The 64,589-nt window shown below is 31.3% G+C and overlaps 3 protein-coding genes across 5 annotated transcripts; 1 reads left to right on the top strand and 2 right to left on the bottom strand.

The window, feature by feature from the left end:
* Positions 1-10,712: 10,712 nt before the first annotated feature.
* On the bottom strand, positions 10,713-12,648 carry LOC105763054 (glucan endo-1,3-beta-glucosidase 13). Of its 3 annotated transcripts, none has more exons than XM_052624979.1 (5): positions 12,236-12,648; positions 11,747-12,085; positions 11,626-11,656; positions 11,433-11,538; positions 10,713-11,040 (listed from the first exon to the last, which is right to left on the bottom strand). In XM_052624979.1, the coding sequence occupies exons 1-4, from the start codon at positions 12,294-12,296 to the stop codon at positions 11,439-11,441; spliced, it is 531 nt and encodes a 176-aa protein (XP_052480939.1). In that variant the 5' UTR covers positions 12,297-12,648; the 3' UTR covers positions 10,713-11,040; positions 11,433-11,438. The 3 variants fall into 3 exon arrangements, with proteins under 3 accessions (XP_052480939.1, XP_052480940.1, XP_012436553.1); XM_052624980.1 differs by having other exon boundaries at positions 10,713-11,037; XM_012581099.2 differs by lacking the exon at positions 10,713-11,040 and having other exon boundaries at positions 11,253-11,538; positions 12,236-12,647.
* A 28,617-nt stretch (positions 12,649-41,265) lies between these two features.
* On the top strand, positions 41,266-44,148 carry LOC105763053 (protein kinase PINOID). Its single transcript, XM_012581098.2, has 2 exons — positions 41,266-42,480; positions 43,152-44,148. Exons 1-2 carry the CDS (start codon positions 41,948-41,950, stop codon positions 43,930-43,932), a joined length of 1,314 nt encoding a protein of 437 aa, XP_012436552.1. The 5' UTR covers positions 41,266-41,947; the 3' UTR covers positions 43,933-44,148.
* Positions 44,149-56,663: 12,515 nt separating this feature from the next.
* LOC105763052 (eukaryotic translation initiation factor 3 subunit B) lies at positions 56,664-60,396 on the bottom strand. Its single transcript, XM_012581097.2, has 11 exons — positions 60,209-60,396; positions 59,905-60,142; positions 59,667-59,813; positions 59,056-59,184; positions 58,817-58,945; positions 58,644-58,727; positions 58,436-58,560; positions 58,134-58,332; positions 57,514-58,046; positions 57,268-57,376; positions 56,664-57,154 (listed from the first exon to the last, which is right to left on the bottom strand). The coding sequence occupies exons 1-11, from the start codon at positions 60,328-60,330 to the stop codon at positions 56,822-56,824; spliced, it is 2,148 nt and encodes a 715-aa protein (XP_012436551.1). The 5' UTR covers positions 60,331-60,396; the 3' UTR covers positions 56,664-56,821.
* Positions 60,397-64,589: the final 4,193 nt, after the last annotated feature.

The following is a 64,589-nucleotide window of genomic DNA, read 5'->3' as shown; positions in this document are numbered from 1 at the left end:
ATGCAAACACCATTCACACATGTCTAGTTAGGAGCATTTGATTCATGCCATCCTAATCATTAGGCATAATTAGGTTCATTATTCAGGTCATGTTCCCCAGAGAGCAGATTAGTGAAGATAGCAGGTCCTGTCTTCCTATATTGATAGGAAGTGGATCTAAGATGCAGATCATGTCTTCCCATATTGGTGGCGGAGTAGATCGAAGAAAACAGATCTTGTCTTCATTTATTGGCGTGAAGTAGATCGAAGATAGTAGGTCCTGTCTTCCTATATTGGTAGGAAGTGCATCAAAGATGCAGATCTTGTCTTCATGTATTGGCGTGAAGTAGATCGAAGATAGCAGATCCTGTCTTCCTATATTGGTAGCGAAGTGGATCGAAGATGCAGATCTTGTCTTCCTATACTGGTGGCGAAGTAGATCGAAGAAAGAAGATCTTGTCTTCATGTATTGGCGTGAAGTAGATCAAAGATAGCAGGTCCTGTCTTCCTAAATTGGAAGGAAGTGGATCGAAGATGGAGATCTTATCTTCCCATACTGGTAGCGAAGTAGATCGAAGAAAGCAGATCTTGTCTTCATGTATTGGCGTGAAGTAGATCGAAAATAGCAAGTCCTGTCTTCCTGCACCGACAGTGAAGCAGATCGAAGACGTCAGTCCTATCGCATTGATGTTGCAATGGAAAAGATTGAAGCCATGATGGCGAATCTTATCTCCCTGGCGTTAAGGCTTAGATTAGCTGAAGTGGAACGGATTGAAGCTGTGGGCAGCGAATCTTATCTCTTTGGCTTTACAGTGGAATAGGTTGAAGATCTCAGATCTTATCTCCCTAAGAAGTAGTGGAGCAGATCAAAGATGGCGGATTTTACCTCTCTGTGGTTACAGTGGAGTACATTGAAGCTAGTAATTCTACTTCCCTAAGCAACAGTGGAATAGATTGAAGATTTCAAATCTTATCTCCCTAAGCAGTAGTGGAGTAGATCGAAGATGGTGGATTTTACCTCCCTGTGGTTACAGTGGAGTACATTGAAGTCAGTAATCCTATCTCCCTGGTCAACAGTGGAATAGGTTGAAGATTGTAAGTCTTATCTCCTTCCAGTTGCAGTGGAATAGATTGAAGCACTAGCTCCTATACTTCTGAAGATGCAGTAGGAAGGAATGAGGCTACTTGAAGAAGAAGAGTTTCGTGTTCCAGTAAGACCGGACAAAATTGGGCATTTTTAAAGTCTTTGCTCCGTTCCTGTTACACGACAACGAGCAAAGAGGGGCAGCTGTAATACCCAATTTTAGCCCGGGCTCACATATGGAAACATAATTTTTGAGGATATGCAATCTTAGATATGATATGCAATCCTAGATATGATATGCAATCTTAGATATGATATATGCAATCTTAGATATGATATGTAATCTTAGAAGATATGATTTTGTAATCTTAGAGATTTAATTTGTAGATACCCTTTAATCTCAGCCGTTGATGTAATTGATCTGTACCGTTGGATTTGGGGAGGCTCAACTATAAATAGAGGCCTCTCCCTTCATTGTAAAAAAAAAAGGAAAAGAGGAGGAGGAATAAAAAAAAAGAACGATTGGCAGTTTTTTAAAGGTGGCTTACTATTTTTTTTCTTTCGATTATTTTTTTTACTTATTTACGATTTTAAAAAAGGGAGAAGGTGATACCACTGCGAATTTTATTTATTTATTTTATTTAGCCCCTCCGTCTTTTAATGTTTTTGTAATTAAGTTTTCTTTATTTTTTTAATTTACCCTTTTATTTATTTTAAATTCCAATTTAGTCATTTTGAACGACACCGTTTTAGAGGAGAAGGGAAAATTTCTCTTCCAGCCCCTCTATGTAATTCGCTAGTTCAATTTAGTCCTCCAGATTTTATTTATTTGCAAATTTACCCCAGACTTGTTTACTTGTAGTTCAATTTAATCCTTTTTATATTTTTCTTAAAATTAGTTAATTTTGTTAATGTAATTATTATTATTATTATTTTCATATGTAATTATTATTATTTTAGCTATATATATATATATATGTATACTTGTTTCTATGTGCGTATTTATATATTTTTTAAAACTAATATTTTTCGTATATTTTTTTTAATATGAGGTAATTATTTTTATTTTATTTTATTTATATATAATTATTTTTTTAAATCTATATATGTTATATTTATCTTTGTATATATATGTATGTATACATATTAATATTTTTAACAGTTTTTAATACTTGTATATATATATATGAATATATTAAATGTTTTTAATTGCTCAAATATATGTATTTTTAACACTTACTTTATATTTTATATTTTATTTTCACAAATGCATTATATATTCTGCTTTTATAAATTTTAATCCAAAGTTACATATGTAAATTACGTGTATGGCTTTTAATTTCAATACATATATTATGTGCCTTTTATTCTTTATATTTTGTTTATTTTCTTCATTCGATTATTAATTCATGTTTTCGTTTATATGTTAAAAGAATTGTTTTTATGATTTATTTGATATTTTGTATGTGATTGTTTTTATTATGTATATTGATTTTATTTATTCATTTATTTATATTATTTCTATGCCATTGTAATATTTATTATTGCATTGTATATTTAATATAGCATCACATCATTCTTTACTCGATTTCAAACTTTTCAAAATTGAGAGAATGCTTGATTTAGGATTTTCAAGGAAATTGAGCCCTAATGTATTGGGTTCCGATTTTCTTCGTTAAGTCTAACAATCGAGCATTTCTTTTTAATCAAAAAATAATAATTCATTATTGGGAATTCAACACGTTGTGTCCTAACGTATTGGATGTGACGCATTGATTTCTCGAAATAAAATTTTTTTTCTAAAAACAATAAAGGAAATATTCCGAGTTTGGAATTCTAAAGGAATTGTGCCCTAACGTATTGGCCCGCGATTTTTTAAATCTTGGATAAATGGATATTCTTTTAATTTTTTTTATTATACGAGTATTCTGACCTAATTCATTTTGGAGGAAATTAGAATGTTGTGCCCTAACGCATTGGGTGTGGCATTTTTGCTTCTCTGAATTGAGAAGGGTCTTAATACGTAACGTTTTAAGTGTTTTAAAGATTATATTTTTTTCGACCTTAAGACACTAATTAATTAATTAGGTACCAATTTTGGGCGTTACAAGGGTGCTAATCCTTCCTTGTACGTAACTGACTCCCGGACCCGTTTTTTTTTTTAAAACTCGTAGACCAAAGCCGTTTTTTAGGTGATCCAATCACACCTCAATAAAAGATTGGTGGCGACTCCAAATTTTAATTTTTTTTGAAGTCGACAACCTAAAAATTTTGTTTTTCAAAAGAAGGTTTCGACAGCAGTGAAACTTACTTACATACAAACAATATGAACTCCCTATTAAATGCCACTAGAGTTGCATGTTGGAACTGTTCCACTTTTGTTGCTCTCAACTTCCACATCTTTGTATGTGAGATAGTGGATATGTAGTTGGTGGTTTTTTTATGGGGAATCATCACTATAAATATCTACTAGCATAAGGTCCCTAAGCACCGAAAAATCAAAAACAAAAAAAAATATCATCTAGTAAGGTTTTCGAATGCTTAGAAAACTTTGGCGGTTTTCAAATTTTTGTACAACTAAATTCAACGTGCTCGCCGGTGATTTAACGTACTCAACAATGGTGTTACAACATTTAGATTTTGACATTTTTTTCAGGCAATGGCTAGAGATATTTACATTTGATCTTTTCCGCTGCTTTATATTGTAAATTTATTTTAATTATTCTTTTTAAACATTTTTTAAAATATTTATTGCAAACTTTTTCCAAAATCATTGGATTTTATTAAAGTGAAATTCCTAAAATTAATTATGTTAAAAATATTTTAGTGGAAAAATTTAGGAATTCGTTGTTATTAGTTACATACATTTTTTAGGTGCATAAAATTTTAGACTTATTGCATAAGGTATTTAGTAACAAAACTTTAGAACATATGTTTAGGGTCCAAATAATTTTATTTAATTAGAGAATTAGCCACAACAACTTTAATTAAATGAAATTATTTATTGTAGTAAGGATCTCATAAGGTTTATAGACATTAGATGTTGCATACTTGACTTAGCAAAAATCTTGTATAAAGTTTAAAGATTAATATCTAGCTAAGTGATTTTCATAATTTTATTTAGTTAAAGACTAGTCACAACATCTTTAGTTAAATAAAATTATTAAAGTTAAAAATCACATAAGAAAAGCATATGTATTAAATCCCATTGCATAATTTATTAAGATAAAATTATTAGATCACTTTTATAGTACTCACGTGAATTACGAAAATAATTTAATAATTTTTATCAAAAGGATAGTAAATAATTCTATCATAAAATGGATCTGATTGAATTAAAAATTTAGCCCACAAGCAATTTTTACGACATTAGATTCATTATTTACGTAATTTGTATTGGTAAATTATGATTTATGTTTGCCTCAATTTTTGTTAAGCATGTATGTTCATTCATTTTGCATTTTTACAACCTGTGAATATGTCTGATAATAGAGTAGATACCCCTAAAATAACTAGTTAGAACTTCAAGTTCTAGAATGAGAGTACTTTTCTCCAATTAGGGTGCTTGGATATTGACTATGCCATAAGGAAATCTTAGCCACATATTACTGAAATCAAGACTCAGGTTGATCTTTCTCTATATGAAAAATGAGAGATATCTAATCGCTTAAGTATCATGTTCATAAAGAGTAAAGTTCTTGCTGATGTTCATGGCTCAATTGAGCATTATGAGAATGTATAAGAATTATTAATGGCTATTGAAAAACAGTTCAAAATTTCTCAAAAGTCATTAGCCAACACCCTAATCATAAAGTTTAGAACAATGAAGCTCACTACCGTGAAAGGTGTACGTGATCACATCAATAAGATGAGAGATTTAGCAGCTTGACTGAAAGCACTTGAGGTTGAAATGCTTGAATCTTTCTTGGTCACCTTATATTGAACACCCTTCCACCTTAGTATGGGCTATTTAAGATCTCTTATAACACACATAATGATAAGTGGTCTATCTATGAGCTTTTGACCATGTGTGATTAGGAAAGGGCTAGATTCATACTAGAGATGGAAGAGAGTGCACTGACAGTTACCTAAGGAAAGAATACGATCCAAGCCAAGCAAAAGGGGAAGGCCAAAATGCAACCCCAAATTGACATAAAGAAAGATTCCAGGTTTTTTTTTCTGTAAAAAGAATGGAACTTAAAGAAGGATTGTGTCAAGTTTAAGCGTTGGATTGAAAAGAAATGTAAATCAATCTGACTTGTTTGCTTTGAGTCAAATATGATTAATTTTAGTTCTAACACATGATGGATTAATTCTGGTTCTACAATCCATATCTCAAATTCCTTACAGGGATTAAGAAACCTAAGGGAACCGGTAAGAGTTGAACAACATATCTATTCAGGAAATAAGATGGAGTCGCATGTGGAAAGCAATTGGAACATGAAAATTAGTACTTAAGAGTGGTTTTGTTTTAATTTTATAAAAGACTTTTTATATTCCCAGCTTTTCTAAAAATTTAGTTCCTATTTCAAGACTTGCACCCTTTGGTTTTTGTTTTAGTTTCACAAACACTGGTTTTTGTTTATTTTATAAGTCTGAAATTGTTCGAAATGGTGTTTTATATTATGGTCTTTATTCTCTTAATTTGCAAAATTATGTCACTCATAATTTTATGTACATTCTAACCAATACTAAATATTGTGTTATAAATGAAGATTCCTTTATTTTATGGCACCAGAAATTAAGACACGTCTCCATTGAAAGGATTAAGATATTAGTAAAGGATGGGGTAACCAGTACTTTAGATTTTACTGATTTCAATACTTGTATAAACTGAATTAAGAGCAAGCAGACTAGCAAGTAAAGAAACCTTCCAAGAGGAGTTCAACCATGTTGGAAATCATCCACTCTGATATATATTGCCCAGATATGGATGTGCAAGGTCAGAAATACTTGATCACTCTCATAGATGATAACTCACAGTACATGTATCTCTACATGCTTCATCACAAGAGCAAAGCATTAGAAGCCTTTAAAGTTTTCAAGGCTAAACTAAAGAAACAATAAGGTAAGCAAATAAGGATTGTGAGAACCAATAGAGGTGGTGAATATTATGGTAGATACACTGAGGATGGACAAGCACTTAGTCAATTTACGAAGTTTCTTCAAGATAACGGTATAGTTGGCCAATACACCATGCCAAGCTCACCTGATTAGAATGATGTTGTGGAAAGAAGAAACCGAACTTTAATAGACATGGTGCAAAGTATGCTTAGTAGCTCTAACTACGTAAGTCTTTATGGTTTGAAGCTCTCAAAACGGCCATGTATATATTAAACTGATTTCCAACCGAGGTTATCCCAAAGACACCTTTTGAGTTTTTCAAAGGTTGAAAACCAAGTTTATAATCCACAAGAAAAAAAACTGGACCTAAGGACCATTAGTGGGTATTTTATTGGATATGTCGAAAGGTCCAAAAGATACAGATTCTATTGTCCATCTTATAGCAGTAGAATTGTGGAATTAAGAAATGTAAAATTTCTTGAGAATGACTTAATCAGTGAAAGCGATCCGTCTCTGAACACGATTCCCATAGGTCAACCTTCCACTTCAAGTAAGAGATTGGTTATCATACAAAACACCCCTCAAGCTCAACCGGGTGTTGAACAACCAACCAATGAAAATCCACAAGCTACTGAAAACACTTCAATAGATCAAGTTGTTCAAGAAAATCCTGAAATTATTGAACAATTAATTGAACAACATGATCCAAAAGAATATCTTAGTTCAACATTGAGGAGATCTACTAGAGAAAGGAAATTAACAATTTCTAGTGACTATATTGTGTATCTACAAGAGTCTGACTATAATGTTGGAACTGAGAATGACCCTGAGTCATTTTCACTAGCCATGAGTTGCAAAGAGTCAAAATTGTGGTACAATGCTATGAAAAAATAAATGAATTCCATGAAAAGTAAGGATGTTTGGGATCTTGTGTCAGTTCTTGAAGGCGTAAAAAACATTGGATGTAAATGGGTCTTCAAAACAAAAAGAGACTTAATGGGCAACATAGAAAGATATAAAACTAGACTTATTGCGAAAAGATTCACTCAGCTAGAAGGGATTAATTATACTGAGACTTTTAGTCCTATATCTAAGAAAGATTCCTTGCATATTGTATTAGCATTAGTAGCTCATTTTAACCTTGAGTTGCAATAAGTGGATGTGAACATTGCATTTCTCAATGTTGACCTAGAGGAAGAGGTATACATGAAACAACCTAAAGGATTTTCCTCTAATGATGGCGAACATTTGGTATGCAAGCTAAAGAAGTCCAAATATGGATTGAAACAAACCTCCCGACAGTGTTATTTAAAATTCCATGAAATTATCTCTTTGTTTGGTTTTGTTGAGAATTTCATGGATCAATGCATATACCAGAAGGTCAGTGGGAGTAAAATATGTTTCCTTATTCTATATGTGGATGACATTTTACTTTCAACAAATGATAGAGGTATGCTACATGAAATGAAATAATTTCTTTCTAAAAATTTTGATATGAAAGATATGAGTGATGTGCCCTATGCTATTGGCATTAAGATTCATCGTGATAGACATCACGGTATCTTAGGTCTATCTCAAGAAACCTATATCAACAAAATTTTAAAAAGGTTTTGGATGAAAGGTTATTCACCGAGTGTTGCTCCTATTGTGAAGGGTGATAAGTTCAGTTTGAACCAGTGCCCGAAGAACGAGTTTGAGAAAGAGAAAATGAAAAACATTTCATATGCTTCTTTTGTTGGAAGCCTGATGTATGCTCAAATCTGCACAAGACCTGACATTGCATTTGTAGTTGGAATGTTGGAAAGATATCAAAGTAATCCAGGTATTGACCACTAGAGAGTTGTAAATAAATTTTTGAGATATCTTAAGGGGAAAAAGGACTACATGCTTACATACAAATGATCAAACAATTTGGAAGTGATTGTCTACTCCGATTCAAACTTTTCTGGCTGTGTTGATTCACGTAAATAAACATCAGCTTACGTATTTATGTTTGGTGGCGGAGCTATATCTTGGAGTAGCGTCAACCAAACCTTTACTGCTACTTCCACTATAGAGGCTGAGTTCATTTCATGTTTTGAGGCTACCTCACATGAAGTATGGTTGAAGAGTTCCATTTTGGGGCTTAGACTTGTGGATTCAATTTCTATGCCGTTAATGATATATTGTGACAATTCAGCTATTTTATTTATGGCTAAGAACAACGAAAGTGGAAGTTGAAGTAAACATATCAACATTAAGTATCTAGTCATAAGGGAACGTGTTCAAGAAAAAAATAGTTATTGAACACATTAACACTGAGCAGATGTTAGCTGATCCTTTGACTAAAGGCATGCCACCACACAAATTTAAGGATTATGTAGTCAATATGGGACTTGTTCCCGCATTGTAAATTTCGTTATGAAAACAACTATAAAGAAACTCTGTTAAGTTTGATGTTTCTCATATTTTGCGCACACTTGATTGTTTCAAGAAATGTCACTAAAGTTTAGACTTGGAATAAACATTGGGTTTATTCATTAAGAAATTTGGGCTAAAGCGTTGAAACATGATATATTGTGATACATGGAAGATACTACTCAGATTCTAAGAGAAAATATTGCCATGATTTGTGCATTATGTTTTGACTTTAAGTATTCATGGGTAATACGAACCTAGTGGGAGAATGTTGGAATTGCTCCACGTTTTGGTTCGTAGGGTTATTCCCACTTTTGTTTCCCTCAACTTTCACATCTTTGTATGTGAGGTAGTGGATGTGTAGTTGGTGGTTTTTTTTATGAGGAACCACCACTATAAATACCAACTAGCATAAGGTCCCTAAGCACCGAAAAATCAAAAACAAAAAATGCCATCTAGTGAGGTTTTTGAGTGCTTAGAAGACTTTGGCGGTTTTCAATTTTTCGTACTACTAAATTCAATGTGCTCGTCGGTGATTTGACGTACTCAACAGTGGTGTTACAACATTTGGATTTTGGCATTTTATTCAGGCAATGGCTGGAGGTATTTATGTTCGATCTTTTTTTGCTATTTTATATTGTAAACCGTTATTTATGCTACCATTACAATCATATACAAACTAGTTTAATACTTCCTAGCCTCACTATCGTGTGATGTCCCAAAAGGATGAGCCAAGCTTCAATACCTCCATGCAAAATCTACGCATAAAAACAATTGCATGTAAGCATACAACTTAGTAAGATCAAATGAAAATTTGAATTAAGCTTACCTTTTCCAAGTGAGAAATTAGTCATGTCACAAGAAAGCAAGATATATAACGTTGTTAATGCATACACAACACATTCAAGTGAGTCGCTTCCATACACATATTATGCAAAGTAAATCAATAGTTACAAGAATCATACACATATGGCACACTTCACTTATCTTCTCACGGAATCACATAAGCACTAGATAATCACTTTACAATGATAAGAACACTAGACTTTCAAGTCACATATCAATTAAGATTCATTTTACGATGATTGAACTACTTCACTATTTTTATTGTAAATTTTAAATGTTTAGCCCTTGGTAATCTTAATGAAGTTTAGGACACTCGCATTCCAACCAAACACCAATATAGTGAATTGTACTAAAAATGCATCCAACCGAATGCCATAAGATATAGAGTCCTCATTTGCTCAAAAGTCTCAAACCTTCAAAAAAAACCTTATGCAACGTTATTCAAATAAAAATACTAAAAATATGCATAAAAAACTAAAAATGCAAACCCAGAAATGTATAAAAGCCCATAAAAGCAAAGCAAAAATAAGCAAAATAAGGTAAAAAATAAAATTTAAGTTTTTATTGAATAGCCATCAAGCATCCGACAAAAACAAACACTAATTTGCTTGAATGGTAAAAAACATACATATGACGTATTCAAGAATTTCTTTTATAACACTAATAAAGTAACAATAGGAAGGAAAACACTTATATAATAAAATAGAATATAGTAAATTTTGTGAGTGATTGAAAGGTTTAAGGTTTAAATGTGTAAAAAAAACTAAGGTAATAGGGGAAGCAGGGGGTTAAAGGGCTGGGAGGAAGAGCAAACTATCAAGTTAGCTAAAATTATTGATAGAAGTATTGGAATTTTTATGACTGATATTATTAGGTATTGATGTCATCTCAATCATATCCCAAATCATGAAAAAAAGTTTATACGGAAAAAGTTTAATTATAAAATATTTTTAATTTAGGCACACAAAATAAAAGAAATTATAATTTAAGTACCTAAGTTATATAATTTAGCCATTTTGACCATTCATGTTAAAATCACAAACGGTAAACCGATGTGATAGTTAAAATTGATATAATAACAAATTTAGCTCTCAATTTTTACATATTAAATCAATTTAATCATAATTTTAAAAAAAATAACCCTCTAAATTTAAATATAATTTTAATTTGATCCTGATTCTAAAAATTTAAAGAAATATATAAAAACACATAAATACTTTCAAAAAATATAATAATAAATTTAAATTTAATATTAATATTAATATTAAATAAAATAAAAATCATCTCACTCCGTCCCCGTCTGCCCTCCCCCATCCGAGATAGTGATTTGGGACTCCCCTACCTACCACATACATTGGCTTTCCCAATCGTCGATTTGAACTTCTCAAAATGAGTCCGATAAATTTTTGATTTGGTTTGAACAAAATATATAACCTCAAGACGTATAAAAATGGTTGGATCAAAGTTTTCTGGATTCCCACAACTGTTGGTATCCGCGATAGTGAAATGGTTAGATTTTGGAGTCAAAGGTCTTCCTCAAGCCTGAAGAAAAGCCAAGCAATGGTTTTACTTTTAGCAGTTGAAGGTGAATGGACATAATTGAGATTCCTCATCATTTCATTTCATGCCATTGTCAGCTAAACTGCTAAGAACACTGCCCCAGGCAACTGCTGTTTCAGACAAAAGACAAAACGTATCAGCCTCTGCCCCACTCCCACCTCCTCTTTCACTTCTCTTTATTATTTTATCTAATCTTAGTATCATTTTATTCGCACCATCCTTAAGCTTAATCACAATTTCTCAACTAATACCCTGGCTGGAATATATGTATAGGGGCTTTTCTCTTTTATATATTACACACACAAAAAAAACACAAATAAGAAAAGTGAAAGTGTAGTTAATATAAATAAAATAAAGTGATATAAAATATTAGATGCCTAAACCAATTACAAAGATAGGAATCGGATAACATTTATAATAGTAATACGTTGCCATATGCTTTAATTCCATCTGACATTACATTCCCAAGCATAAAAATCACAAATTCAGGGTAAAACTAAACCTTGCATCAGCTTCCCTTGTACAAAAGCAGTAAAATCCCCACAATTTCCCACCATAAAAAGCTTGATTTATACTTGGACAAAGGAGGTGTTGCTGACCTATCAGACCTGAAAGACATTATTAAATAAAAGCAAACATATCAACATTAATCAACCCTGCCAAGTGTCAAACAGAAGAGAATACAATGACCATACCCTGGTGCTGCATACAGACACTTTCCATAGCCTGCATATGTAAGATGAGCAAAGTTATTGTATGTTGATGATGAAATGAATCGTTTCTTTACACAAACTACACAATGAAAAAGATTTTTACTGGGGTTATTTTTTGTTAAAGTGGCGGTTCCTCCGAAATTGCAAGCGATATCGGAGTTGCCATTCTGTTGGTAGTAATTATTGAAGGCATAAGAAGCATGAGAAAGGAGTGTGTCAGGCTCATAACATTTTCCTCCCTCCTGGATTGCACCACAATCAGACATTCCCAGTCCACATGCCCAGTCTAATGCATTCTGCAAGTCAATCTGGGAGACACCTGCCAGTGCCACACACCATGTGGTACCATCAAGGAAAGTTGTGTTTCCTTCTGGAGGTGAAAGGGTTGTCACTGGAATCGCTGCATCTGCCTTGTCTTGCACTGATGTTTCCATGGTTGGCACTACCATTGTTAAGTTTAAGAAAGGTATATAAACAAGAATGAGATCCGAGAGGCCAATGAGGAGGAGAAAGAGAAATGAACTCTGTGACCCAATACCAAGCCAAGAAATAAAGAGGAGAGAAGCAAAGCAAACCATTGAAAGAAGCATACCTAGAAAACAGCAGGTCATTAATAAGAGGGAGCACTTGAAAACCAAAGCTACCTTTGTCATGGTGTAGGTGCTTTCTTCTTTAGCTAACCTCCTCTTCTAAAACCTCTTTCACTCCACCACACTACACCACTAATGACTGAGTGTGACAAAAAAGGCTCACGTCCTTAACACTCGTAATGTGTCTTAAGAGACATCAACTCTTCCTACCCCACTTAATTACATTAACAAGAGTGATGAAATGTGTTATAAATGCAGCAGATGGGAAGAAAGAAGGGAAGTTGAGAGGAATCAGGAGTTTCTTGAAAGGAAATTATCCTCTTTTTCTCTTTATTCAAGGAGAAAAAAGAGTGATTGATGTATGTATCAAGAAATGCATCAGTGCTAACTGTTAAGCCACCCAAGTACACTAGTTGGGCACACCATTATACCACTGATTTTATATTATTTCCCTCTTTCTTTTTCTTATTGTATATCTCGGTTTTTCTATTCCATTTTCAAATTAATGTGTTTTGGCTACTTGAATTTTTTATTTAATTTGATATCTAATCTAATTTTATCCAATTTAACACCTAAATTTGTCAAATATTTTATAAATTATTTCAATATATTAGCAATGTTATTTTTTATAGGATAGTAAAAATAATTAATGTATTGTTAACATGTGGCAAATGGCATGTTATTTCTTTTTGTATTTTAAATATTCAATTACTTTTAGTTTTATTTATTTTATTTTATTTTTTAATTTAAAATTATGAAGTTATTTTAATTTGGGTTTTAGAGCTCTTGTTTTTTTATTCAATATTAATTTGTTAAGTATAGCTCAATGCATAATTTTTAAACACAAATTTCCTCTAATACTAATGACATTTTGTAGCATAACACGAATTTTTTAACAACGTTAGTGTTTTGGGGTAATTTGTATAAAATTTCACTAGTTTAAGTATCAAATTAAGAAAAATTATCAAATTCAAATACTGAATTAAATAAAAAAATTTAAATGCTAAATTAGGAAAAAGTGCAAAATGTTATATAAAGGGAATATCATTAATATGTTTTTGGGTGCAGAGAAGTGAAATTCTAAAATTGAAATAGTGAAAAAGAGAGGGTCCAGAAAGCACAAAGTTCAAAGCCTATTTTTTATTCACGCCCCAACCCCAAATTGAAATTTTATTCAGAGTCAAAGCCTAAAATTGATCCCCATTTCAGTGTACAAAGTCAGACTCAAAACCCATGAGATTTTAGTAGGGGTGTGTAAATTTTGGGTAAAATCGAATTAATTTGATTAATCAATTTGTAATACTCTTAACCTTTATCCGTTATTGGAATAGGGTTACGGAGTATTACCGAACTTTTAACTTAAGCAATCATACATTTCATATTCATTTCTCAATCAAACAAAAGCCAATCAATTTCATGTGTGTAGTTCCTAATACGGGCCCTCGAGGTCCAAAATAGATATTAAAAGTGGTTCGGGACTAAACTAAGTACTCAGGAAATTTTTCCCCAAAATTTCAAAAATTTTTCCTTAGAATCAGGGGACACACGCCTGTGTCTCTGCACGTCTGGACGAAAATACGTCATTTTAAGGTCACTTTGCTCACCCATTTTAACATAACATCACAAATTTTTCTTTTAATTATACCAACGTATTTAACTCATTTCATTGATTTATCAAAATCTACTACTAATTACATGCATACGAATATTTAATATTCACAACCATAATTCAAACTATTTCATCACCAAACCAACCATATACATGCCATATAAACAAAAATTTACATTACAAAAACTACTGGAAATAATAGGGTGAGGTTGATGTGATGATCCGATCCTTCGACCTACGCTAATCTACAAAAAAAATATTAAACAACACGAGTAAGCTTATTGAAGCTTAGTAAGTTCATAGGCCTTAAGTATAAATCTTACCGAACATACTAAATAATTTATTTAAATTAAGCATTTCACAACATTTCCTGCCAATCATAATTTTTATTGATGAATTCACATAATTGAGCTCAATGTCAATAACTATTTAATTTCTTTCACATTAATCCCTGTAACACTTACCAATCCTTGCTAAATTAGAGAACGTCTTACGAATTTGAGTACATCGTTTCTTGATGTCATAGTCCAACTATGGTCTTACACAATTGCCATGGCCCTGCCATGGTCTTACACTCATAATGCCATAACCCAGTTATGGTCTTATTATCAGGATGCCATAGCCCAGCTATGGTCTTACACGTATACATTTACTGCCATGGTCCAACCATGGTCTTACATTCAAGGTGCCATAACCCAATTATGGTCTTATCATCAGAATACCACAGCCCAGCTATGGTCTTACATATAAGCACTGTCATGGTCCAACCATGGTCTTATCCATCAATTCATCCTGTGTCATAAAATGATTGTACTAAATCTTGCGTTCCACTTAATTTGAACTTTTCAATTCAATTTTCATATATTTACAATAATCATATTTCAAAAACAAAAACTTGAAATAATACATTATATGATTCATAAATTAACAATTAATCATGAACGTTCAACCATATGAACTTACCTGGACCAATTTGTAGAAGTTGTTGTAATTCGGGGACTATTCAGCTAATTTTCCTTTTTCACGATTTTCTTCGGGTTCTTGATCTATAATATAAAATTTTTCATTCATTAGCATTTAATTCAATTATAATTCACTTTACAGTTTATACCCTTCAAATTTTAAAATTACACAATTACCCCAACTTTTACAATTTTTACGATTTAGTCCCTCAGCAATTAACTCATCAAATGAGCTAATTTTTCTCAATCAACACTTTACCTAAATATTATAAGCTACTACACAGCCTTTAATAAACAGAATTTAATACCAAACCCTAAGATTTAATCTTTCTCACAATTTGGTCCTAAAATCAATTTCTATTGAAATTACTTGATAAAATCATCATATAACAAAATTAAGTCTTCAAATCCATGTTAATTCATCATAAACATCCAGCACTCATCAATGGTAACTTTCAAAATTACCCATAAAATCAAAAACTAAGGTAAATTTTGGATCTAATTGTAACAATCTCAAAAACATAAAAAAAAAATTCAAGAAATGGGTAAGGATTTGACTCACATGAAGCAAAAATTGAAGAATCAGCTTAAACCCTTTCTCCCATGGCTGTTCTTGGCCAAATTTTATGAGGAAATGTCTAGAAAGTCTTTAATTCCAATTTTATTTCATTTTAATTTGGCAAAATTTACAATTTTGCCATTAAATGGTTTTATTTTATTAATTTCCTATGTTATGCCGCATCAGCCATTTACTTTAGGCATATTTATGCCTTAAGTCCTCCCTTATTTATTAGTTAAGCTATTTAATCACTTTAGTAAGTTTTGTACATTTTTCAATTTAGTATTTTTAATTAATTAACTATCGAAAAGATAAAATTTTCTAACGAAACTTTAATACTACCTTAATGACACTCCGTAAATATTTATAAAAATATTTACGGCTTGGTTTATAAAATCGAGGTCTCGATACCCCCTTTTAAAACCAATTAACCTAATAATTCATTCTAAACTCAAATCATTATTTCACAAATCTTTCTAAAATCACATTTAACTCGTAAATACTAAATAATAAAATTTACGAGCTTACTCATCCTAATTGGTGACTTCGAATTACCATTTCTGTTGCCATTGAAAATTCAGGCTTGTAACACCCCTTACCCGTATTCGACACCAAAATAGGGTACGAGGCATTACCGGAGTTTACTAATTAATTTTCAGACATTTCATTTTTATCTAGCATTCATATTTACAACCAATCAAAATCAATACATTAATGAGCTAACGTTAACCAATTTAACTTATACATGCCATTATAACTAGAATCAAATCATCCAAAATTACCGATGGAATCAATGGATACTGTGATATATCTCCAACAAGCTTCCAACTCAATTTAGCTTCCGATAATCAGCTAAATGTATCAAATAATTATACATATTACCAATAATAATTTAATTCCAATAATAATACACACATATATATAATTTTCATTACCAAATAGCATTCACTTCAATTAAAATTATTACAGAATATAGCTCATTCGAGCTTACCAGACTAAATTACAGAAATACCAAAATTCAGGGATATTTTGGAAGTTTTCTATTTTTCTCAAATTTTCACCCAATCTTGATCTAAATTAATATTTCATTCCATTTACTAATTTAAATAATAAAACAATTCATTTCATGCAATTTGGTCACTTTTGACATTTTACAAATTTACCCTTAAAGTTTTACTTTTATTCAATTTAGTCCCTGAGTCTAAAACGTGTAAGTTATCCATGCTAACTGAATATTCATATATATATATATATTTCCTCCTCCTCCTCCTCCTCCTCCTCCTCTCCATTCCACATCCTTAGTTTATAATACATGCTTATAAGTAACATTATTTATGATTTCACAATTTACTTGTAAATTTATTCAAAGTTGTCTATTTGAGTCATAGCCACTAAATTATTTTTATCTTGAGCTACAGAACTCTAAATTAGGATCTGCTAATTTTACCTGAAACTAGACTCACATACCTTCTTACCATAAAATTTTCAGAATTTTTGGTTCAGCCAATAAGTACAGTTTATTCTTTAAAGTCACCTTTGTTCTGCTGTCTGACAATTCCGACCCTTCTTCACTAAAAATTAATTATCTCTTTTTTCAGAATTCGTATGATGTCCCCATTTGTTTCTATTGAAAATAGACTTATTAAGGATTTTAAAAATATAAATTGTAACCCATAACTATTTTTTTATAATTTTTAATGATTTTTCCAAGTCAGAACAGGGGAACCCGAATCCATTCTGACCTTGTCTCACAAAATTTATTATATCTCATAATTTACAATTCCATTACTTACACGTTTCTTTTATGAGAAACTAGACTCAATAATATTTAATTCCATATTTTATTCATACTCTAATTATATTTTCATAATTTATGCTGATTTTTCAAAGTGAGCCCACTGTTACTGTCCAAAACCATTTTAGTGCAAGATGTTTATTATAACACCCTTATTTTCTTTCTCTACACTATTTCTCATCACTTTCTCTTATTTTCTCTTCACTAACATATCAAGAACATAGGACCATATATACAAAAACTTTACATTAACATCATTTCCATGCTTTTTCAATAATATCAAACTTAAAAATATATTAAAATCTTGATGTACTTACCTTGTCATATTGATTTCAATCTTTAACTTGATTTTCTCTCTCCTCCAGCTTCTATTTCTTGAATCTAACTTGATATTCTAGTTCCCCATAGTCTCCTTGTTATCTTTCTCTCTTGATGGATATGGAAATTCTTTTGATTTCTAGATAAAAATGATGAATTTTTGGTGGAAGGACTAAATTGTAAAGAAAGTAAAACTTTCTTTCTTCTCTTCTCTTCTAACGTGAATTGCATGGAAAAGATGGTGGGTTGGATCCTTCTCATCTTTCTTTCCACATATATATATATACTAAATATTAAAATAATAAAATAATAACATATCATTTAAAAATCAAATCAAAATATTAATAAACTAATATTTATTTATTTAATTAATCTAAAATATCTCCAACATATCATTATCTTCTAGATTTATCTCTCTTCTAATTGACCATTTTTCCCTTCATGATCTTTTAAAATTCCACCTTAAGTCATCACTTAATTTGGTAAAATTGTGATTTAGTCCCTCAAACTTCTTCACCTTTTTCAATTTGGTCCTAATCCATCCATTTTTCTTAGTTTCTAGATCATTCCACCCTTAAAATATTTACACCATTGGTCCTTCAACTTTTCATATTTACACTTTAACCCCTTAATTTTTGAGTATTTACTCTTGGGCAACAAAACTGTTCTCACTTTTACGATTTAATCCTTTCTTGAACTAATATGTCATAATATACGACCCAATGTTGACATAACTCCAAAATTTCCCCTTTTTGACGCTTTATTTTCTTATTTTATTATATCAAAAATAATATCTTACTGTAAAGATTTTCGGGGTATTACAAGGCTGTTACACGATTGAATTTGGTTAATCGGTCGGTTAACCGAATTAATTCGGTCGGGGGTCGGTTAATAATTTTTTGGAAGTTCGGTTAACGACTAATTCGGTTCGAAATCGGTCGGTTAACTAAATTAACCAAATTTAATAAATAATATTATAATATATAAGTATTCAATCGGTTCGTTTAATTTTTTTGAAATATAAATTAATCAGTCAGTTAAGTCGATTAATTTTTTATATGTTTTATACTTTTTTAACTAAAAAAACATATAAATTTCTGTTAAGTCGATTAACCGACCGAATTAACTGAAAAAGTTCGGTTCTGTTTGGTTAAATTTTTTTAATTCGGTTCGGTTAACGATTAAAGGTTTAAAAGGATCGATTAATTCGGTTAATGGTAGTTCGGGTCGGTTAACTGATCGGTTAACCAATTGAATACCCCCTAAATTTTAGTTTAGGGTTTTAACAAAGTGGAGAGTGCATTTATAAAGAATCTTAATAATAATTAAAAAATTAAAAATTGTTTTAAACTTGTGTAATTTATTTAAATTTTAATAATATATTTTTATTTAGTTTTTATGAGAAAATTTTATAAACAATATTTCAAACTTTAAAATCTTGTATAATTGTTGTAAAATGATCTTTCAAAATTTGTATGATAATAGTCATTATTCAAAAATTTATAGTCAAGACCTAGTTGTAAAAATATTTGGTTTTCATTTAAACATTAAAGTATATTGATCAATTATTTGAGATAATAATAATAGTTTAAATTTTTAAGAGCTTTTACCTTTAAAAAAATGGAGAGTTTTTTAAGGTTAAATTACTTTGAATTATTTTATTTAAAAATTTGATGATATATCTATAATATGATTTTGTTAAAAAATAAATAAATTTAATAGAGAATTAAAACTAATATATATATATATATATATATATATATATATATATATATATAAAAGGAGAGATTGTCACTTGTCGCAAATTTGATGATATATCTATAATAGTGTTTGTCCTTTATATGAAGTGGTTAAGTTGATCCTAGCTTTCAACTAAACGCTCTACTTTGCCGTCTTCAAATCATAATTGTTTCGAGTATAAGCTCGAGCAACACAAACTAAATCACAAAATGAAACTTGTAATTAACTTTTGGTAGGAATGTTAATTTCTCCCTGTAATAGATAACTACGCATTTTTCTCAAAAAATAGAATTTATTCTATGAAATAATTTGCCACTACTTTATAGCAGAATAACTATGTCTATTAAAATTTTTAAATTGTTTAACCAGTAGTTTCTATTTATAAAAACAACACAATAGATCTATTTAAATAATGTCTAATTAAATAATATTTTAATAGAAAATACAATACTATAGTAGAACTATAGTATAAGGAGAGGCGACACCTCTAGTAAAACGCTAGGTTTTGTCACCCTTTACATGGTATAAGGCCTAGTTGGGTTTTTTTTATATTGAGTCTAATTATATGTGTTTCCTAAACTTTAATCCAACCTAATATTTATTTTCTATTACCCAATATATTATTTATTTAATTTACTTAATTTTATTTAAATTAATTTTTCAATTAAATTACTTTCTCAACCCAATTCTAATTTCATTAAAGCCATTACAACTTTATTATATTAGAATATAAGAGGATATATATTTAATTGTTTTATTCAACAAATCCATAATGACTAATTAATTTAATTCTTATTTGAACTTCAATTAATTAATCACTTATTTAATTATAATTAATTAAATAACAATTATAAAACATTAAATTAATTCTTAAGTCATTTTTGTACTTAGTGAGAAAATGCATTCACTTTATAACCACATAACTAAAAATTGGTATTTTAATGAATCTAAATTTGACAAAAGAATTTTAATTGTGTTAACAATTGGATTTAAATTTTAAATTTAAAAATAGAGGACTAAATTCATTGAAATAAAAGTAGGAGAACTAAGTTCCAAATATATAGGGACGGATCCATGATTTTACTCTAAAGGAGGCGAAACTTCTAAATTGAACGACCTTTTTGTAACATAAAAAGTGTCAATTCTTCATATATATATATATATATATATTTTCTTATCAAATAAATCAATTTAATGTTTTTAAAAACATGAACGATTTAACTGTAAAAAAATTAAAAGAAAAAAATCACACTATATAAAATTAAATATTTCTTTCCAATATGCAAAAAAGAATAACTAATACTATGCTAAAAATTTACTTGGCCTTATTCCTATTTTTCAATACTATGTATCCTAAATTGCACTCTTCGCTTTTTATAAGATCAAACTCATCAATGATAGAATTTGTTAAAAATTCTCGAGCTATCTCTTTTTCGATGTATGCCACCAAGTTAAAAGAAAATCATCTTCCATTATGTTGCGAGGCCTTACTATCGGAAGATAATTCCTTAGCAAGACATACAAATCAAAATACAAGGAAGTCACTACCCTAATATGTACGGTATAGGTCAAATCAATTAATTCTGAAATTTGACTTTAAAGTCCATATTGGTCCTTTAAGTTTAGTCTTTCATGGCCCATCATACATTAATATTTGATTATTATTATTATTATTATTATTATTATTATATAATTAAAAACTTAAAAATACTTTGTTAATATAAAGTATAACCTTATGATTTAATGGGCGAATTGTATGAAATATAATTTAGTCAGGGGGTAAATGTTGTACAATGTGAACACCAAATCTAAAATACATGATAATTTTTATATAACATTCAAAAATTTAAAAATTTCAAGGAGGGCGATCACCCCTTGCATCCCCTGAATCCATCCCTACAAATATACGGAAAATGTAGAAATTTAAAGTATATTTTAATCAAAATACAAATATTACCAAAATTATCCCACCAATTTACAAATTTTATAAAAAGGAAAAGAAAACCTTTGGAAATCGAGCATAACTTACCATATTTTTGGATAAATACCCAAATAAAGGTGTGGATTAGACCTGTCCATGGGCTGCCCGGCCCGACGGCCCACTCGAAATATGAGAGGGTTCGGGTAAAAATATAGGCCCGAAATATGGGCTTGGGTAAAAAAAATGAGGCCCGTTTAAAAAATGGGCCGGGCTCGAGCTCAACTTTTTTGGCCCGAGCCCGGTCCGGCCCGAATATAATAAATATATATTTTTTATTTTTATTTTTATTTTTTAATTTTAAAATACTTTAAAATTTTATTTTTATTTTTTATTTTTAAAATATTTTTTTGTGTTTATTAAAAATCGGGCCGGGCCGGGCCGGACTCGGGCTTATTATTTTTTCTCGGGCTGGGCCTGGGAAAAATTTTAGGTCCATATTTCGGGCCGGGCCCGGGCCTAAGAGTCAGGCCGAAATTTTTTTGAGCCTGGCCCGGCCCATGGACAGGTCTAGTGTGGATGAGTTGTGCCTAACTAAGCTGAGGTCCATTTTTTTTTTGTTTAAATTCTCAACTTGGCCTAGGATATCCGAATAACGCATTTCATTCTCTAAAAAGTTCCATGATATTTAATATCATTGACCCACAATTTAAATGGAATCGGGTTGAATTTTACAAGGTTCGTATATTGAGCCCACATGATATTAAGTGTTCGTAGGAAGGGCATTTACACACGTTAAACTTAAAGTAGAATATGCATGAACCCTACTTACGATGTCTCATCCACAAACAATAATCATATCGTACAAATATACAACTCTACTCACTTAAAAGATACACAGAAACACTTAACAAAAAATAATAAAATATTAAAAATATATAACATTATATTATTATTTATTTACTTCTATAATTAAATTTAAATAAATATATTTTAAATTTAAATTTGAGAGGGGTCAAGTCCTCCCATAAACAAAGAAGTAAAAGTGAAATTAGTAAAATTTAAAAGAAAATTAAGGAGGGGAGTAGGAGGCATTGGCAGTCCTCCACCGTTGTTCCTGCATTACAGAAGTAAATGATGTTTATTTATTGAAGGGAATTTAGAAAATTGGAAAGCCCAATCAAAGATGCGAGAGGTTCCTATCAAGGCATGGGTGGCGCCCGACCAACAACTTTCCTTTTGCCGGCTCTCTGTTTCTGGTTGGCTTAACCTAATAAGGCTTTATCTTTTAAAGCCCATGTGCTCCTTCCATTTTCTGTCTTTCATTTATTCCAATTCCCATTGCTTTTCTCCTTCATTTATATTACTTTTCTTTTTCTTTTTTATTTCAATCGTTTATATCATTCTTTCTTAAAACATATTTTATATACTTATAATTAAATCAATTTAAAATAATAATAATAACTTGTTCAAATTTAATTTAATATGGCTCGAACCAATAACTCAAAATTTAAGGAGATGTTATTACCATTCATGAAATAAATAACATATATTTTTGAATATTGTTATTGAAAATATGAAAACTTTTAATTTTAAGTTATTTTTGTAATTGTTTATGTAGTTTTAAAGAGTAAGAATTAAATAGACGGAAAAAAATTTATAAATGTTGAGGGTTAAAAGAATTATTTTATCTTTTATATGACTACAACATCAATTTTAATAGCAAAATTGACGGAGGGACCAAGATTTTCAAATAAAAAAATATAAGAACTTAATGTCTCAAAATTAAAATATAAAATTTAAATTTAAATTCTAAAAGAGTATAGAGACATTCGACAAATTTAAACTTATATTATGAAAAATGTAGGACTTTCTTTTTGTTTAAAAAATGTAGTCAATCTTTTAAATATCTCATTTGAGGGTTTAATTTTTACTCGTGTGAATGGAGCACCAGCCGCTTATTTCTTTAGAGAACACCTATGATAAAGACATTAATCACTATTATCGACAACAACACCCTAACTTAAAAAAGAAAAGAAAAATGAATCTTAAAAATAGAATTAAAGGTAAAACTAATATTCCAACACAATTCAACTACTCTTACCTTTTAACCAAAATTGAGACTTTAAAAATAATCGTCATTATTAAAATCGTAAGTATTTTTAACTAAAATTTATCAATTTGATATATTGGTTAAGTCATGACATGTTATATGATTAACGGAAATAAACATATTAAGATGACAAATTTTAACAAAAACTACCAATGAAAATAATGATTTAAATAAAAAGAAATAAGATTAAACTTTTAGGTTTAAAAGCGCATGGATTAAACCTCAAATTCTAGAGAATTAGAGGGAGTAGTATCATAATTTAACCTTGTTTTTAAGTCTCAGAAAACATGAGGGCATCATCCACTTCATAATATAGAACAGGGGGCCTTCTGATATGGACTACTCATCAGAGTATCCGCATATTGAGAAATAAAAGGAATGAATGATTTAAACATGTAGATTGTTCTTGTCTTTGCTGATTGCATTATTTGGTTAACTTTATTAACCTACCATCCATGTCTGCATGCACGCCATGTTAATAATTAATTAATTTTTTAAAATTTAAAAAAATATTCCTATATTTTCTTAAAAATAAAGTTTAATCTATTTTAGTAATTTTATAAATTTTAAAACACATGTATGTCGCACTAACAAAATTAATAAATGTTAATTTTTATACAAGAATCATTAACGGGGTTGGGATTATCTAAATTCCGAAACCATTTTAGTTCATATTTCATCTTTATCCACAATTATTTTGATTTAGATTATATTAAAATTTTGTTTTCTAATAATAATACAACAACGTGTCATATTTGTATTATAATCCCAAAACAACAGAACACTAGAAGAATTCTAAAACAAACCACTAAAATTGCATCCTAGTCCACCATTATTAGACTAACCTAACCAACTCCGATAATCAAGAAACTACCGTCAAGAGCCACAAGAGACCCATCACATCAATGATGCATAAAAGATCAAATTTTAGATGGTCCATCCTCTTCTTTATCATTTAGAATTCTAATTTTACAAAGATTATCATTGTGCTTTACTATGATACGATTCTTTGAGAATGATTTCTAATAGATCGGATAAATCTCATATTTACGTCAGTAAGAAAAATTAAAAACAAAACAAAAATGAAGGAATTAAATTAAAAGACACTACACCAAAGCAGGCTTTTAGCGGCGTCTTTCGCGGCGTTTGGATACAAAACGCCGCTAAAGATAGACCATTAGTGGCGCATCATTAAAAACGCCGCTGAAAATAAACATTACCGGTGTTTTAGGTACAGCGCCGCAAAAAACCTAGCGCAACGACGCCGTTTCAAGAGCATTTGGTGATTTAGCGGCGTTTTTAAGTAAGCGCCGCTAAAAACCCTAAGCCCAACGACACCGTTTCTGAGATTTTGGGGATTTAGCGGCGTTTGTATAAAAGCGCAAAAAAAAACTAAGCGCAACGACGCCGCTTCGAGCTATTCACGGAATTAGCGGCGCTTCCTATAAAGCGCCGCTAATGCTCAGTCTTTAGCGCGTTTGGAAAGCGTCAAAAAAATCTAAGCATAACGACATCGTCTCGCCAGCTTTTAGGGATTTAGTGGCGCTTTATAGGAAGCGCCGCTAATTATCAGGCTTTTAGCGGTGTTTTTGTAAAAGCGCGCTAAAAACCTAAGCCCAACGACGTCGTCTCCTTATCTTTTGGGGTTTTAGCGGCGTTTAAAAAGCGCCGCTAATGCTCGTGGATTTAAAATAATTTAAAATATTTCTTAAAAATTGAAAAATTAAAAAACTATTATTTAAAATATTTTTAAAGTTTTTTGGATACATTACTGATTTTTTAGTTTATATATTAAATAATTTCTTATATAATCGTAAAAGAGGTAGTATTAAATTTAAAATATTGAATTAATTATCATTATAGTATATGGTTTAGAGTTTAAGGAGTAGGTCATGATATGAATTTAGGGTTTGAGATTTATGGTTTAGGATTTAGGTGTTATGCTTTTGGGGTTAGGGGGATTTAAGAGCTAGGATTTAGGGGTTTAGGAGTTTACGGGTTAGGGGTTTAGGGATTTGGGGGTTAGAGTTTGAACCGTAAAGTTAGAGTTTAAGTTTAGATTAAATATCTTTTATTAATTTTTATATAAAATATGTTATTTAAGTTAATAAGACATTTAATATATTTAAATTATGAGTATATAGTTTATATTATTTAAGAGATATAATAGATAGATGATCGATCACTTTATGCATGTAGATTGATACATGTATCAAATACTTTTAAATATTACATAATATTTTTAAATAATATTTATTGACGTAAAATTTAAATAGTAAAATTGTATAATAAAATTTTTTAGGGGTTTTGCTTTAGGGATTAGGGAGATTTAGGAGTTTAGGGTTTATGCTTTAAGGGTTAAGGGGGATTTACGGTTATGGGTTAGGAATTTTTATATTAAATACTTTTAAATATTACTTAAAATATGAATAATTATTAATGTAAAATTTAAATTAAATATACAAGAGATAAATAAATAAATAACAAATTTTATTCAAATTTTAGCAAATATTTATTGCATTTTTTTGTGGCGTTTTTCAAAAAACGCCGGAAATTATCTTTAAAATGAAAACGGCGTTGTTTCAGTTAATCATTTGTGGCGTTTTTATGAAAACGCCAGAAAATTTACTTATATTTTATTAAAACGGCACCGTTTGTTTCTATACATAAAATTTTAGTGGCGTTTTTTGGTAAAACGCCGCAAATATGAACACAATATCTTCAATTACTTATAAATAAATATAAATAATTTAGTGGCGTTTTTGTTACAAACGCTGCAAATAATATTTGAAAAATTGAATAAAACGGAGCCGTTTCATGATATGAAATTTGTAAGATTTGTGGCGTTTTCTTTAAGCGCCGCTACATTAAATGAAATTATACTAGCGTATCTCCATCAACCCAATTTAACTTAAAAATATAGTATAAATTTAAAATTGTAATACATTATTTGAATAATATCAATAATTTATAAATTCGAATGTTGATAAAGTTTGAATATTTATTTACGTAACATTTAAATAGTAACATTGTATAATAAAAATTTTTAGGGGTTATGCTTTAGGGGTTAGGGAGATTTAGGGGTTTAAGGTTTATGCTTTAAGGGTTAAAGGAGATTTAGGGGTTATGGGTTAGGAATTTGAGAATTAGGGTTATTAATTTTATATTAAATACTTAAAATATTACTTAAAATATTAATAATTATTAATGTAAAATTTAAATTAAATATACAAAAGATAAATAAATAAATAATAAAATTTAAATTTATTTTAGCTTTGTATGCGTTTTTATAACGCATGAAAAATTTACTTATGTTTTAATAAAACGGCACCGTTTGTTTCGTACATGAAAATTTAGTGGTGTTTTCTACTAAAACGCCATAAAAATGAATAATATCCGCAATTACTTATAAATAAATATAAATAATTTAGTGGCTTTTTTAAAAAACGCATAAATAATATTTGAAAGATTGAATAAAAGCGAGCCGTTTAAGTGAAATGAAATTAATTTAGTGGCGTTTTTGTAAAAACGCCGCAAATAATATTTGAAAAATTGAATAAAACGGAGCCGTTTCGTGAAATGAAATTAATTTAGTGGCGTTTTTGTAAAAAACGCCGCAAATAATATTTGAAAAATTGAATAAAACATAGCCGTTTCGTGAAATGAAATTTAATAGATTTGTGACGTTTTCTTTAAGCGCCGCTACATTAAATGAAATTATACTGGCATATCTCCATCAACCCAATTTAACTTAAAAATATAGCATAAATTTAAAATTGTAATACATTATTTGAATAATATCAATAATTTATAAATTCTTGATAAAATTTTCATTATACACCCTTTAAGATTTATAAAATTTATTAAAATTTAACAATTAAAATTAATGTATTAAATATGTAACATATTTTTAAATAATATTATTGAAATAATATTAATAAAGTCATAACAATGAACACCTTAAAAATAATGTTATATGAATGTATCAAATTCATAAATATATATCTTATAATTTGAAAACTTATAAACTTATTAATATATATTTTAAAAGTGAATAATTAGTGGCATTTTCCGAAAATGCCACACAATCAAAAACCTTAGTGTCGTTTTGCCAATAAACGCTGCAGATAATATTCTATAAATTGAGCGAAACAATACTGTTTCACTTTGGGAATTAAATATTAGTGGCGTTTATTCTCAAAACGCCGTAAATGTTGGAAAATTAGTGGCGTTTGGTTGTTAGCGCCGGAAAAGTTGGAATTGAAAACGGGGTCGTTTTAAACATATTTCAGTTTTGGACTAAATCCCTTGACACCAAATCCCCAATCAGTCGAAATCCCTAATTCTTTTTTCTATCTGCCATTTCTCACATCCGATTCTTCAATTGAAAAGCTTCTTACATCCGATTTCTTACATCCGTTGTTCGGTTTCTTGCAAACTTATACGATTATTTACCTTCATTGTTTCGGTTTGTTGCTAACTCACATTACCCAGAAAGAGAAGACGGAGAAGGTGGGCAGACATTCGGATTCTGTCATCGGGGGAATCAGTATTTAAGGTACCAATTTCCCGATTCTGCGCATTTAAACATTGGGTTTTATTGTGTTTGTTAATTTTTTTGTTTGTTATTTGTTGATGACCCTGATATGTCTTGAATTCGTCTTCTCTGTGTATAGGGTTTTCAATCGTTTCATTTTGCTTCATCGTCGCGAAGGTACACTATAGCTTTCACTTCTTTTATCTTGGGAATGATTTCATTGGTTTGGAGTAAATGTTATGTTGTTGGTGACGATTGTTTGGAGTATGCATCAAATGCTTTCATTTCTTCTCTGTTGGTGTCGATGAAATCGTGTGGTTGTTTTTTTAGGTGAAATTTTGCCCGTGTAATTTAGGTTTTTTAAGGGGATGACATTTGCAGGTAATGAATTCGATTTTAATGGATTTTATGAGACTATGTTTCTCAAGATTTTAATGATGATTCCTTCAATTTAGGTTTGAGGTTCGTAATAGTAGTATACTATCTCGAAAAATAAATTCAAAAATCATTCGAAATGTAAAAAAAATGGACCGGTTTTGAATTATAATTGGTTTTTGCAGCTAAGATGGTACCTTCTACTGGTTTTTGCTGCTAAGATGGTACCGCTTCTATTGATTTCTGCTGCTAAATGGGAAATAGCTCATCCATACCATTTACTTTCTGGTCATAATCTGGTTTGCACATTATGCATAATCTGGTTTTCCATATCATTTAAGCATATGAGTGTCTTTAAATCACTATTTTTTTATTTAAGAATGTGAGTTAAAATATAATGTTGGGTTCTTATCTATATTCTGGTTTGTATCTTAAATTATTATGTTCTAACTATGACTCGTAACTGGATGTAAACTTATTCATAACCACATTTAAACTTTGCTTAAATCCCAATTTGTACCTCATGTGTTCGGTTTTCTTTGTTGAAAATCAATTGTTTTACTTGGTAACAGTTCTTTTAGCATAGAAAGGATTATGAACACAGAATTTTCCCTTTATCATGTTTTTTCTACAGCAACTTCGTGCAAAAAACGCAATCATATAATTAATTGAAAAGAACTATTAGTTTTTTAAAAACATAGGACTATGAGATCTCGTTTTTTATTTCACATATGAAAATAACTAATGTTATAAACAATGGGGTAATTTTATGTAAAATTTGAAGGTTTTATTTCACCAAAAGATTGCTATAAATAATTAATTTATTAAAGAGTATACCTTATAATTAATTTTTGTTGTCATGTTATCATAAAAGATAAAATAAAATATAAAAAATATGTGGAATATTAAAATTGACTATTAAAATAAAATGTTATTAGAGGATTATCATACCGTATGTTAAACTCATTTTAATATTGGCTATTGTGACTTAAGACAACAGGTGAGATGCTAGATTGAAGCAAATGATATTAGGCAATGAAATATTCTTAATAATAATATTATATTAAAATTATTATTAAATATTGTTAATAATTATATTAGTAATGTTATTAAATTATATATTATTTTATTAAATTTTATTTTAACAATAATTATGTTAAAATATAATTAAATAATTTATTTTAATAAATATTGTTAATAATTAAATTATTTATGTTAAAACATAATAACTAAATTAATTTATTTATGTTAAAACATATTATTTTATTAAAATTTGGAGTAAATATTGTTAATAATTAAATTATTTATGTTAAAACATAATAACACTTAATTTACAACTTACATAATACATTTAACTTACAACTTACATAATACATAATAACTTACAACTTACATTATACACTTAACTTACAACTTACATAATACATTTAACTTACAACTTACATAATACATAATAACTTACAACTTACATAATACATAATAACTTACAACTTACATTATACATTTAACTTACAACTTACATAATACATTTAACTTACAACTTACATTATACATTTAACTTACAACTTACATAATACATTTAACTTACATAACTTACATAACTTACATAATACATAATAACTTACATTACATACATTACTTTCATAGATTTAGATTTCAGACTTAATACATAACTTATACACGTACATAACTTACATAATTTACTTAATACATAAATATATATCATATGATATACTCACATAATGCATTTATACTTACCACTGAACAACTTACCATTGTAATTTCTGGTGAAAATCAGACTTCAAGATCTAAGAAATGGACCGGTCTTGGATGAATTTGTCAAGGGTAAGCGACGGTTATCGAAATGGAGTACAGACTTTTCTAAATTTTGCATTTCAATATGCAAGCCAAGAGAACATGATTCTTTGCCCGTGTAAGAAGTGTGTCAACATAAACTGGCATTATCGTGAAGTTGTATACGAGCATCTAATTGTTGATGGGTTTGTTCGGGGTTATAAACAATGGTTATTTCATGGAGAATGCCCGCCTAGTACCTCCTCATCAAGGATGGATGTAACTTATCCTGGTACCTCCTCATCAAGGATGGATGTAACTTATCCTGATACTGCTTACCATCAGTCTGATAGAGGGGATGACATGGAAGGTATGTTGCGGGATGCATTTAATATGCACAATCATGGTGTCGAATCATTCCCAGTGGACTTTATGGCCTCTGATGATTGTAATATTAATGGAAATGCTTTTACCGAACCGGGAAGTAGTGTTCGTCATGAAGAGCCGAATGGAGAAGCGGCGAAGTTCTACGCGCTACTTAATGACATGAACGAAGAACTGTATGAGGGATCAAAATTTTCAAAGATGTCCTTCTATGTTCGTCTTTTTCAATTAAAGTGTTTAGGAGGGTGGACCGGAAACTCGTTGACAATGCTGTTAGAGTTTTTGAGAGAGATGTTCCCGTTTGCAAAAATCCCTGGTCATGCAAAGATATGAAGAAAATGATAAAAGATTTAGGCCTTAGGTATAACAAAATCCATAGTTGCCCAAATGACTGCCTGTTGTATTGGTGTGATCGGAGAAACCAACAGCGCTGTCATGTATGCGGCCACTCTCGTTGGACAAGTAGAAACACAGAAGATGGGAACGACGATGAAAATGATGCACAGTCACGGAAGAAGCCAGCCAAGATTTTGCGGTATTTTCCGTTGATACCAAGGCTTCAAAGGCTTTACATGTCGTCGAAGACAGCGGAGTGAATGACATGACACCATGATGGACGAACCGATGATGGATTACTAAGGCATCCGGCAGATTCTTTAGCTTGGAAATCATTTGACAATAAATTTACAAGCTTCGCAAGCAATCCTAGGAGTGTGAGGCTTCGGCTAGCATCTGATGGATTTAATCATTTCAAGATCATGAGCACCGCCTACAAGATTTTGGCGATGAGTGCTTGTTCCTTACAATCGCCTCCGTGGATTTGCATGAAGCAATCTTCCTTTATCTTATCTATGATTATCCCTGGGGAGAAAGGGCCCGGGAATGATATCGACATTTATTTACAGCCACTTATTGAAGAGTTAAAACAATTGTGGGCTGGTGTCGAGACATACGATGTGGTGAGAAAGGAGAACTTTAATTTACGTGCAGCTTTGATGTGGACCATTAATGACTTTCCCGCCTATGCCAATTTATCTGGTTGGAGTACCAAGGGTCGTTATGCGTGTCCTTGTTGTGCTGCACAAACATGTTCGCAATGGTTGTACAATGGGAAGAAGTTCTCTTACATGGGGCATCGTCGGTGGTTACCGGAAAATCATAAATTTAGATTTCAGAGTTCTATATTTGACGGTACTGAAGAGTTCAGAGAAGCTCCTTCGCAGACCAGTGGCTCTGAAATCTTGTTCATGTTGGAAGATATGAATTTCATTTATGGGAAGATGAACCAACCGCCAAACACGCAAAGAAATAGAAGATCCAATGATGAAGTTGATGATGACTATGATGAAGAGGACGATCCTAATGAGGCGGAGTTGTGGAAAAAAAGAAGTATTTTTTTGAGTTACCTTATTGGGAGCATCACCTTCTACGACACAATCTTGATGTTATGCACATTGAGAAAAATGTCTGCGAGAACATTATGGGTACAGTTTTGAATATCGACGGAAAATCAAAAGACAATCTTCAGAGTCGACTTGATTTAGTCCAAATAGGAATCCGACCTGATATTCATCCCAATCCACTACCGAACGGTAAATTTCGATTGCCGCATTCTATTTTTTCAATGTCGAAGACGGAAAAAGAATTGTTCTGCACGGTGTTGAAGGATATAAAGGTTCCAGATGCGTATGCATCAAATATATCTCGATGTGTTAGTGTTAAAGATCGAAGATTATATTCGCTAAAATCACATGACTATCACATCTTGATGTAAGATTTACTGCCAGTGGCTCTACGATGTTGTATGTCTAAGAAGGTGACGTCTTGTATAATTGAACTATCCAACATAATGAAAGCCATTTGTGGCAAAGTTTTGGACGTTCAAGAACTTCAGAAGGTACAGGATCGAGCCGCTTTGACTTTATGCAACATGGAGAAAATATTCTCACCTTCCTTCTTCACCATTATGGTTCACTTGATAATCCATCTCCCGCACGAAGCAATTCTTGGCGGACCCGTTTTCTATCGATGGATGTATCCCATAGAAAGGTGTGAACTATGAGTTTTTTAAAGTTTTCCTTCATTCACCTCTATGCCTTTAGTTTCAATAATTAAGAAATGTTGTATATTGTGTTTAGGTTTCTATCCAAATTAAAGTCCTACTGCCGCAACAAGCGATATCCAGAAGGATCGATTGCTGAAGGCTACTTGGCAGAAGAATGTATGACCTTCTGCTCAAGATATTTGGAAGATGTTGAAACAAGGTTAAACAGACCAAACAGGAATGCTGGACTCACGGACCATAACTTATCCGATACTTATTTGTTCCAAAGTTTTGGAGAACCAATCGGAAAAGTTGAAATTGCAGAATTAGATCATTTATCGTGGGTACAAGCACATCGATATGTTCTGTTTCACCACGACTTATTGGAACCTTTACGGAAGTAAGTTCTACAAATTTGATAAATATTTATCAAACTAATAATTGTTTATCTTCTAACAAAGATCACATTTTTTTAACACAGTGAGTACAAACAAATATTGAGATCTCGTTTGCGCTCCCGAAGAACACAACATCGAGATATCAATAAGTTGTTTACAGAATCTTTTTATGAATGGTTAAGCCAAACGGTATGCAGTTCGAGCTTCCGCTTACAAATAATAATGTTTTCTCATAACAAATGAATTACTCAGTTTACTTTTCATTCAATAGGTTTGGAGTGGGAATAACGTGAACGCACGATGTTAAATGGCTCTCCCAAGGTCCAAATCGAGTGGTTAAAAGATATAGTGCGTTCCTTATCAACGGATTGATTTCATACAAAATATCGCGAGAGGTTGAGGAGAACGCAAAATTGTGGAATAGTTGTCAATTCTGCAATTACAAGTTATGCTAGTGCTAGGGACAATAATCCTGCCGAGGAAATGTGGAATATTTGGACAACTTACTGACATAATTGAGTTGGATTACTATGGCAAATGGAAAGTTGTCTTATTTCGTGGTGATTGGGCCGATGCTAATACAGCTCGTGGAATTAAGCAAGATCAATTTGGTTTTACAATGGTGAACTTTGACCGATTTATTCACACAGGACAACAACTGATAGATGAGCCGTATGTATTCTCATCTCAAGTCAAACAAGTTTTTACTCAAAAGATCCAAGCGATGAGGGTTGGTACGTTGTACTCGTAACATCCCTAGAGACTTGTTTGACATGGGCAGTGGAAGTAGAGATAACATCGACGATAGATCAGTAACTTTGCCCTTTCCAGAACAAAACTTAAACGATAATATCCATAGTACTAGTGCACAATTTGGATGGGTTCGTCAGGATACCGATGAAGATATTTATGAATAATGAAGTAGTAAGATTTTACGATTGTTTAATTATATGTAATATCATAATTTAAATCTTCGTCTTATTATATATTTCAACTGTTTTATATGTGCTGTTATTCTTGTAATTAGTTATTAAGTAATTAACTATTTTATGTGTATTGTAGATAAAATGCCTAGAAGAAAAATTCTAAGGGGAAGCATTGTTCAAAATGATCCAAACTCGACAGAAACACATAGTACTGAACAACAGACAGCAGTTTGATCTTCAAATGTTCCGATTACAGCTGAGGATCCTACAGAAGTTCAAAGTAATTTTACATTTAATTTACATGCGTGTTTCTATTATAGTTGATTTATTTTTCAAATTCTTACATTATAATATACCATTTGTAGCTGAAAATGGTGGGACGCGCAGAGGTCGAGGACGTACGCTACTTAGAGAGTTGTACGAGTTAGATCCAGTCGAGCGTGTCAAAGTTGGACGAAACAGTTTTGGTCAGCCTGTTGGATCAGAAGCTCGACTTTTAGCTGGATACATGGGCATTTTAGCACGAAATCCGAATATGTTGCCTATAAACTACGAGTCATGGCATCAAATGCCCGATAGCAACAAAAACCAAGCCCTCGATAATATTAAGGTAACAAAATGTTAATGTCATCTATAATGCTTGGGAAATAGTTTCATTTATATTTACTTGATTAACTTGTGTTTTTTGTTTTTTGTAGGCGAGGTTTGCTTTAGAGGTCTCGGATGCTTATGTAAAGAAGGCATTGGGAAAAAGATGGAGAGACAACAAAAGTACTTTGAAGAAAAATTATTATAAGACAAAAACAACCCTCGATGAGAAATTGCAAAATGTCCCGCCGGGTATGTTGAGGTACCAATGGGAAGATGCGGTTAGATTTTGGCATTCGAATAAAGGCGATGTATGACGTACTTCTAAACTATTGTAATTATTTTGGTTTATAGTATTTTCTATTTACGTACTAAAAAATTTCATAACGTAGGATCGTGAACAAGTTGGAATAAGCGTGATGAAACAAAATTCACCCACACAAGATTAGAAGTTTTGCATGTGTAGTGAGGCGGAGGTATTTTAAATTTATTAATTTTGTCGAATATGTATAACTTTGCCCTTTAATTAATATTTATACTACAATATTGTAGGAACGAAATCGTCCGGTCAAAAAGTTGGACGCCTTCAACTTTTGAAATTACATAGGAAGAAAGATGGATCTCCCATGACTCCTGAAGCTGATGAAATAATGGTACGTTTACTTAATACGATTTGACTTATTTTAGTTATTTATAGTGTTTATTTTCTAATGGTTTAATTCATTGCTTGTAATGCGACTATTGTTATGTTGCATATGTTTTTCAATATATAATATTGCGTTCCTAACTATGTGATTTATTTATTAGGAAAAACTAAAGGATAAAAAGGCGGAGTCTGGCGATTGCTTCTAGTGATAGTTCGGTTCATCTTGAAGATATTGATAACCGATTATTCTCAAGTTTTGGGTCCTGAAAGGTATGGTCGGGTTCGATTTCAAGGATCTTTTGTTAGCCCAACCCAGTATTTTGGATCCAACTCCCACCAATACATGGCTTCGGGGAGTCAGGCTCAAGCTGAAGTCCAGAGGTTAAAAGACCAGATGGCTCAGATGCAAGCGACTACAATTGAGGTTCAAAGGAAATATGAAGAACTTCAGCTACAACTTAAAGCAGAGGCGGAAGCGATGGAAGCAGCGGCGGCAGCGAGGGAAGCAGAGGCTGCAGCGAGAGAAGCGGAGCAGAGCAAAAAGTACGACGAACTTCAGCAGCAGCAAAAAGTATGATGAAGATGTTTAAGTCGCAACTTCCGCCTTCATAGTGTATGACATAAATATTTTAATTTGGTTTTAACATTTAACATTTTTTGCAAAAATAATATGAATTCACTTTTATTTATTGATATTAATATTATTTTATTCCCTTATGTTGAAATATTATATAAATTTATTGCTATTGGTTGCTTTTGAATTGTTGCTACAAGAGGACCGAAAAAATGAAAAATTTAATATAAAAAAAATCCCAAAAATAGTGGCGTTTTTTTGTATAAAAACGCCACTAAAGAACATGTTCTTTAGCGGCATTTGTAAATTCTTTAGCGGCATTTGTAAAAAAAACGCCACTAAAGACCATGTTCTTTAGCGGCGCTTAGTAAAAAACGCCGCTAAAGATCATGTTCTTTAGCGGCGTTTTTTCCTAAGCGCCGCTAAAGAACATGATCGTTAGCGGCGTTTTTGTTTGTAAACGCTGCAAACGTTTGTGACGTTTTCGTTAGCGGCCTTTTTTGCGGCGCTTGAGGAAGCGCCGCAAAAACCTTTAGTGGCGTTAAAAAGCGCCGCTAAAGGCCTAAAAAAACGCCGCTAAAAACCTGTTTTGGTGTAGTGAGAGTTGTGCAGTTAAAATATTTCCCTAATGCCGAATTATCAAATAATATAATGGTATTTATATATCTCCTAAAAAATCTCACTGCAAAATCACATGATTTGTAATATGTAAATCCAAATAATTGTAAATAAATAAATAAAATAAGGAAGCACGCAGCTATAATATTTTATTATTACCTCCCTGTGTTATATCCTTTCAATATATAACCTTAGATTTGTAGTACTAATTTATGATTATCATAATCTAATCCCAATTATAATTATAATAAAATTAGTTCATCTAAATATACACTACCTGTATCTTGATGTATAATATACTAAAAAGCCCGACCTCGCATATCCCGGACCTTCAAGAGTAAATAAAATTTTGATAACTCTCAAATTTGTCTATAACGATAATGATATCAATTAAATTAAGATTCGATCCTCTATTATTATTGTATTTAATATTATTACCTATAAATTAATGTGTTTAAGCATAGTTCTTTGCTGGCCCGCAACGTGTTGGACAAATCCTTTGGTTGGTGCTTGAAGAACGCTTACTGATTAATGCTGAACGATGTAGACGAGGTATGGTTGATGACCCTTCTTGTATATTTTGGGGTAATGTTGAAGAATCTATCATTCATGTGTTGAGAGATTGTAGCAAGGCTTGTGTAGTGTGGGAGTAGATTTTCTCAGAGAGGGTGTTATTGTAGTTTTTTTCCGTCCCGTTAATGGCTCATGATGAATTTAAGGAATAATTTTGCTTTAGATTTTGCGGAAGTTGAGTGGCGATCTCTATTCAATATTATTTGTTGGAATCTGTGGATATTCTTAGGAGAAGACTTCGATGTATGTCACATTCTTCAATCTTCGTGGTGTTGGGCGAAATCTATTAAACATAGTTCTATGCCCTTTATTGGTAATAATACAAGATAGAGACAATGTTGAGAATGGAAACCACCACCTTTGGGGTACATTAAGCTAAACACGGGCGGGGTGAGATCCTTGAATCCAGGGCTGGCTTCGGCTGTCGTAATTGTAAGAGACGATGTTGGTAGATGGCTTGGGGGAGTGAAGAGAAATATTGGCAAATGCAATGTCGAGCAAGCTGAACTTTGGGCGATTTATGATGCCCTCTCTCTAGCTTGGAATGTTAAATGAGATAATGTTATCGTTGAAACCGATTGTGCTCAAGCTATTACGACAATTTTGGATAAGACTCGTGGACAATCGAATAGGGACTTGGTTATAAGAATTCAGAAGCTTTGTAAGAGAGATTGGCGGGTAAACATACAGAAGGTTTCAAGAGAAAGCCAATATTGGAGCACATACTTTGGCTGGATTAATGAGAAATCTCTCTTATTGTCTTAAAATGTTTAAGGAGTTTCCGACAAAAATCATTTAACATATTTGGATAGATAATCAGCTCGTTTGTAATGGGATCGATTTATCTTATCTATATTTCTTTACCAAAAAAAGATTATAAATATAATAAAGTTTGCCTATGAATCATACCAACCGGATCATGTTTAGATATAGAAATTGTATTTGTCCAAAGTTTGACCTACCTATCAATCTCGAAAGCCTTGAACCAGTGTTTGAAACATATTAAAATTAAAAATTATGTATTCTGTGTTAATGTTTTTTTTAAATATTTTATAAAGTAAATTTAAATTAAAAAGTTATATACTAAATAATTATTTTGTTGGAGCAAATTAAAATATATCCAAACCAAGCATGATAATGATAGTGTCATGAAAATACAAGACCAGCAAATCAGGCAACACCAAGTATGATAAGTTTAATTAAGGAAGAAAGAGGGCATCAATTAAAATATATAATAGGGTAAACTACTTAATTGGTCACTCAATTTTTAGGAAACTTTTATTTTAGTCACTCAAAATGAAATTCTTACAATTTCGTCACTCAACTTTTAGGGGGCTTTCATTTTAGTCATCCCACCGGTAAATCTCTAACGGTGATTAAACGCAACACCATATTCACAATTTCATTTTGGTCAACCAACTTCTAGATCGCTTTTATTTTGCTCACCCAAAAAATATCCCTTTTTAAAGTATTGATTAGGGTAAAAAGAAAAGGAATAAAAAAGAAAGCGGTAGAAACTAAAATAACGCATTAAAAAATTGTCAAATTGTACTTGTTTATCACATTGCTGAAAATTCTAATTTTTTTTCAATATTAAAATTAAAATTTCAAAACATAAAAATTAATTAAATAAATTTTTGAAATTTTCTTATCCATTGATAATATTAATTGTTTTGTTACTATAATATTAAAATTAATTAAATTAATCTCCTTCTAAATTTTAAAATTTTAGGTTATGTTTCCATGTTATTCTTAATGAAATTAAGTCGGTAACTCATATTTAATAATTGTTTGCGAAATTTAAATTTATTCGATTATATAATCTTGAATCTTTCATACTAAACTAAAAGAAAAGAAAAATAATTGTAATTAATTAAATTAATTGATTGTTCTTCGTTTGGTAAAGAAGTAATGAAACATCTTTGAGTTTTATTTGGCATGGAAGATAAAATTAATTAATTAAATTAATTGTAAGGATTTTTCTTTGCTTTTAGTTTAGTACGAAAGACTCGAGATCATATAAAAACGGGTTTCATGTACAATTATTTAAGATGGTTTATTTGATTTGATTTTAATTTGGAAACATAAAATAAAAATTTAATATTTAAAAGGAGACTAAATTAATTAATTTTAATATTATTGTAACAAATCGGTTGACACTATCAAGGGATAAGAAATTGTTCAATAACCTATTTAATTTGATTATGATGTTTTGAAATTTAAAATTTCAATATTAAAAAAAAAGAATTTAGAATTTTGGCAATGGCGTAAATAAGTATAATTTGACCATTTTAAAACATTATTTTAGTTTCTACAGCTTTTTCATTTTAATCTTTAATGTTTTTAACTCCAATTAATCCTTAAAAAAATGGACATCTTTTGGGCGACTAAAGTGAAATGTGAATATGATTTGGATTGTACAATTAACCGTCATTAAAGATTTAACAATTAAGTGACTAAAATGAAAATATTCTAAAAGTTGAATGATGAAAATAAAAACGCAGAGAGTTTAAATGTGAGGTTGTGGGTTGTCTTATTCCCTAGAAAAAGGATTCCCCTTTTTAAGATTTTATAGCATATTGGTGCAGTAAGAAGGGAAAAAAGATAGGGGACAAACATAGTTGTAATTTGAATATAGATCCCCCACCCCATAAAACTAATACCAATAATAGAATCTGTAATGCAGTCAAGTGGACACAACATAATTTCATGCCAAATCTCAGTTATAACTTTGAGATTTAAGATTATGATTATTAGGAAGTGTCGTTCAATTATTGTGGACAAGTTATGTATTTTATTAATTTGTAGGCTAACTATGGTTGTTCGACAACCTCATTATTAATTTTAGGAAAAACTAAGTAGAGATTTTTTACCCTATAGATAGATTTAGATTTGGATGGGATCTCAGGTGGGTTGATTTCTCGATTTTCAAGAGCCTTTGGGGGACCTTCACTCTCAAATCAAACCTTAATTATAGATCATCCTCTATACCCCACACTTCCTCAATACTATATAAATTATTGCATTCTTTCTGTTTATTATTGTCAACATGACGTGATTGCTGCCAATTTCATCCTACTTTTGCCTCTTAATCTTTGCTTTTTATTAATTATAAAGTAAAACCCGAAATCGAACTCAGAAGTTGTGCCTCTTAGTCTATTTTAGTAGCAAATTTTGTAGGTTTTTCAATCTCAAATCCCTCCCCCTATTAAATTCAAGTTGGTCATCAAATGTTAGGCATTTATGAGGAAAGTGTTTGGACCTCGTCTCTCTTGTAAGTGTTAGGGCCCTAACTGTTGCAACCTCAGGGCCCAGGAGATTGCTCCCAAACAGGTGGACATGTCATGCATGCTCTCTTTTATTTGGCCATGTGGATTTTAATAACACTATTTGCAGTCTCATGGTTCTGTTACTGTTATATATTGCTTTCCTCTTTTAATTTAAAACCAAAATTAATTTTTTTTTATTTGGTTAGAGATATTAGCAGAAGCCAGTTGTGGACAGCAAGCATTGCCTTTACTTTCAGATTAATTATATATATTTTCTTTTTCAAGATAGTATTTTATATACCATGATCCAGAGTAAAAACATTGCATGATGAGGAACATGCATATAAATATATAAAAGATTAAAAAATAATAATTAGAAAAGATTGTAGTTAAAGTAAAAAAGGAAACATAAGTTGTTGTCAGCAATGCAGTTCTATGATTGGGGTTTTTGTCTGCTAAATTCTTCTGGTTCTAAATAAGTTAGCAAAACTACTTGGGACCTACTATCATAATTCATATACATATACATATACATGATTAGATTAGGTTTGGTTAGATTTACAACTGCATTTCACGTTTCATCTTCTCATGATTTACGGTAATAGTATTACGAAGGTCTCTATATTAGGAGTCACATTGTATTTTATTCTCTCTATTCAAAAAATGGACAGATTAATCTCTATACATTAGATCAAAGAGCAAACTGATCTTTCTATCGAAATATTCATCCATTTCTGTTGTTAAAAATTGGTCTATGTATGTCAACATGAAGCACACACGACATATCTGTCGGATTATTCGGTCAACCACGACAGTTTTTAGCAATAGATATAGATGAAATTTTTAATAGAAATATCAATTTACTCTTTAATTTAATGTATATAGATTGATTTATCTATTTTTTAGTAAAAAAGGGAAAATGTAATATATAAAAACATTGATGGTATTTTTACCTATATTTTGTCGATAAACTACCAAGCGCCCATATTTTCTTTTTTTTTGATAATTAAGAGAGGGAAATGAAATCTCATACTCTTATACATTGATAATCCAAAGTAATTTGTAATCGTTTAATTAATTTACCACGCAAAGAGGGAAATAATCACGTAGTAGTGTTTTTGAAGTAGAGCTTAAGGCTTATTTTACCTTGAAAAATGGAAATTAGAAAGAAATGATTAATTAATAACACATTATTATAGTGTTAAGTGATATGAAGCAGGCGCACGTGGCGGATAACCCAACGTCAACGTAAGCCAAAAGTCGTAATAATAGTATAGGCAAACACCAAAATCCATGGGTAAAAGCTAAAAGGCCAAGCCATTAACCGCGATTTACTGCATGCCACCATAATCACCTCACCAGCAGCAGCGTAATAAACATTAAATATCCCCCACCGCCCCCTCAGGCCTCACTCATCAAACCAAGCTCCTAGTACAAGAAACCAAACAAAAGGCTGTTTTCATTTTGCTTTTATTTATTATGCGTCTCAGAAATTTGGCTTTGCTTACGTACATGGTGGTTTTTGGGGGTTTGCTTAGAAACCCTAAATATCAGGTCCCCGTCCTTCATCATAAAAGCCCCTCTGATGTGCTTCAAAATATGCATTCAAAGCATTTCACTGAATCCCATTCAATGCCCCCTCTCTGCTAATCATTCATTTCTTCTCTTTTTGCTTGCCCATAGTTTTTGACTCCCTTTTCCCCTTCTAACTTACTGCTCTCTTTCTACTTCACTATTTGACTCTCCTTCATCTCCTTTACGGGTATCTGATTCCACTCATCATCAAATCATCTTCTTAAAACCCAAAATGTTCAAAGTTGATTGCTTTTATCCACCGTCTTTAATTTCGGTCATCTGAAGTGATTCCCACTTTTTTCTTTTTTGACTTCTTCATCATCATCATCTTCTTCTTCTTAGATCATCAAAGAGTTTTATGTTGATTTTCCCTGTCTTACAAGTAGAGAGAAACATAAAATGTTGGAGTGCGAACGGAAGTCAGAAAGTGAGTTAAGTTCATCGAGTGAGTGTTCAATGACAAGTGAAAGCCGTAGCAGCTTCAGCCGTCTCTCCTTTGAGCTCCGGTCTTCCCCGGAAAACCTTTCTCTCAAACCCCACCGATCTTCCGACTTGGCTTACTCCGCTATCCGTTCCGCCACCTTCGCCCGTAAAACCGGCCTCACGTCCCGTGATTTCCAGCTCATCCGCCGCATCGGTTCCGGCGACATCGGAACCGTCTACCTCTGCCAGCTTGCCAACGCAGATGAAAAATGCTGTTATGCGATGAAGGTGGTGGATAAAGAAGCGTTGGCCATGAAGAATAAAGTGCAACGTGCTGAAATGGAGAAGAAGATCTTGAAGATGCTGGATCATCCATTTTTGCCTACTTTGTACGCCGAGTTCGAAGCTTCTCATTTCTCTTGCATAGTTATGGAGTACTGTTCCGGCGGTGACTTGCATTCTCTTAGACATAAACACCCTCAAAAACGCTTCTCTTTGAGCTCCGCAAGGTACATCATTTTTTGTTTTCTTAGCTCACTACCTTCACATTCATTACAATGATTTTACGCTCATCCTTCTTGCATGCTTTAATCTGTGTCTTTTGTTTTCTTCTGCTGTTTTTCAAACACTTAGCCTGTCTTGTTCTTATCCTTGTCTGCCTCAACTCTGCAAAGTCTCTTTCAATAAGCAACCTTGTCTCTCTTCTTTTTCCAATATTTCTTGGTTGCTATAAATTTTACAAATAAACAAATATTATTTTATAAAGCAATAAGATATACATTTTTTCCCCAAAATATCATTAGAAAATAAAGTTTCATTATTTGAGTTTTGTTCTATTTTACTCGGTTTTCATTTGAATTTTCATCAGTGTACGAGAATTCGGGAGTGTTAGGAAGCATTTTATTTATTTTTCCTTATTCTTGCTCGACAGCTGAGATTGTTCACGCAATTACATACATCAGACTTTAGCCTGAATTTCCCTTATTCGATTGTGTCTTTCCATTTATTGTCTTGATAAAATTCCTTGCCATGCAAGCAAACTCTTGAGATGAATGCTTCTGTTACTCTGGTTGCTGAGAATTTGCAGACGATAAGACATTTAACTACACTGTTTCCAGATTCCATCAATTCTGACATTAAAAATGAACTAAATAAACTGATGATTAGTTGCTTATTCCAGGTTTTATGCAGCTGAGGTTCTGGTAGCTCTAGAGTACCTACACATGCTGGGTATTATTTACAGAGACCTAAAACCGGAAAATGTTTTAGTAAGATCAGACGGTCACATCATGCTATCGGATTTCGACCTTTCACTTTGCTCAGATGCCATCGCAGCAGTTGAATCACCGTCATCGTCCCCGGATCCCACGCCTCCCCAAAACCACCGCTCTTCTCGTCCACCTACAACCCCTCTCTCCTGCCTATTCCACCGCTTCTTCCGGTCAAAGAAGATACAGACGCTCGCACCCAACAATCTGTTCTTCGTGGCGGAGCCCGTCACCGCCCGGTCACGCTCATTTGTAGGGACCCACGAGTACATATCTCCCGAGGTGGCTGCCGGTGGGTCCCACGGTAACGCCGTGGACTGGTGGTCTCTAGGTATCTTCATTTACGAGATGATATACGGAGGTACACCTTTTGCGGCTCCATCGAACGAGGTTACGCTGCGCAACATCGTGAAAAGGCCACTCACTTTCCCAACCCACTCGCCTGCTTCTCTTCTCGAGCACCACGCTCGAGACCTCATCTCCGGGTTGTTAAACAAGGACCCCAACACTCGGTTGGGATCCAAACGCGGCGCTGCCGACGTCAAAACCCAGCCTTTCTTTAAAGGACTCAATTTCGCCCTCATAAGGTCGCTTACGCCGCCGGAGATTCCGGGTTTTCGGCGACCACCCACCACGACGTCCTTTCACCATCCTGAGATCGAGGAACAATCCAACGCGTTAGATTACTTCTGAGAGGCCACGTGTTCTGTCGATTATGCCAGATTTTACGACTGGCCAGTGGAGAGACAGATATGTATATTCGAGCAGTCTTTTGTTTTTTAATGGTGTTATTTAAGTAAGAAATTTTTAGGTTGGGAATTAGATGGTATATTTGTATGATAGTAAAAACATAATTTTTATTATTTTATATTATTTTTATAATTTTTATAAATTAAATTTAATTATTTTAGAAGTTAAAATATATAATTTTATTATTAATTTAAAATTTTATAAATTATTGAAGATATAAAAACTTTGCATTTAGTGGTTGATATTACATAGCTAATTAATGGAAGATATTCAAACACCAAGTGGAAAAGAAATCAATAAATTAATAGTATGATTTATGGGTTGATTTTTTTATCTAAATAGTATAGAAATATTAGAAAATTGCTTATCTATATGTGATAAGTTTTGTATTTGTTCTTAAAATTATGATATATTTTAATTTTATATTTTATACAAATGTGTAATTATTTTGGGGCATAGAGCGAAATGTTGGCCAAACACAAACAAAAAAAGGTTATGAGTAGCAATAAATAATTTAAACTTGATGAAACTAAAACAAAATATTACCTTTATTGAGTTTCAAGTAATAAGAGGATGGGTTCAGAATTTCCCATACTTTTTGTGGAAAATGAACAACACTCAATCATTAGTTTATTAAGTTTATAATTCTTGGTTGAGTATAAAAGTAGAAAGTTATAAAAAAAGGAATATAAAAGCAGAAAGAAAATCATTTTTGAGTATATTTGATAGGAAAAATAAATGAGATAAAAAATTGGAATGGTAAGAGGAGAGAAAATTAGAGAAACGTATCATGTATTAGCCTAATGGTCAAGGTGTCTATTGTTGGAAGTGTGGCTCGAGTTTAAATCACGCTAATTGTGTTGTTGGTAGATTTTTTGCCCTCTTCTTGTAATTTATTGAAGAAAACAAAAATTTCATTTCCTTTCCTCTATTTTTTGGTAGTGTTAAAAATGAGTAAAAAGACTTTTAAAATATATATAATTTTGAACTATCAACCCCCCTCCCTCATTTTTACTTCTCCACTTAACCAATAGTCAAATTATTTTGATATATGAATGAGTTGATAAACACATAAGTTACCGTTATTTATGAAAACTCAGTAGAGTTTGTGTATAATAATTGGGGAGAGGAGTGAGCGGTTTGACAACACATGACATGGGGGCCGTCCATGTGATCTCCCACGGTTGCCTTTCTTTAATTTAAAAGTGTTGTCTCCCCCTTTGTCCCCAACAAAATGCCACCAAACCCAATAACCTTCTCCCACGTGTCGGTTTCCTCGTGCCTGCGACGTGGCTTTAATCACTTTGTCCCATTCCTGATCCTCAGGGCCACCTAGCCTTACTTTGCCGACCCTTGGTTTGTTTGCTTGATTTTAAAGGGAGTTGGTGAGGTATAGTAGCTTAACAAGTTCGTGGTTATTGTGGGGTGTTTTAGTTTAAACAATGAAGCTCTTTTTCAACACTGTCGTTGTATAGTAGATGTTTAAATATAGACATGGGAAATTTGGTTGGAACTTCACTGTGCAATTTCCATTCACACAAGTGAAGTGTCCAATGGTAACGCAATACAAAATGTGGGGTTTGCATGAATCTTCAAATGCTTCATTCATTTCTCTCTCCTCTCCTTAATGAGTCAGTGTGTCCAGCGTTAGTAGCTATTGGCAAAAACGGCATAGGTAGCCGCTGCCTCATCTCTCTCACCTAATTCATTTATAATGCTAGAATGCAGTAGGAATTGGCAACATAATGGCAAACGACATTTACCTATTCATATATTTATAGGAGTAGACTAAAAGGGAAAGCTCCTCCAATCATCAATTTAGTAAATGGAGGAAGGAATAATAAAGAAATGGAGATGAAAGGAAAGTGGTGACGAGGAGTGATTAGCATGCAGTGCAACGTAACTTGTGCCTAATGACACTATGCATGCTATGGCCTGGGTCCTGGTGGAACATTAGGCTTACGTAGCTTATAGTCTTCGTCCACTGAAATTGCAGTTTCTCCTACCCTACACTTAGCCCTGCCACATTCTTTATTTCTTTTTAATTTTTATCTGCTCCTTCTCTCCCTCTCTCTCTCCTATTATTATCAACAATTTGTATTTTTTCATCATTAAATGTCACGGTTGAAAATTAAGTTGTAATAGATGGATAGACATGTTATACGGGTAAATTAGCAATATTCTCTAAAATCTAAATATTTTTTAAATAACGAAAAAATTAATTTAAAATTTTAATTATTTTTATAAAACAGTATCTTTTCCCACTTATATTACATAAAAATATGATATGATGTTTAAATTAATGTTATTTATATCATTATTTAAAGGATGGATTGAATTAATTTTACCGATTGAATTAATATAATTTAGTTACCGAACTTCAATTTAGTTAGAAAATTATTTAAAAATATATTTTATAAAATAACAAACATCATTATCATGAAATTTTTATTAATTTATATTTCATGTAAAATTTAAAAATATATTTAAATCTGAAACATTATAAATTTTAATGTCTTGATTTTGCTAATTCAATCAAAACCTCTTTAATTAATATATTTGTTAATGATTTTAGGAAAAGCATTCAAAACATCAGGGGTTTGGGTTTGAAAATATCCCACTTACCCTCCAAGTTTGATGGAAATTACACTAAACAAATAAATTTCATTTATTTTGAATCTTTATATTCAAAAAATTATAATTCCGTTCAATTCTTCGAATGAATTAAACTAATTATCAAATTTTCAATTATTTAATTTTTTCATTTAAATAATCATTCAAAGAAATTAAATTAATCCCAAGTCACCTCTTACCTGTTTTGGTAATTCATGCAATCTAATTTTCATTCATCATCTTGTTCATTCATTCAAAGCTTCTTATTAATCAATTCATTTAATTTTATATAGTGAGCTGGCTAAGGGACCAATTGAACGTATATAATTAGGGCTAAAATAAATTGTAATCAAGTTCCGACTCTTCATCTACTAATGACAAATTTTTTTGGTTGTGGAGTCAATCCATTAAAAATATCATGATTGAACTCCTCGTTATATACCATTAGTAAGGCTACTTAAATCAAGTTTTTATCCAATGACATTATCATATATGTGTTACCCTTAAAAGATATTCATGATCCATTTATGTTAAAATCCATTCACCTAATCTGATCCATTTTATCTCATTATCACCATTGTATCCTCTACAACAAACATTATCATTATCTATATCAATAATGATTAAATCATTTGTCTCAAACAAATAACTCATGACAATGTTCCATTTTCATATACAATGCCGATGAGAGGTATCGTTTACTCTTTTTTATCAAGCTATGATTCCACTATTGTGAGTGAAACCATGACATGTATAAGTCATGTACCCAACATAATAAGTTTTTGCCAACTATCTTAAGAGCAGAGGTTTTTAATATATAAAAGAACATAACTCATACATGAATGATTATTCACTTACTCAAAACTTAGGTAAATTACACTATGAACGTCATAAGTGAATTAAGTCATAAACGAATTTAGGATAAATTCAACTTGGTACTTATTCGATGTGTTGTCTATCCAAACAATCACATTTATGTCTCAAATTTTTGAGTCAATCTAGCTCCAATAGCCAAGATAGGTGATAAGCACTCATATTAAGATGTTCAGGCGTACAACAGGTACGTGACCATTAATGCACACTCATACCTCATCAATGGCACAAAATTTCAATATTTTTTGAAAGATTGCTTGGACCATCATCTTTTCCCTTTTATTTTTCATTTGGTGGTTATAATAATTAGTACCATCATGATAACAGTAATTATAGCGTCCATGACCATATCCATGACCACAACCACAACCGTGACTATATTTCTTTCATTTCTATTATTATGTATGGTTGCATTCACTACTGGGAATGAAGTTGAACTAGCAGGATGACTTTCATGATTTTTCATTAATGCATCTTTATCCACCAAAAGGAATGAGATTAATTCAAAGTATTTTAAAATTTTTTTTTCAGGATATTGTCGTTGCAAGAGCACATTAAATGCATGAAAAGTTGAGAAAGTTTTCTCTAATAAGTTCTTATCGGTTATTTTTTTCTACACATATTTTTAATTGAGAATTTATCTTAAATATTGTGAAATTATATTCAATTACTATTTTATAAATCTTGCAACCTTAAGTTCATTCAATTATAACAAGCTTTTGGTTCTAATGGTCATATCTCTCTTTTAGGCTATTCCACAATTCAAGTTGACTTTTTATAGTCAAATATTTTGTTTTCAATCTTTCATGAAAATTATGACAAAGGAAAATCATAGATTGGGCATTATCCTATTTAAAGGTCTCATTCCCATGCATAACTATATTCCCGAGACTTTTAACGTCTAGGTAAATTTCGGTTTTTTAACACTTATGATAAATAATTCTTGCTTAATATGTCAAGGACCACAAATTCAAGTTTTTCAAGGTTTGACATGGTAATTGATAATATAAAATAATGATAACAATTAGGGTATAAAATGAATCAATTATTAAGTATGAAATGATAGGATTGATATATTCAATTTCTCAACTAACCAATATAGCATATTTTGGGTTGATCCTAGACTAGCTACAATCAAATAACTTGCATTTTTTTTAGTAAATATCTTTTTGTTATTCATTGAGTGCGTGTTTCGGTGCAAAAGTAGAGGAATGAGGGGAGGAAATTTATCCTAATGCATAAAAACTAATTCTTTCAAATTGAAATAATGACAGGAAAGAAAATGGGAGAGAAGTGTTTGTTAGTCCAAATTATATATGTTTCAATTGCTTTATTTTCTTTTCTTTCACATTTTAACTCTACCAAGCAATGGAAGAAAATAACATTGATTTTTCTTTCTATTTTTTCATCTGTTCTATCCAAGTACAAATGATATAAAAGCTACTAGGTTACTCGCATTCTATTAGTATATATTTGATTATTTACTTTAATGGTATATGTAAATATTCATTTTGTCTCAGCCCAATTTGAGGCCCATTTAAATTTTTGTTCTCTCTTGAGCTGTTTGAAGTCCACTTAATTTTGGTAAATTTGAGACCTTTTTTTTCCTTTCCTTTTTGGGCCAGTCAATGGCCCAAATTATTATTATTATCATCACTACTACTATTATTATTAAATACTATTATCATTTTTTAGGTTTTTCATATTTTTGTTCTTAAAAAAAAGGGTAAAACAACAACAACAAGCATTCTATTTCTTTTTTTTTTCTATCTTTTTTTTGGTCATAAACATGTTATAAGGGATCGGGTTTTGGGCTCTGATGAAGGGGACGTTACCAGACCGTCGATCCTCCGCCCCTAAGAACCCCCAAAAATCCTATTTTTTCCGTCTTCCTTTCTAAAATAAAGGTTTCTTTTTTTTTTAAAGGGGGGTTTGATCTTGGGAAAAGTTTTCATTTTTTTAAAAAAAGAAAGTTTAGATTTTAAAAAATAAAAATATGTTTTTTTAGTCATTTTAAAGAAGTTTAAATTTTAAAATAAAATTTTGATTTTTTCAACTATTTCAAAATAAAAGCTTTGAATTTAAGAAAAATAGTGTTTTTTTAAGAGAAAGTTTAGATTTCTAAAATAAAAATATGTTTTTTAGTCATTTTAAAGGAAAAGTTTAAATTTTTTAAAACAAAGTTTTGATTTTTTTTCAACTATTTCGAAAATAAAGTTTCGATTTTTAAGAAAAGTAGTAATTTTTTTAAAGAAAACTTTGATTTTGTAAATAAAAATAAAATTCGACCATCATACGCGGCGGCTTTACCACCGGAGGCCGGAGAGCCGTTGAACTCTTCGATGGTGGAGCCATGGCCAACATAGAAGGAGGAAGAGAAAGAGGAAGTTTTTTTTTTTTTTTGAAAAACAAATGATGTTAAAATGAAAGAATGGATATTTTTTTTTCATTTATAGGTGCTAAAAATCGGTGATTTATTCTCACCCCCTTACTTTTTAAATTTACAAAAAATACCCAATTTTTTGCAGCACCGCCCTCACTTTCTGGCATATTTACACCCGTAACCATTTTATTTTTTTCAAACATTCGATTTAATTTGAAATATAAAAAATAAAAGCAAATTAATTGCTACATCAGTCCTTTGCCTTCCACACTTTTTATCTTTTAGTCCCAAAATCAAGCTATGTCATTTTATTTCCATTTTAAATAAATTATTTACACTTATATCTTCCCTTTCATTTGCATTTACACCTTATATATTTAATGTCAATTACGCACTTTATTTTAATATTTTATATTTATTCACACTTGTATAATTTTATTTATTTTCATGTCAATTTATATTTATGTTTTTTACATTCCCTTACATACATTTTAATATTATTTATTTATGTTACTTTGATTCTTTGATTGTATTATGAATAAGGTGTATTATTGTTATTATTATTATCATCATGTTAAGGTCTTATTTATTTCATTTATTTAATCTTTCTTTTTTTATTGCTATTTTGAAAGAGTTTTAACTTTTCATTAACTTTAGTCAATTTAATTAATTTTCCTATTTTATTACAATTCGTTTTAAAAGAGGGAACTTTAGGTCATTTTCCATCCTATAATTGTTGACATGAAGTTAGTTAAGTAGGTGTTACATTTTAATGAAACCGTAAAGTTTTTACATTTGGATTTAGGTCAGTCCTTAAGATCTTACCTATCATTTACCTTAGAAAAATTATAAATAATATGTAAGATATTATTTTTAGGGTTTTAAATTAATTTTAAATATCGTATAGGATTCCTCTTTAGAATATTAAATTAATATGGAAAAATTCTTTAGAACTTTATTTAAAATTAAAACTAAATATTTTTATAGGTGAATTGTAAATCATGAGTAGGTCTTTCTAAGTGTTTTATTTTGGAAACTTTTTAAGAAAGCTAATAAATGTTATTTAAAACATATTATTTCAAGATTTTGACTAATTTAACCTTAGATCAAGAATTTTAAAGTAAGATAAATCATAAACCCGACATAGGATACTTTCGTAAGATCTTGACAGTTCAACATTATTAATTAAATCTTAAAATAATAATAATAAAGGATCGAATAAGTTATAGATGGATTTTAATATTTCTCTTGATTCATTAGTAATTTCTAGGTTTGTTTTAGAATTCTAAAATAGAATTAATTTTAGGAATTGAAGGTATTTTACTAGAATTATTTAGGTATATTTTAGGGTTCTGTTAAAAGTAAAAATCTTTAATTTAAGTTTCAAATTAGATAAGTTTGGTGAACACATCTTAATCGAGTTACAAGTAAACCAAAGGCATTTTCTTTAGAGTTTTTATTTAAGATTTTCATAAGATTTTAGCCTAGATTAAGAAATTAATATGTTTCAAAAAAACCTAGCTCCTAAGACCTCGTACACTACACCAAAACAGGTTTTTAGCGGCGTTTCTTTAGGCCTTTCACAAGCGCCGCAAAAAACGCCGCTATTGACAACGTCGCTAACATTTGCGGTGTTTTTCCTACAAACGCTAAAGAACATGACTTTTAGCGGCGCTTTTTCTATAAACGCGGCTAAAGAACATGACCTTTAGCGGCGCCTTTCCCACAAACGCCGCTAAAAATAATGAGTTTTAGCGGCGGTTTTTTTAAAAACGCCACTAATTTTGGAATATTTGTAATAAAAAAATTTCCATATTTTCAGCCCTCCTGTAGCAACAAATCAAAAGCAACCAAATCTAAACCAGCCAAAAGTAATAAATATATATAATATTTTAAATTAAAAGAATAATATAATATAAATATCAATAAATAAAATATAATTCATATTATTTTTACAAAAATGTTAAAAGTTAAAATGATAAAAATATTTATACAATACACTATGACAGCGGATGTTGCGACTGCTGAAACATCTTCATCATATTCTGAAGTTGCTGTTGGAGTTCGTTGTACTTTCTGCTCTGCTTTGCTTCCCTCGCTGCAACCTCTGCTTCCCTCGCTGCCGCCTCTGCTTTAAGTTGTAGTTGGAGTTCTTCATATTTCTTTTGAACCTCAACTGTGGTCGCTTGCATCTGAGCCATCTGGTCTTTTAACCTCTGAACTTCAGCTTGAGCCTGACTCCCTGAAGGCATGTATTGCTGCGAGCTGGATCCAAAATATTGGGTTGGGTTAACAAAATATCCTTGAAATCGAACCCGACCATACCTTTCAGGACCCAAAACTTCAGTAATAATTTAGTTATCAATGTCTTCAAGATAAACAGAACTATCACTGGAAGCAATCGCTTCGTACTCCACCTTTTTATCCTTTAGTTTTTCCTAATAAATAAATCACATAGTTAGGAACGCAATATGAATTAAAAAAACAAATGCAACATAACTTAACAATAATTTCATTACAAGCAATGAATTAAACCGTTAGAAAATAAACACTATAAATAACAAAAACAAGTCAAATTGTATTAAGTGAACGTACCATAATTTCTGCAGCTTCAGGAGTCAAAGGAGATCCATCTTTCTTCCTATGTGTAATGTCAAAAAGTTGAAGGCGTCCAACTTTTTGACCTGACGATAGTTCCTACAATATAGTAGAAAAAATATTATTTAATGGAAAGTAATACATATTTGACAGTATTAAAAAATTAAAAATACCTCGGCCTCAGCTACACAAGCAAAACTTTTCGACCCAGCTGTGTGAGTGAATTTATGTTTCTGCCTACTGCTTTTTCCAACTCGTTCATGATCTTACGTTATGAAATTATTAGTACGTAAATAGTAAATACTATAAACCAAAATAATTACAAGAGTTTGGAAATACATCATACCTCGCCTTTCTTCGAATGCCAAAATCTAACCGCATCTTTCTATTGGTACCTCAGCATACCCGGTGGGACATTTTGCAATTTCTCTTCGAGGGTTGTTTTTGTCTTATAATAATCTTTCTTTAAAGTACTTTTATGGTCTCTCCATCTTTTTCTCAATGCCTTCTTTACATAAGTATCCGAGACCTCTAAAGCAAACCGCGCCTACAAAAAACACAAGTTAAGAAAGTAAATATAAATGAAACTTAAACCCAAGTATTACAGATGACATTAACGTTTCGTTACCTTAATACTATTGAGGGCTTGGTTTTTGTTACTATCGGGCATTTGATGCCATAAGTCGTAGTTGATAGGCAACATATTTGCATTTCGTGCTATAATGCCCAAGTATCCTGCTAAAAGTCGAGCTTCTAATCCAAAAGGCTGACCAAAAATGTTTCTGCATACTTTGACACGCTTGACTAGATCTAACTCGTATAAATCTTTAAGTAGCATACGTCCTCGACCTCTGCGCGTCCCACCACTTTCAGCTGAAAAATGATATATTATAATATAAGAATTTGAAAAATAAATCAATTATAAGCGAAACAGCGATGTTTTGCAAAACGTTAATTCACTTTTGCGGCGTTTTCCTAAAAAACACCACTATTAGATTTTTTCCAGTACAGAAACAGCGTCGCTTTGGGAAAATTTAATAAATCCTTGCGGCGTTTTTTTAAAAAACGCCACTATCAAATTTTTTTCCAGTACAGAAACGGCGCCGCATTGGGAAATTTTAATAAATCCTTGCGGCGTTTTCTTAAAAAACGCCACAATCAGATTTTATTCCAGTACAGAAACGGCGCCGCATTGGCAAAATGTTAAAAATCCTTGCGGCGCTTTCAGTAAAACGCCACAAAATTATTTCATTCCTTTACAAAAACGGCGCCGTTTTTACATATTTTAAATCATATTTACGGTATTTTTCTGAAAAATGCCAGTATAAAAATTATATTCCTCAACTGAAACGATGGTGTATACAAAATTTTGAATATATATTTGCAGCATTTTTTGGCTTAAACGCCGCTAATGTTACCTTTTCCATTTACAGAAGAAACGCCACTAATAAATTCAATTATTGTAATGAAACGACACCGTTTAGGAAAATTCTAATGCATATTAGCGGCGTTTTTGCTATAAACGCCAAATCTCACATATTTATTTTTATATTCAATTAGTGTATATTGCATATCAATTTTAAATTAATAATCTTTACAATTTTTTATTATCTCTTTTACACTTATATAAGAACTTATTTAATATATAAATTAAAAAATACTAATTACCCTAAACCTTAAACCCTAATCAGACCTCGAATCTTTAAACCCTAAATCACTAACTATAAACCTCTAATCTCTAACCCCAAACCCCTAATTAATCACTAACCCCTAAACCTTATTTAATATATATAAATTAAAAAATACTGATTAAATAAAATACTATACTCTAATTCGACCCTTAACCCTTAAACCCTAATCAGACCTCGAATCTTTAAACCCTAAATCACTAACTATAAACCTCTAATCTCTAACCCCAAACCCCTAATTAATCATTAACCCCTAAACCTTATTTAATATATATAAATTAAAAAATACTGATTAAATAAAATACTATACTCTAATTCGACCCTTAACCCTTAAACCCTAAACCCTTAAACTCTAACCCATAACACGTATCCCCTAACCCCTAAACCTTATTTAATATATAAATTAAAACACGCTAATTAATCTAAACCCTAAACCCTAACCTAACATCGAACCATAAACCCTATAAATCCCTAACTCTTAACCTCTAACCCATAACCCCTAGCCCCTAACCCATAAACCTTAAATCGCAATCCTTAAACTAGAATCCCTAATCCATAATCCCTAAATATTCCATAATCTATAAACATTAAAATTGTAACTTTAAACCGGCCTTAAATCTTAAATAAACCCTATACCCTAAACCATATATATATATATATATTAAACCCTAAACTATATATAATGATAATTAATTAAATATTTTAAAATTAATACTACCGTACTTTTACAATTATATATGAAATTATTTAATATATAAATTAAAAACCAATCAGTCATGTACCCAAAAAATTTTAAAATTATTTTAAATAATAGTATTTTAATTTTTTCATTTTAACAAATATTTTTCTATGTTTTTTACTTTAAATTATTTCTACGTGTTATTATTTCAAATTTATCCATTTTTAACAAATATTCAATTAAAAATAAATTGAATTTTAATTAATATAATCAAACAAATTAAAAAGTAAATAGATAGATAAAATGTTTTTGCGGCGCTTTTTCAAAAACGCCACTAAATCCTGAGCATTAGCTGCGCTTTTCAAAAAATGCCTCTAAAACCACGAGCATTAACGGCGGTTTTACAAAAGCGCCGCTAAAACCCAGAGCATTAGCGGCATTTTTTCAAAAACGTCGCTAAAACCCCGAGTATTAGCGGCGCTTCCTGAAAAACGCCGCTAAAGCTCTGCGCAGTTGCGGCGCTTTTTAAAAACGCCGCTAAAACCCCGAATATTAGCGACGCTTCTTCAAAAACACCGCTAAAGCTCTGAGCATTAGCGGCGCTTCTTTAAAAACGCCGCTAAAGCCCCGAAAGGTTATGTTGTTGGGCTTAAGTTTTTTGCGGCGTTTTTTAGGCGCTTCCCTGAAATCGCCGCTAATGCTCAATCTTTAGAGGCGTTTTACATAAGGCGCCGTTAATGCTCAATTTTTAGCGGCATTTTTTGTCCAAACGCCATTAAAAATACCGCTAAAACCCTGATTTGGTGTAGTGGTAAGAGTGTCCCTGGATAGGCGTTGTGGGGGTGTTATAACCTTCCCCACATGTAACTGTACTCCCGAACCCGAAATTTGGTGATGAGATCGAGTCTAGACTTTTAGAATTTTTTGTAGTATTAATTCTGAACTTTTAGACGATAGATGGCTAAGTAGCCTAGCCCTAATTAGTTAGTGGCGACTCTACGTAAATTTAAGCCCTCCGTGTCTAGCATTGCTTACTAGGCCCCCGTACCCTTATGTAGGCAATGTTATGACAGTATATAATATTTCAATTACCATTGTGTGCATGTTAAATGAATGTAAGACATAAAAAAAGGCCAATTGTTAAGCATGTATTTCAATTACATTGATGAGACATAAATGAAATTATGAATAGGAACCTTGAATTAATCATCCAAAAATAATGAAATTATACACCAGTTTTATGTACTTACAAGAAGCATGTATTTTAATTTAGAGTTGCTTTTTCAACAGAGATGTTGCATTGTTTAAGTATATATCCACTTAAAAGAAAAGAATGATTATTGAGTAAATTGAGGTGATAATGTAGTATAGAAGTAGAGGAAAAAATGTAGTAAAATAAGAGAAAAGGAACACAATGATAAAATAGGTATATAAGAAACATGCAAGCATCTATTTACAACCCAAGACGTAAATGCATGAGAATATATTTCTCATAATTTCTTTGGGAAAGGTTACTTCAATTATTTCAGTATTTGACAAATTATTACCATCAAATTGATTTTAATATTCTGAATTTTTTAGAAAGAATAATAGTATATTAAAATCATTATATAGTAATTTAACTTAACTAAAATTGTCAATGTACATTTATGCTTAAAAAGTTTTATTAAAAATTAAAGTGAAAAAAATTAGCAGAAGCTAAATAGCAGTAATTAACTAAAATTCTATTAGAAACTAAATAATATATCATCATTTAGAATCTTATTAAAAATTTATTTACTATATTAGTTGAAAATTTTCACTAAAATGCCTAAATCATGGGTATCACAGTCAAAACAAGTTGGAAAAATATGCAGGGACTAATTTTTGCATTGCCTCACACAATCATTTATAAATAAACACAAAGTGTTAGCGCGATGATCAAAAATTCTAAAATAAAAATAGCCGAAACATCATCTACTCCACTCCTACATACTGAAAAATCGTGTCCTAACCAACTCACTCTTCAAAAAGGACTTCTTCGGAGAAGTCCAAGATTTCCTCAACTTCAACTTCTTTAGCTTCGTATTCCTCTTCCTCGTCACTTGCTTCTCCATCCCTCAACCTCTGCCTCTCCAACTTCTCTTCCTCACTTGCCCGCCTCCATTCGCTTATCCACTTCTCCCATTCTTCCTTCAACATCCTTCTCTTCTCCCTATCCTGTTCGCTCAATAGCATCGAAACATCCTGGTCCTCTGCATCATACTTCTTACTGTACTTCTTCAAGTATTTTAATATCTCTTCCTCCTTCTCAGCGCTCAAGAAGGATGGGGGCCTTGGGCGCCACAAGAACTGTCATTTTCCACAAAACAACCACAATCATGATTCCGCAATGCCAGAATAAACTATCTAACTGCAACCGACCATTCATGCTTTTATATTATTATGTACAATAATTCAATTACCTGGAAGAAATGATCCTTCAGTATCCGGTAGAGTAGCTTACCATGAAACGACCATATATTGAAACCATTTTCCATTTCATGAACAGATGTTACTGCGGTTGCAACATATCTTTACAATAATAGAGCCAGCAATTGTTAGAATAAAATTTTAAGCATAATAAATTTTTTATTTTAAAAAAAAAAAAAAAAAGATGAACAGTAAAGAATCTCAGTTCAGTTAAATGTCATCAATTTTTATTGGCTTACCTTCCAGTGGGATCCCATTCAATATCTGTGGCCATAAAATGTTCAGCAGTTGCCATTGTTTCAAGCTCATCGACATTAAAGAATTCCAACTGACCATTGAACCCCTTCAATCCAGCAAGTACAATAAAACGGCCACCAGGTGACCAGAATAACGCATTTGCCTGCTTGCCTTTCAGAGTAGTGAGCTTTGAAACTCGGCCCAAATTGTGCGATGATTTCATCGAGTAAAAGCTAATATCAGGCCTTGGATTATCCCCATGTATAACAGCAAACCTGTGCCCCTTGGGCTCCCAAGCAAAAGCGATTATCTTATCATTTTTATTATCAAGCTCCAAAACCTCAATTGGTATGTCCCTTTCCTTGATGCGAAAGAGCTCAAAACCGGTATAAGTACTTTTTTTTGTTTTCGTGTATCGGTCAGCTTTTACAGCAAGATATTCACCGTTGCTTTGCCAGTACATTTTGCAGTCGCTGACGCTGAAAAGATTCTTTTGCCTCAATTCCACTTTACTGGGAATTTGAACCAGACTCACCTGAGAAATACATGCAAGTTGCATATTAGTTGACATCAAGTCTAAACTCATAAAATAATGGAGCCTTTCAAAAGAACAAGCAATTACCCTAGCAGGCTGGTTTCCACCTCCAAGTTCAGGAACAAAAAGTGCAAGAATGGGATCAGTTGGTGACCAACTGAAGTCCACAACGTTTTCAACCTTCAAAGATTTTTTGTCAATAAGGCTAAAAGTCTCTGTTTCATAAACAGATATCATATTTTTCCCAAGTTTGGCAAAATACTTGTCCTCTTTTCCGCCTCCCCATCTGGAACATGACAATTCTAATTCTTTACACACAAGTATGCTCACCAAAAATGAGAAGAGAGGAGATGGTTGAAGATAAAATTAAAACAAAAGACAAGAATCACCTGAAAACAGGCCAAGAAACTCCAGCAACACCACCAGCTCCTCCAATTGTAAATTCATCAGCACTTCCCTTAAAATCTCTCATCACTTTTCCAGTTCTCACATCAAAAATGTTTATCACAACCCTCTGAATGCAAAATGTTATATCAGAATCTGCATTGGAATAGAGAACAGGATTTAAGTAACAAGAGATGAGTCTGAAAGCCTCACATTTGCATCATGAGGATTGCTTGGTTCATGGCTGCTGTAGGTTACCAAAAATTTTTCACCAGGAGAAAAATCAATAAGCTTAACCTGTATTATCAGTATCATTGCAGGTTAAAAACGAGGAAAAGGTGAAAAGAAAACTTCGGAGAAAATGTTAAACAAAGCCTATTTCTGACCTGAGGATGGGCATAACGCATTAGACGATTAAACGTATTTGCACCTCCCCAAACTGCTGCTCCTTGCCTGTGAACTGTTGCCAAGTATGTCCCCAGGGGAGACCACTGCACAAAACTTTCGGTCCAGTACTGTATGCAAAAACATTTTATAATCAATTATATCCATTAAAAAATGGCTGTTGGAAATGAAAAACAGATAACCAAGCTGCAGTATTTGATACAAGAGGTAAACTACTTACACTGCGTTTGTAAACGAGCTCGGTTTTAGACTGCCTTGCATCATTCCACAGAACTTCAGTGTCAGTACCAGCACGAATTACAAATTGATCTCGTGCCTTTTCATCAGTAAGCCACTTTTGAAGATTTTCCTGTAACATCATCAAAGTAATAAACAGGAGCTCAGAGAGAACACAGGTGTGTTAGGAGTTTAAAGACTTGAGATTAACAGGCACATAAGATGGTTAAATAGTACTTGCAGAAACAACTCTTATAGCAATAAATTCAACATAATGCCACAAAAGAAGAAACTGCAATAGTTAACTTTTGTCTAAAACCTTAAAGCAAGTATGCCAGTATAGAAGAATTTCAAATATTCAGCACTGATCCTGGCCCAAATTAAATCAAACCATCTTTTACAAATTCTAGATGTTTTTATTTAGTAAGACCCCATAGCTACAAACTCCAAGATGAGACAAATTATCAGCAGCTTACTATCAATGTTTCAACCAAGTCAGTATATGTTAGAACAAAGCTTATCAACATTCCTACTAAATATGGGTGTGTGTGGCAATTGCAAGGAAAACGTAAACCAAATGCATTTACAACCAAAACATTGAATTGAAAATATTACCCCAGGCGTGTAGGGTTTAATCTCAGGAGGAGCCCATTCATCCGGAACTCTCATGTACTTATCAAAATCATCGAACATATTAACAGCAAAAATATGTGCTCTATCCAACTTGTACCCATTGGTCTTCTCCTTAGCAAGCTCAGCTTCCTACATCCATAAGGAATCAAAGAAAAGCAAATAAAAAATTGAAAGGTAAGAGAACATAATTACCAAAATCCAAAAGCCATAAAAGCCGAACCTGTGGAGTATTGTACTCTATAAAACAATAACCTAGGGTTTTCTTAGTCTCAGGATCAACAGGCATCCAAAGGCCATCCTCCTTAATGACTCCAATCTGACTATAGATTTTCCGAATGACACCCTCGAGTTTCTCAAACTTTTCACGAGGAACAACTGGGAGATTATCCACTACAATAACGTTTCCAAACCCGGAATCGAATTCCAATTGATCGTCATGGTAAACATCCTCATCATCACTATCCAGAAGTGAAAATCAGATTTGTATTTTTTTTTTTAAATAGAAAGAAGATCGAGTGTAGTACCTGACGATGCCACAATCTTCACCACGAGGAAGTTGAATGGAATTGAAATCGATATTCAAATCGATGGCCATGCTAGCAGCCTTCGCCTCTATCTCGTTCATTAGCATTACCTCCGCCGCCATAGTGAGCTATTTCGGATCGGATGGAGGAGATAGTGTTTTTTGATAGCTTTATGTAACCAAAAAATAAACAATATTTTTGGGTGATTTAAGTACAAATAGGGGTTGGTTTTCCCATTCTGTCTAGGGTTTTCAGATGAGGGGTTTGGGCTAACAGACGAGCAAATGAAAAACCAAAATTACATTGTTGTCGGCCCAATTACTCTTGGACTCATGCTAGAGGTGTTCTTGAATAACACGAACCTAAGTACAATATTAACATATTTTATTTTTATACAAGTCCAGTCTAGTAAAAACACGTACATCTCCACTTAAAAAAAAAAGAGAAGAAGAATATTTATTGTAGAAGTCCTTGAATAAGTGATCTATAAATAAATAGTAGTATAAGAAATTGTGATCGTTTTTAGAAAAAATCGGACATGAAAACACAGAGGATTATTAGTAGGAGTATAGGGTTAAGTTAAAAATTCAATATTGAGTTTAAGGACTAAATTGAATAAGTTAAAAATTATAGAGACTAAAGTGCAATTATTCTATTTTTCTTTTGATGGAAAAGACTTAATGACAATTTTTTCATTACTTAAAAAATCAATAGTTTCATGATAGCTTTTAAATGATTTTTTAATTAAATAATATTTTAATAAGTAATAATATTTTATTAATTAATATTATAATTATAATACATAACAAAAAAAGAGAAAATTTATCTTTCTCATCTTTCTTTCTTTTCACTTCAAAATAAGGGAAAGAAAGAAAAATATTCTTCCATCATTTTCCTTCAAGTGTAAGGTATGGTTTTTCTTCAAAACTTTTTAGATTTTGAATCTTTGAAGTTTGCTTTACATATATATACCAATATTTTTTATTTTATCAAATATTTTGAAAGTTGCTATTAAAGGACATTGATGAAAGCTTAGAAAACTTAAGTGAAATAGATATATTTTTGGATAGGAAATTATTAGAAGATGAGTTCTAGCTTGTTAGAAGTGTGAAAAAGAAACAAAAATGGATGAAAAGTTTATTTGGTATATTTTGCCAGGGAAGTACAAAACATTGACCACTTTGTGTAATATTAGTGCTAAATGATAGCTTGTGAAGCAGTGAGTACTCTGGTGTAGATGGAATTTAAACGGATAATCAAGTCGGAATATATGCGAATTTCGGACTAGAAAACTTAAGTTGTCAATATGAATAATCATGCATATTTAAGTTTTTTTTTTTTAGTTTTAATTTTAGAATGGACAAATGATGTTGTTTTGTATTGAATTGCTCCTATTGTAGCTAATAACGAAGCGAACATCTTGAAGGAGAAAGGCGAAGAAAAGGAGTAAAGGGATTAAAACTTCGGTTTGTGCTAATATCTTATTTTCATTACATAAAGCTTTAGAATATTTAATTTAATATGACTAGTTATATTTATTTTATTTTATTTTTATGATTTTGGATGAGCTTGAATAATTTAGTTGATATTTATAAAATTATGTTTCGAGATGATTATTGTGTTTTTCATAAGACTAAATTAGCGAATTCATGGTTATGATTTAGATTTGAGTATTATGATTTTAGATGATTGAGTAATAAAATATTTAATATGTTTCAAATTGGAAGCCTATTTTACATTAGGCGATATGTGATTTAAATATGAAACAGAATTGAAATGAGAATTATATGAAAATAGAATTGAAATGGATCATGAAATTTGGTTTTTACCCCATTTCACTAAGTTAGACTAAATCAGATATAGTTGGCATGTCATAGAGTCTTTATGTCAGAGAATTTAGATCTCCCAAATTCCCAAAGGGTCGTGGGCAATCCCAATTCCTAGAGGGCCGTGGACTACTCTGATAGTCATCGTTGTCGAACAACTCGAGGTGGCGAATTCGTGTATCTGGTTATGAGTTTAAACTTTAGTATGGGGTCTAAATTGAAAGAAAAGTAAAAACAAAACTTGAATTTGTTTGAATTTCCATATTGTGCAAAATAAATTAATTAAGCGATTTTGAATTTAATTAAAAAATTTATATTCAATTTGTCAATATCAAAATATTAAAGTTTATTAATATTAGAATTTTCTTTTATTGTGATGTTATTAATGATATTTATAATCATGTTTTAGTTTATTTTTATCAATTAATTTGTGTCAAATACCTATGTAATGATTTATATGATATTAGCACCACTGAGCATAAGAATTGCTCAGCGTACGGTTTGTTTATTTTTTAGTGCGCAGGTAGTTAGATTCGTTAAATGGCTCCAGCAATATCCAAATAACCGAAGTTCAGCTCAAACAATATTGATGAAGAGTTTACTTTATAGTTGATGTAAATGGCATGTACCGAGGCTTATAAATATATAATATTATATCGTAAACTAAATTTAAATATTTTCATTATATTTTCTTAGCTAGTATTTTATAACTAATGTTTTGATAAAATAGTAAAACATAGAAATCTAGTTTATTGATATGTTTTGAGAAATCGTAGTGCTAAGAATTGATTTGGGAGATAATTTAAATATGAATATTTTGTGAAAATCTAAATTTTGCATGAGGTTTTATGTAAAATAGACAGAAATGCTGCCGAAATTTTTATAAAATAATTTTACCACTATGTTTCCTTTTCAAAAAAAAAATAGAAAAGTGAGTTGCTTCGGCCACAAAATGTGACATTTTATATTCAGATCTAACAAGTGGGTCGGGTATAAGGTGTCACAAAATATGAGCTTACAATTTTATCCAAATTGTCTGTGTTTACAAATGACTAACCCATACCATGGTAAGTCCACCGATATTATTTTTAATTTTTTTAAGAAGATATATTTATATTTTTAAAATATAAAATAAAATAATTTTATATATAATTATCATAACATTTTTAATAATTTAATATTTAAAAATTCAATAAAAATTATATAAATGTTTACAATTTTTTGTATAAAATTATTTCAATTTCTTTCATTTTAACGTTTCAACTTTTTATTGTGGTTCTGATCAGTGACGGAAATCGTTTCATTTCCTTTTAATAAAATTTCTTCTACACCCTTTTAAAGCAGAGATTAGTTATGGGTAAAATTTTCAATGATCCTAATCACTAGGAAACAACTTTATTCCACCATATCAAGCTTAGATTTAAAAATAAAGTTTTTAATATTTTTATAAAATAAAATAAAATTTGAAAATTCTTTTTGATATTCTGGCGAAATTTGAGCTATTTGATCTTGGAAATCGATAAAAGAAAATATATGATTTTTCCGACATAAAATTTTCCACTAAAATAAAGAGAAACAGAGGTAAAATGATCTTTTTTAAATAAAAATAAAAAAATCTCTTCCGATTGGCTTTTGTAGTTGCAGTTAATGGAGAAATTGCAAGATAAGTCCCTTCGTGTTTTCTTATTATTTTCGTAAGGCCTTCTAACTTATTTAATTACAACCTAGGTCCTTCCTATTTTATATTTATTTGAAAATTCGAAATTTCAGCATAATTAATTTCAACATTTGACCCTACATGTTTCTTAAGATAACTTTCAAGGGTTTTGTTTTTAAATTCATAAGTTTAGTCCTGTTTTAAATGCTTTAGAAATTTGAAATCATAACTTGATTATTTGCCTACTAAGTCACTTTGTCTCCACATTTATTATAAACTTTGAAATTGATCTTCTTCTTTTTTTTCTATTATTTCATTATTTTAAAACAATTTTGAAGTTTTTCCAAAATTTTACATGAATGATTGCTTACTGTTTCAAACATATAATATTTTTAAATCTAAAACGTTGAAAAATAATTTAAAAAATAAAATTGAAATATCACTTTATCAATAATATTAAAACTAAATTATTTTTAAAATGGTTTTTCAATTGAAGGGTTTCTATGTAAGTTTCGTTGTCATTTTTCTTTGGTTTCGTTTAATTTTGTCTTGCTTTTGTGAGATCTTGATATGCTTATTCTAGACCCTATAAGCCTTGCTTTTGCTTGAGAACCCAAGGAAGACCCCTTCATTGCTCTTTTCATCGAACTTCCATTGGCATTCCCTGTCTCTAAGAATATAGTACACATTGCCAAATAGATGGAAATAATTAACATTAGGTTTCTTACCACACTGTAGTTCATATGGAGTTGAGCAGGTCTTTGGCCTCAAGTGGACTTTGTTGATGACATAGGCAATGGTATGAACTCCTTCTACCCAAAACATGTAAGTTATTCCCTTACTTTTCAATATTACTTGAGTAATCAATTATGAATTTGTTTTTCCTTTCTACCACTCT

Source organism: Gossypium raimondii, chromosome 12, assembly GCF_025698545.1.
Source record: "Gossypium raimondii isolate GPD5lz chromosome 12, ASM2569854v1, whole genome shotgun sequence".
NCBI lineage: Eukaryota > Viridiplantae > Streptophyta > Magnoliopsida > Malvales > Malvaceae > Gossypium > Gossypium raimondii.
The sequence above is the reverse complement of the archived record's forward strand: the minus strand, read 5'-3'. Positions and strand labels throughout refer to the sequence as shown.

What these genes read in the sequence shown, in the direction of transcription:
- LOC105763054 (XM_052624979.1), bottom strand. Translation starts at nt 12,296, where the DNA reads ATGACAAAGGTAGCTTTGGTTTTCAAGTGCTCCCTCTTATTAATGACC. An exon ending in TTTAACAAAAAATAACCCCA is followed by an intron (nt 11,657 to 11,746) that starts GTAAAAATCTTT and finishes TTACATATGCAG; the next exon opens with GCTATGGAAAGTGTCTGTAT. An exon ending in TGTCTGTATGCAGCACCAGG is followed by an intron (nt 11,539 to 11,625) that starts GTATGGTCATTG and finishes AATGTCTTTCAG; the next exon opens with GTCTGATAGGTCAGCAACAC.
- LOC105763053 (XM_012581098.2), top strand. Translation starts at nt 41,948, where the DNA reads ATGTTGGAGTGCGAACGGAAGTCAGAAAGTGAGTTAAGTTCATCGAGT. An exon ending in TTCTCTTTGAGCTCCGCAAG is followed by an intron (nt 42,481 to 43,151) that starts GTACATCATTTT and finishes TGCTTATTCCAG; the next exon opens with GTTTTATGCAGCTGAGGTTC.
- LOC105763052 (XM_012581097.2), bottom strand. Translation starts at nt 60,330, where the DNA reads ATGGCGGCGGAGGTAATGCTAATGAACGAGATAGAGGCGAAGGCTGCT. An exon ending in TGCGTTATGCCCATCCTCAG is followed by an intron (nt 58,728 to 58,816) that starts GTCAGAAATAGG and finishes CTGATAATACAG; the next exon opens with GTTAAGCTTATTGATTTTTC. An exon ending in GTTTCTTGGCCTGTTTTCAG is followed by an intron (nt 58,333 to 58,435) that starts GTGATTCTTGTC and finishes GTCATGTTCCAG; the next exon opens with ATGGGGAGGCGGAAAAGAGG.